Consider the following 72,089-nt stretch of genomic DNA (forward strand, 5'->3'; position numbering starts at 1 on the left):
GTATGGGAGAATATCCACACAAACATGGGGAGAACATACTAACTCCTTGCATGTTCCTAGTAGTATTCAAACCCAGGACTCCAGCGCTGCAAGGCTGCAGTGTTAACCACTGAGCCACCATATTGCCCGATACTTAACCATTATTGTTAGGAAAATGGATGTTCATGGTCTGCCCCTTTATAGAGTATATTCATCTAGGTTTTCCTCTATTGTTAAGGATTCCAATAAGGCATATCTTTGATGTGTATGTTTTCCATAAGTGACAAATACTAATGATGATAGCTAAGCTTCCTGTACAGTTTATCATCCCTCTTTCCCCAACTCTTGAAGATCATACCACGCCAGCTATAAAGCATTGAGTGTGTCACTAACTATACAGATTTGTTAACCAATCTCGTATTCCCAGGAACAGACCTTGCCAGTGAGGTAGATTTTATGGCTATTGTATTATGGAGCTGCTAATATGCAGGCACTGGTACAAAAACAAATGCTTGCATAGTGAACGTTAGTTTAGTACAAAAAAATGTTAATGTTTACCACCAAAACAACTTTTCATACATGAATAGTACAGGTTAATATGAGGAACTTTGCCATACAACTTAATAGGCTTCCTTCTCCACTTTCCAGAATTATTTTACACAGAAGTCTAGGAAGAGGGGAGCGTAACGTGGAGATTGTTGGAAAAGACACACAACTGCAGATGCTAAGCAGCTGTATCTTAACATATCAAGAGCCTCCTCATCCCTTCCCTCTTCTCCATAGACTTCTGTGTGTGAGGATAAAGATGTTATAGATGCTATAGAGATAATAGTCTGACCGAAGAGAAAGAGGGGAGAGCAACCTATTAAGTAGAAAGGAAACTTTTCTCCATAATAATATACTGTATATATTAAGAGGTTTCTTATATTCACCTGTACTATTCAAGCATGAACATTTTTAGAATTGGATGCATGTGTTAATAAAATTCTGATGTGATAATATGTGGAATACAGTCCATACATTTCAAAGGGCCCATACACACAGCCATAATTTTTGCAGCAGTGTGATGGGCTGCATATAGGGGCCACAAATGCTGAAGCAGATGCTATATTTGTCCATATCCGCTGGCTCGGCCCATTCAATAGAATGAATGGGTCAGTGAGAACCATGGATGACATCCAGACAATCGGGCTGTCATCTGTGCCACTTTCATTGATCCACAGACTGTGCAGTATTATGTGCACGAAGCCTTACATATACATAGATGAGATCTGGACGAGTAGCACATGCACATAGTAAGGAAATGAATGGCAGTTGCTTCTTTCTACCAGGCAAGGTGAGATGAAAGATAACAGATATATTTAGCATATAAGTATATGAGATAGTTGAGGTTTTGGCCAGAATGACACAAGATCAGTCAGATTTGAGGAAAAATTGATAAAAAGTACTACATTTATACCAGGATGCAAAGAATTTCCCTCTATATAGGTAAGTAGAGGAATAACATTACCTATGACTAGACTACAAAGATGACTGTGACAAGAAAGAGTCTATGAAGAGTTTACTATAGTAAATGATAGTGGGGTCCACTCAGGGGTGAACCTAGGGTTTCTGCCGCCTGAGGCGGACGTCAGAAAGCCCCCCCCCCAGGACGGGGCGGGGCCGAGCGGAGGGGGCGGAGCCGAGGCAGAGCGAGCGTCGTTAGCAGGCAGAGAGCAAGCAGGGAGAGGACCTTCTCTCTGCCTGAGCGTGAGGGGCGGCCGCTGGAGCAGCGCTGCGTCCACAGGGCCGCCCCAATCCACCGCTCAGTGATGCTAAGCCAGTCCAGGACAGCTTGTCCTGGACTGGCTTAGGTCAGCAAAAACGCCGCCCTCCCCCGGGGCCCCGGCATAGAGCTGCCTGAAGCGGTCGCCTCATGGGAGGTGCGGCGCTGGGTCCACTTACAGATGGCTTTTAGCTAAAACTTCTATCTCTACTTCAGTGACAATAGTGATAATTTGAGTATTTTAGAGTCTGGAGAATGCAGGTGGATAGGCGCACTACTAGAGGTCGGCAGAGCAGAAGATAAACTGGTGTGAGACACTTTAGCCATCATACAATCTGTGACTACAGCTCTGCCTGCTCCTGACATCACAGGGGGAAGGTGTGACATCTTTTTGTATGGAGTACTGGGGGTTGTTAGGGAGTTTTATCATTGACAACCAACTTTAATGACAGGAAGAAAGAATTACAATAACATTATGATGTTCTTATGAATTACACAACAGACAATAACTAAGCATTTTTTAGAAAAACACCCTATGAAAAATTTACTAATTGTCTAATTTTGAAACAATGTAAAATTAATATGCAGCAGATTTATTACAGGCTGATGCTGGATGATAAATCTGGTATACCTGTACACTGTCTAGTCTAAGTTTATACCACTTACTGTATTACTTGGCTTACTTTGCAACAGACATTTGCACACATTGACCCTATTTGCTATTGTGGTTTGCCGCTCTTTTGCGCATCTAGTTTGGGCTAAAAATGTTTTGACTTGCTAGATATGTGGGTGTAAATTTTCAGAAAAAGGGGCTGTGGTTGAAGGATGTGTCAACAATGCTTCATGACTGTGATTGTGTAAAATTCTGGCTCAAAGTAAGCCAACTGAAAGGTAGTACAAACAGACTAAACAGTATAAAGCTATATCAGATGTGTCTTTCAGCATCAAGTTTACACTGACATCTATTAGTAAATCTGGGCATTGTTGCATTTTAAGCCATATCCATTTCCCCAGCACTCCCTGCCAATTTTGTGCTGACCCCCCCCCCCTCCCCACCACCACCACCACAATGCAAAAACACTGAATTTTCCCCCCCGCAATGGAAACACAAGTGTCAAATAAACTGCACCATACAGTCCCAGTAAAGTAAATGAAATTTTATTTAATCTCATCCACACATAAAACATGCAGCATGTTAATTTTAGCTGCGACAACACTGCATTGTTTCCCCATAGACTTATATGGGGTGATGAGAAAATGCGGCAGAAATGCAACTACATTTCCCCAGCAGAATGAGGCAAAATGCAATAAAAAAAAAATACAAGTACAAGGAATGTATTTTGTATAGCGTTTTTGCTGCGTTTTGCTTCAGCAGCGTGTTTTCTTGGTCTAAAACACATAATAAATATGAAAAAATAATAAAAGAATAAAGAATTCCAAGGCATTTAATACACCTGCCCCACTGTGTTATTTTTGCATTAAAAAAGTTACAGCTAGATGTTAGCTGTAAGGCAATAGTAAATTGCATAACACACTACAAAGGTTTTTGCTGTTTTTTTTCTCGCTTTTCTACATTTTTTGTGTGTAAATGTTGCATGCTCTATGTATTGTATTTCTTCAGTGTTTTTATTCCATAGACTTCTCTATAGAAAAATAAAATCCATGAAGAAAACATAATTCATAAAGCATAAACGAAAATACAAACAAAACACTTGTAAAATGTGTTTGTTCAAAGACTGGAAAACAAACCTTTATTGGACCGAGGACTGGACTTTACTCTCTATGTCTGATGTGCTAAGGTTGACTGCCCCACATTAGATCCTGTAACTGATATTGTGACTTTCATGTCATTTACAATGGACGGCCAAGAAGTCACGGCAGCTTTTTCACTATACTCATGTACACAATATGTTGGTGGTTAGAAATTCAGCTTAAAACTTTTTTATAAATTTTTCCCAAGTATCTAAATACTGTTGCAAATCTACAGCAATAGATAGTTGCTGATCTTGTGTGTGTGTAACACAATAAGTTTTATCCACAGAACGCGCCTTGTGTATTGTTTTATGTAGCGTATCACAGGGATATATTTTCAGATAACCTTATGATGGACATTTGTTGTGTCTTTATCTAGTACAAGTCCATACAAGTTCTGCCATTATAGAAAAGAGATCTTAACACTTGTGTGCCTGTATTAGCACTATTTGCTGAACTATCCTGAAGCCATTAGGTCAGTTTCATCAGGTTTGTTGACATGTTGCTTAGATACTAAGAGATAGCAGCTGCATTATAGTCACTGCAGCAACCACAACGCTAACATTCCTGTACAACAGAGAAGCAAAGAGCAAGGAAACCTCTGATGGTCCAAGCTAATGTCCTCTGCCGGGAATATACTGACCATCCAATGGTAAGAAAAATATGATACACCTTATTCTTTCTCTGCTCCTGTATTTAAATAATTCTGAATGTGACAAGTTATGTATCTGCTGTACTGTACATTTATGAAGCAGTGAGGCTTATCCTTTACATATTAAACATGAAAACAATGGGCTCAACTTCTCAATAGGAATGTAACGGGATTATTTAAGTGTCCAGGATGGTAGCATTTTATGCCTACTGTCTAATATTCACTTGTCAGACTACACACTAGACAATTTACAATCTAGTTGTTAGACTTGCCACAGGTACACCTAAATTTAGCCTACAGATGCAAAATGATCTAAAAGAATATACTCTATTATTATTATTATCATCATCATCATTATTATTAATTCCATGGTGATTTACATTTGAGGGTTTACATACGGTACATAAAATATACAAAACAAATACAATACTAAGGCAGGGTTCACACTAGCGTTGGTGTCCAACAGCTAGTGCCCGATGCTAATGTCCGCGCAAAATCTTGTGCGGACATTATCATCGGATACTAGCTGTGTCCATTACACTTTGCATTGATTTAAATGGGACATCATGTGCGTTCTTTACAGTCCGTGTCTGTCCTTAAGTGTCCGTTCACAAAGATGTCCGACTTTTCAAGCAGACAGCAAAACCCGACATGCAAGTTTTTGCTGTCTGCTTGAAAAGTCGGACATCTTTGGGAACGGACAGTTAAGGACTAGAGATGAGCGAGTACTGTTCGGATCAGCCGATCCGAACAGCACGCTCGCATAAAAATGAATGGACGTAGCCAGCACGCGGGGGGTTAAGCGGCCGGCCGCCGTCAAAGCGGAAGTACCAGGTGCATCCATTCATTTCTATGGAGCGTGCTGTTCGGATCAGCTGATCCGAACAGTACTCGCTCATCTCTATTAAGGACATCCACGGGTACTATTCCGTTATCGGGCCAGCAGCAGCGCATTTCAGCACCAGCTTTCGGGACAGCAGTTCAGTTCAGCAGCGGGAATTACAATGACATCCGAGGACTGCTGGCCCGATGCTTGTGCCCAGTAGCCAGTACATCAATGACCCCCCCTCCATCTCCTCCTCCTTCCAGTGCTGCCCCCCAGCTCTCCTTACATCTACCCCGTACCCTCTCCCCGCCACATGACTAAGCCGATGCTGGCCCGATGATAGAGGCCGTGCTTGTGTGTAGTAGGCAGTACATCGATCGATGCCCTCATCCTCCTCTTCCTTCCAGTGCTGCCCCCCAGCTCTTCTTACATCTGCCCCGTACCCTCTCCCTGTAATAGGCCTCACCGTAAATCTTGAGCAATGAATGCTACTAGATAGCCGCCGGACGCTGCAGAAAGTTTGTCCCTCCGGCTCGCTGTAGCTCACCGTTCCTATAGTCGGCGTGTTTCTTGTCAGGGCCTGGATTGAGCCCCGGTGTCTTTCCTTTCGGTCTCGGTACTAGCGCTGAGGTGAGGCCTAGTCGTGTGGCGGGGAGAGGGTACGGGGAAGATGTAAGGAGAGCTGGGGGGCAGCACTGGCAGGAGGAGAAGGATGGGGGAGGGGGGTCATCGATGTACTGGTTACTGGGCACAAGCATCGGGCCAGCAGTCCTCGGATGTCATTGTAATTCCCGCTGCTGAACTGCTGTCCCGAAAGCTGCTGCTGAACTGCGCTGCTGCTGGCCCGATAACGGAATAGTACCCATCCACGGACAGTAAAAGAACTCACCCGACGTCCATTTAAATCAATGCAAAATGTCCGCACAAGATTTTTCAGGGACATTAGCAGTGGACACTAGCTGTCAGACACCGACGGTAGTGTGAACGCTACCTTACTGATACTAATGTGTCCTTTTTTTAACTGATCCATTAAATCCATCAAAAAAACAGGCACAATTAACATCAGTTAGTGTCAGTTACTGTCTTTTACGATAGGTGTCTGTTTTTCTTCTTTTAAACGGACACCTTCATAACAGAATTCAACGGTAGTGTGAATCCTGCTTAACAGTGACCAAGTGGCACAGTGGGATAAAGGGCCCTGCCCACAAGGGCTTACAATCTACAAACTATATACCATTACTTGTGTGTAAAACTGTGCTCAACTTCATGAACAGGTAATTTTCCCTGGAGCATGACCAGACACATTTTTCGGTTCTTTGGTATATGTGGTTTAAGGAGCTATACATTTTTTTTTGTTTGGACGATTCAAATTCTTAATGTTTTTTTTTAATAACACAAAGTGCTACAACTTCTTATTTAAAATAGTTTTTATTCTGCATTACAATAATTTTCATGTAGCTATCTAGCTTTGTGTAGCTGGGGTGGGGTTAGAATCCATTGAACTGGAGTAACGCCACATCATAGAGGCAATGCAGTGGCAGGTTTACCTATTCAGAGTAACAGCAATGCCCTAGTTGCCCCAAAGAGCTAATTTGTATATTGAAAACATAACATCGCAGCAATGGAGATACCATTGGTGAATAATGTTTGATTCAGATGACCTTAACATATTTATCTTTAGTCTGGATTGATATGCCATTGCAGACTCTTTTTCAGTGGCCAGTCAATAGTTAAGCTATACAGTATTTCTGAATTTCACAGTGCTCGCTGGTGTAGTAGAGGTTATGGGTATTAGCTCTTTGGAGATGACAATTTGATCCAGGGTTTTATACTGATTTCCAGATTCAGAATAAGAAAGGGATTTTTTTCCCCTGACACAAAGCAATGGGCAGCCTCATGTGGTTTTTGACTTTCCCTGAATGAGCATTGTAGGGTTGTAGGTTGGAATTGAGGGATCTATATCTTCCTCCAACCTCATTTACTATGTTACTATGATATGGGATCCAACTCATATGAAATCTATAAACTCATAAACTGATTATATCAAAGGAGTTTACCGAAATTCACCTATCCTTATCCACAGGATAGGTGTTACGTATCAGGACACTGAGGACCGTGCAGTTGTAACCCTCACCGATCATGAGAAGAATGTTCCATGTCCCCATTTAAATGGATTGGTGAACCCAGCTATCAGTTTGCAGACATTGAATAGCGTAGCATCATACATGCTGGACCACCTCTCCATATAGACAGGAGACATGGAACCCACCAGATACCCTAAGAGAGGTTATACATAAGTAAGTTTAGATGGCAGAATGCAAGAAGGCCAGACAAGGGGAGCTCCAATTGTAGTTCACTATGTGTTATGCATTTAGATTGTTGTGTCAATGATTGAAGACCTATAGCATGACAATATTATATATATGTAATACATTTATCCATCACGTTTCAGATTATAATCAGTCAGATCTTCCATACATAAAAAACCTAATGTGAACTTGAAAACGAAACTAAGATGCTAAGTCAATCTTACCTTCAAAAGAAATCTTCAAGACACTTTGTTTGCAAAAGATTAGCTAATGCCCAATAAGATAGTTAAAGAACCTGAAAATAAGTCAATATCTCATATACGCAGAATTGTCAGGCCAGAAACAGCAATATTAGTGAAAAGATCAGCAGAAAGCATGTCAAAGAGGGAAGAAAAAAGACCAGTCATTCCACCTCGAAGACAAGGTTTTAAAGTTTGCTACATTTGTGGCAGAGAATTTGGGTCCAAGTCAATTGCCATTCATGAACCCAAATGCCTAGAAAAATGGCATGTAGAAAATGCCAACCTACCAAAGCATCTCAGAAGACCAGCTCCAGTAAAACCTCAGACCTGTACAGATGGCTCAGAGAAGGCAGCAAATGAAGCCGCCTGGCAGAGTTCCCAATCACAGCTGTTACCGTGTGGCAATTGTGGTCGTACATTTCTTCCAGATCGACTTATTGTGCACCAAAGAAGTTGCAAACCAAATGGTAAAAATGTAGAATCTCAGCATTCCACAGCTAACAAGACATTAACAAATCCAAATTCATTGCCAGAATCTAGAACGGCCAGTAAGTTTTCCAATGCAATGAATCCGCACAATCCAGTGAAGCCAAGGACCTTAATTTGTTACATATGTGGACGAGAATTTGGAACGAAATCTCTCCCAATACATGAACCAAAATGCCTTGAGAAATGGAAAATAGAAAATGATAGGTTACCTAAAGGACAACGAAGACCTGTTCCTCAAAAGCCTCAAGTGGATTTGTCAAAGGGAACAAGTCTGGAATTACAAAATGAAGCTTCTTGGCAGAGTTTTAAGGATCAGTTGTTGCCATGTTCAAACTGTGGCAGAACCTTTGCCAGTGACCGCCTCATAGTCCATCAGAGAAGTTGCAAACCGAAGGCTGGTAGTTCAAGCAAGACAAAAAATAATATGCAAAGTACTAAACCAGTGCACAAAGATGAGGATTCTAATATTCCAAATCAAAAGGTAACATGATAATATTTTATGTAGTTTACATAATAACTTTAAAGAGGACCTTTCACCTCTTCCACCAACTCTAACTCTTTGAATGCTTCCATAGCTACCTCTCTACCTATTTTGGCACAGTTGGAACTTTTTCTCTAGCCCATGCTGTTCTTGGCCAATCATAATATGTTTATTAGACTCTCTACAGTCAGGTTGCTGGCCCTGAAAAGCTAGAGCATACCCCCTCACCCCCACCACCCATTTGACAGTAGATAGCCTAAATAGCATATTGGTAGAAGAAACTAACTGTACAGATTGATCAGGAGAGAAAAAATTCCAAGTGTGTCAGAATCAATGGAGCGGCACCAATTGAAAGATCAGAAGAACTGGAGTTGGTGAAATTGGTTAAAGGTTCCCTTTAAGAATTCATAGTTCATATCAGTTTCTACAACCACTAGGGGATGGATCTATTACATGAGCTGTTCAAACATCTATACTATGGGCTTCCTCCACTAATGGCTACAGGAAAAATTTTATGACATATTCTAATCTTTACCAAGGGCACCAATTCACCTTGACCCTGTCCCCCTTACAAAATTACCATCTCACCCTAAATTAATCGCTCAAATTATAAAAGGTATGTCATAATTCCTGTTAAACATGGCAAAGACCAGTTTGCAGACAGTTACGTCCTTTGAATTTCTTCCCATCTTGATCGCGATAGACATCTGCTAACTCTTTTCAGCTCTTTTGCTGTATTTTATTACTTTTCTGTTGTTCTAAAGCTCATTTTACTGTCTAATCTCCTATATCTGAGGAAGTTTCTTTGTCTCCTTGAAACAGATGTCTGCCAGGATAGCACATACATCTCACATGTATCTCTTCACTCAAGAATGTTCTAACTTTATAAACATTTAAGCTCTTCAAAGGGGAGATGAAAAGTGAAAGACTTAAATAAAACCCTCTCTGATTAACAAAATTATGGGATGCCATTGCCTTGAAATTTCTTACATTTTTGGAAACCATCTGCTTTTTTTGGCTTAATGATCTGCCAAAAACTTTTAGAGGAAAAAAATTATACGTACTTGCTGTTTAGCGACAAATATTCTCAATTCTCTCATTAAAATATACACAGATTCGGAGGATTGTAATAGTTGGTCATTTGTTTTAAATATAATCTGGTGAATATTTTAGATTGTGAGTCCTTGCTATAATGGGTCTAAATCCTCATCATTCCCTTGAAAATTGGATATCCAGAGAGACTCGTTATGTGTTTCCTTTTTTTTTGTTTCACACATACATGCTTGGCATGTATTCTGAATAGTATTGCATGTGTTCTGAATAATAAGAGGGGAATACGTTGCTGCCAGACAGCTCCAGCAGTGGTAATATCCTCTGCGCACAAATGAATCAAGAATCCAAATGGCCAATTCTTCTATCCGCTACATCTGGTGTCAAGGCAGAGCCAGGAGGCGACCATGCACATGCACATGTATGGCCATCTTAATGCTCATATGATATTTGTAGTGGTCATCTAAAGACAGAGACAGATAGTCAGCCATTGTACAAGTGACTACACACATGAGATGAGCTGACGGACCTCATCATTTAACATAATGTGATCTGCTCCAAAAACCTAAATAACTTACATTTAGCAGTGGGGTCTGGTGGGCTGGCTGCATGTCATAAAGAGGAGGTAAAATCCAACCTCTCTGACCCAGCAATCTGCTAACTACATAGGATATGGCCAAGATGTATTAATAGTTAGTCAGTGTGAAGTTAGGAAGTCTTAAAATGGACCTGATTTATCACAATGGTTGATGCTGGTTGATATTCTGGGGAATCTTTAAATGTTTTCCTGATTTGTGCCCCTCATGCCACTTTCATGGATGAGGATGTGGTGTGGACAGTAACCTAGATTTATTATCATTTACCCCTGCCTGAAATTTTAGTAGTATGCAGGTGCATGGCCTGGCAGAGGATGCCAGGTCTGTGCGCAACCTCATAAATAAGGTTCACCCTCCGCCTATTCAGAAGATATAAAGACTGGTGTTGAATAAGCCATCTTCAAAAACCTGTGTTTATTCTCATGTTTGTTTTGCTGAGCCATCATGAAAACAGATCACAGATGGATGCAAGGTGGCCGTAAAAAATGAAACCTATTAGAGATGAGTGAATAGTATTCGATCGAGTAGGTATTCAATCGAATATTACGGTATTCGAAATACTCGTACTCGATCAAGTACCACTCGCTATTCGAATGGAAAAATTCGATGCAGAACCAGCGTTGATTGGCCGAATGCTATACAGTCAGCCAATCAACGCTGGTTCTTCTTCTACTTTTAGAAGTCTTCTCTGCGCAGCGTCCCCGCGGCGTCTTCCCCGTGGCGTCTTCCGGCTCTGAATTCACTCTGCCAGGCATCGGGCCTGGGCAGAGCTGACTGCGCATGCCTGCGCTACAAGAAAATGGCCGCTTTGACTGTAATTGGCCATTTTCTTGTAGTGCGGGCAGGCGCAGTCGGCTCTGTCCAAGCCCGATGCCTGGCAGAGTGAATTCAGACCCGGAAGATGCCGCGGGGACGCTGCACAGAGAAGACTTCTCGGAGAATCCAGCCCGACCCTCACTCATGGACTTTGTAAGTTCAATTTGATCGAATGTTGCCTACCCCTGAAACGAGCATTTTCCCCCCATAGACTATAATAGGATTCAATATTCGATTCGAGTTGTCGAATATTGAGGGGCTACTCGAAACAAATATCGAATATCGAGTATTTAACTACTCGCTCATCTCTAAAATCTATAACTGCACCTATAAATTTTGATTCACACACCACAGATTTATTGCAGAAATCTCTGTTCCATTCTCCATTTCTTGCAGAAATGTCATGCTTCTTAAAATATATGGAGCATATTCTTAATGTCAATCTTTAAGCTATAGATCTTGCACACAGGCTGGGGCTGTTCCCAGGGGAGCAGGTGAAGTCCTCTGTAGACTCCTTATCCAGGAAAGCAAGTTGGCCCCTAGCCCCAAACCACTTCAAGCATAGTACATGGCAGTACTGTACACTTACTGCAGTCCATACAGATAGCAGAATACAGCATATCATGTAGCCTATGCATCCATATACAAAACTAGGTACAATATTTAACAAACTACTTTGGGTGGTGTCTGGGCACAGCAACAGATTGACTACTATACTCCCTTCTGGGCTCAGTCCCCCTGCTGTCCCTCCAGGAGTCTAGTCTAATATAAGAGCCAGCAGGCTACTGAGAGGGCCACAGGACAGAAATAGTCCAAGGTAAGGGCATACCGATGGAAAACGGAGTATTAACCGAACCGCGGGGCAAAGAAGACATCTAAAGGTAAGAGAAGAATAGCCTTTCTTAAAGCTATTCTGACGTGTCAACGCCAAAAAAATTTTTTTAATGGTAGAATCCCTTTATAAAAAAGTGTTAGTGGAGTTTTACACGTTTGCAAATAGGAGGCAGAAAAAATTTGCATTTAGCTGTATAGTAACCCCAAAATAAATTCTACTGGTGGGCCCAAAGAACTCCAGTCCGACACTCTTTGCACATGTGAACTAACCCTAATGGTGCCAGCCAACATCCTCATCCTTTACAACCCCTACGGTGCTAGTTATGCTGCTCCCCAGCTTTAGTGTCCAGTGGAGTGATGAATGATCAGCATTGTGGCCACTCACTTGTATCTTTCTCCTCTTATTCCTGTCCGTTGCCAGCAACCAGTGTATAAGCATAGGATAAGATGACAGCCGCATGTAGTGGGCCCTTCTAGCACCTACTGACATGAACCTCCTATGAAAAACATCCATTCCTGAGTAACTATGTAATTCTTGTAATATGTAATATGAAGTCAGGCAATTCAGATAATGCATTATGGTAATAAGTGGAAAATTCAAGGATTTATTACTGCTTTAATTGCATTACATGAGAGATGTGAGTGAAAGTGCAAAAATGGACCTTCCTATGAGATCATTAAAGAAGAAAAATCCTCTGAAATGCACAAATGATCTGACAGAATTGTTGGAATGTTGCAGAAATGATCCTTTAATCTAAAAGATGTTAAGTATAATATATTTCTTGAATATTCAGGTAGATCTTGGTGTCTTACTTTTCTTCAGATGATTTCTTTCTTCCCAAAGGAATCAAAATACAGAAGAATGGTTGCGGGTAAATGTTGCTGAATTAAACCCGATCCGTCTGCCCCTCATGATGTTACTATTAACACTTCATAAATTCTCAAATGCATTAGCCCTTATGTTGGCTGATACTTATGTCATAGTAACTAGAAACCTACAAAACTTGATCTCGTACTTGTCTTAACAACCGAGACTTCATGAAATTTATTTGAACTTCCAAAAGGACAATTGTGGTTGTAGCTTCAGATCTTGTAGAATCAATGTAAAACATGATATTTAAAAGTATATTCCAAGCAAAACAGAGGCAGATTAGTTATGCAGTAACCACAAAACCTACCTTTATTTGTGTTGGTTGTGCAATTTTAAGCCATGCTTGTAATAGCGCCCCATAGAGGTTTGTGTGTGCTTAACTGCATCATTCTTACAACTTTTTGCCTGGTTTGCTGGTTACGCTTCACCACCTGCAGACCTCCTTACCCTGGTACTATACCTTGTACTTCATATAGATAAAAAAGTACAGGTCTTTTATGCTGTGTCTCCCAGGTAAAGATTGATTTATACATTAAAGAGATAATAAATCATCATTATGGACCTTTTTGTATTCTGACATGGAACATACAGTATGATAGCTTGGAAGGAAACAGAATTTACAGGGTTAGACAAAGTCAGACAAACAAGCTAAGGTCAGGTTCACACCTGCGCCGGTCTCCACTTTGCAGGTTTCCATCTTCTGCCCGAGAAACTGGACAGGAGATGGAAACCGGCAGTCAGTTTTCAAACCCATTCGTTGGGTATCCGGCCGTCTTCTGCACCTCTGTGGCAAAACCGTTTTTTTTTTTAACCAGACAAAAAGTCGGACATGCAGGACTTTGTGTCCAGTTAAAAAAAACTGATTTCACCGTGGAGACCAGAAGACACTCACGGGCAGACACTGACTGCTGGGTTTCTGTCTCCTGTCCAGTTTCTCGGGCAGAAGACTAAAAACCACAAAGCAGAGACCGGGCACAGATGTCAACCCACTCTAACCTTCCCAAAAGATGAGAAAAGCAACTGCTAGCAGGGCCGCCATCAGGAATTTTGGGGCCCCATACAGCCTAAGTGTCTGGGCCCCCCCCCCCCTGCCATTTTTGCTTTGCGCGCCGCGGGAAATTTAGCCCCACCCACTGTTATGTTGACTCCGCCCACTCATTAATTTTCCATTTGCCCGCACACTGTATAATCCTCCTACAGTCACCCGTAAATTATATTTCCCCCTCCGTCTCTCCCCTAGCTTCATATACACCCTTCATCTGCCCCCAGATTCATGTCCCCTCCATCTCTGCCCACAGATTCATGTCCCCCCATCTCCATACCTCCCAACTTTTGAAGAACTAAAAGAGGGACAAAATGTGTGGCGCGCTTAGCGCGCCGCAGCAAATTTAGCCCCGCCCACTTTTGTGTTGACTCCGCCCACTTGTTAATTTTTCATGTGCCCACACACAGTATAATCCTCCTACAGTCACCCGTAAATTATATGTCCCCCCTCTATCTCTCCCCCAGTTTCATATACACCCTTCATCTGCCCCCAGTTTCATGTCCCCCTTCCATCTCTGCCCCTAGATTCATGTCCCCACATCTCTGCCCCCAGAATCATGTCCCCCCAGATTCATGTCCCCCCTCCATCTCTGCCCCCAGATTCATGTCCTCTCCATCTCTGCCCCAGATTCATGTCCTCTCCATCTCTGCCCCCAGATTCATGTCCCCACATGTCTGCCCCCAGATTCATGTCCCCACAGTGTCATGCCGTCCCCTCCTTCATCTGCCCCAGTGTCATTCCGTCCTCTCTTTCATCTGCCCCCAGATTCATGTCCCCACAGTGTCATGCCGTCCCCTCCTTCATCTGCCCCAGTGTCATTCCGTCCTCTCTTTCATCTGCCCCCAGATTCACGTTCCACCTCCACATTAAACTTACCTTCTCCTCCGCTCCCTCGCCGCTCTCTGCGCGTCTCTCTCGCTGACACATGCGGCTGAAGGAAGGAGCTGACACAGGTCAGCTCCACGCTTCGCCGCTGGGTGTCTCTCTCACTGACGCTGACATGTATGCGGCTGAAGCGAGGAGCTGACCTGTGTCAGCTCCTCACTTCGCCGCTGCCGGCTCTCTCACTGACACATATGCGGCTGAGCCGGGTTCCGGCTCAGCCGCATATGTGTCACCGAGAGAAGCGGCAGCGGCGAAGTGAGGAGCTGACACAGGTCAGCTCCTCGCTTCAGCCGCGTATGTGCTCAACTCAGATCTGCGTCCTCTGGACGCAGATCTGAGTTGAAACAGGACATACAATGACTGCTGCCGGCGCCAGGGGGCCCGGGCCCCCCCCATTTTAAAATTTGGCCGGGCCCCTGACGCCAGTAGCAGTAGTACTGGCCTATCGGCGGCCCTGACTGCTAGTATGAAAGGATAGAAAAAGTGTTGTAATGGAAATAAATGATAATAGATAAAAAAAACAAAAAACTAAGGTGGATAAATGAAATGCAATATATAACTGAATTCTTCTGTAACTCTTAATGTAAGACTGTAATGATGACAACTGTAGCTTTACAATAACTGCTATCTGATGTATAATAAATTTGTAAAACATGCTGAAATAAATAACGGATGCAGTCATTTTGTGCAGCTATGGGACAGGGAAAATATAGTTGTCTGATCTCTTTGTCTTCTGACTGTAACCTCTGGGGAGAATCTGACATAATATACAGTGCTTACAAGTAGTATTCAACCCCCTGCAGATTTAGCAGGTTTGATAAGATGCAAATAAGTTAGAGCCTTCAAACTTCAAACAAGAGCAGGATTTATTAACAGATGCATAAATCTTACAAACCAAAAAGTTATGTTGCTCAGTTAAATTTTAATACATTTTAAACATAAAAGTGTGGGTCAATTATTATTCAACCCCTAGGTTTAATATTTTGTGGAATAACCCTTGTTTGCAATTACAGCTAATAATCGTCTTTTATAAGACCTGATCAGGCCGACACAGGTCTCTGGAGTTATCTTGGCCCACTCCTCCATGCAGATCTTCTCCAAGTTATCTAGGTTCTTTGGGTGTCTCATGTGGACTTTAATCTTGAGCTCCTTCCACAAGTTTTCAATTGGGTTAAGGTCAGGAGACTGACTAGGCCACTGCAACACCTTGATTTTTTCCCTCTTGAACCAGGCCTTGGTTTTCTTGGCTGTATGCTTTGGGTTGTTGTCTTGTTGAAAGATGAAATGACGACCCATCTTAAGATCCTTGATGGAGGAGCGGAGGTTCTTGGCCAAATTCTCCAGGTAGGCCGCGCTATCCATCTTCCCATGGATGCGGACCAGATGGCCAGGCCCCTTGGCTGAGAAGCAGCCCCACAGCATGATGCTGCCACCACCATGCTTGACTGTAGGGATGGTATTCTTGGGGTCATATGCAGTGCCATCCAGTCTCCAAACGTCACGTGTGTGGTTGGCACCAAAGATCTCGATCTTGGTCTCATCAGACCAGAGAACCTTGAACCAGTCTGTCTCAGAGTCCTCCAAGTGATCATGAGCAAACTGTAGACGAGCCTTGACATGACGCTTTGAAAGTAAAGATACCTTACGGGCTCGTCTGGAATGGAGACCATTGCGGTGGAGTACGTTACTTATGGTATTGACTGAAACCAATGTCCCCAATGCCATGAGATCTTCCCGGAGCTCCTTCCTTGTTGTCCTTGGGTTAGCCTTGACTCTTCGGACAAGCCTGGCCTCGGCACGGGAGGAAACTTTCAAAGGCTGTCCAGGCCGTGGAAGGCTAACAGTAGTTCCATAAGCCTTCCACTTCCGGATGATGTTCCCAACAGTGGAGACAGGTAGGCCCAACTCCTTGGAAAGGGTTTTGTACCCCTTGCCAGCCTTGTGACCCTCCACAATCTTGTCTCTGATGGCCTTGGAATGCTCCTTTGTCTTTCCCATGTTGACCATGTATGAGTGCTGTTCACAAGTTTGGGGAGGGTCTTAAATAGTCAGAAAAGGCTGGAAAAAGAGATAATTAATCCAAACATGTGAAGCTCATTGTTCTTTGTGCCTGAACTACTTCTTAATACTTTAGGAGAACCAAACAGAATTCTGGTGGTTTGAGGGTTTGAATAATAAATGACCCTCTGAATAAACTTTTCACAATTTAAAAAAAATAATAAACAAAGAAATAACATTCTTTTTTTGCTGCAGTGCATTTCACACTTCCAGGCTGATCTACAGTCCAAATGTCGCAATGCCAAGTTAATTCCGAATGTGTAAACCTGCTAAATCTGCAGGGGGTTGAATACTACTTGTAGGCACTGTAATTTGCAATGGACAAGCCATCCATTGATTCTTTGCAAATGTTCCAAGTTACAATGAGTAATAGAATGGCCTACGGGAGAGATGGTGGTTGGCTAGTGTTGTTACGTTGCATCACTGAGATCCTGAGTTTGATTCTGTCCTGGGGTAACATCTAGAAGTAGCATTTGAAGGTCTCCATACTTATAGGGACATAGAAATTAAGACACATTCACATTACAATTCTTTTGCATCTGTTTTACATAGGGATCTGTTGCTTTCCATTTTACTATAAATAAATAATCTTTGAATAATCTTTGGATTCCAATTTATCTTTACTCAGAATATTCTTTTTACAGCCACCAATTGTAAAACCACCCCCAACAGTTGTATGCTACATTTGTGGCCGGGAGTTTGGATCAAAATCTATCAGCATCCATGAACCGCAGTGCCTGAAGAAATGGCATCTGGAAAATGATCAACTACCAAAGAACTTGCAAAGACCTGAACCAAAGAAGCCAGAAGTTAGACAGATTGGAGGTATGGCAGGGTTTTCTGGGATTACAGTATCATAAGGATGTGCATCAATATCAGATCTTTGGGGGTTGGCATCTTGTTGCTCGCTTTAAAGTGAGTCTGTCACCAGAACCCAGCATATTAATCCAGGCTACTGATAGAATGGATATGGTCATCTGATGAACACCATGCTTTTCTCTAGGTGAATAGGTGTCTGCATTGACTCCTATCGACATTTTTGTCAATATGCAAAATAGTTCTTTGAAGCAATGAGGGCATTGCCACTTGACTCTCTAGAATTACAACCATATCCGTGTTCCTATAAACTAAGGCCCCACGTAGTGGGCTGCAGCAAAAAAGGGCTGCGGGAAAAACTTGGTAGAAATGCATTGTGGTTTTTCCCACAGCGCTTCTCTGCTTCAATTATACCTATAGGGAAACATTGGCATGCTGCAACTGACATGCTCCAAAACCGCAGTGGTATTCTGCTGCTTGCAGGGACCTTAAAGAGCTGCATTTTTTGCGTTTACACCACGTCAGGACCTTAAAGAGCTTATTTGCATATTTACAAAAAGGCAATATCTCAGCAAGATTTACCAATTTACAAGGGCAAAACACAATTTGAATCAGATGACCCTTACCTATCTATCTGGTGACAGAACTCAGGACAAAGCAACATTGAGCTGCAATACCAAAAACAGCCACAAACAGAAGCAACAAGCTTTGCCTAGTAAACAAAGGGGAGAATACAACCCCTTTAGTCTGCTAGGGGAGGTCATTGATATTATACTGTCAGAAAAACCATTAATCCAATTGTTATGCCAGAATTTTGATGTAGCAATGGTGACTCAGTGGTTAGCAATGTAACGTAAAGTCGAAAATACAAAGAGGTGCACTATAACCATATCATAACCAATGCATGTACAGTACATGCTGTGATTACAAAGGAATCTATCAGTTCCAATGATGGTGCCATGTAGTAGTCTTTAATAAGACTAGAAACATATCTTTATGGCCGCAAACCGATGAAGCAATGTAGAAATAATCATCTTTATAGATATGCAAATCAGCCCTCAAGTGCACTGCGGGGCAAGAACGCCTCAGCCCCACAAATTTACTATAACTCACACCAGACCACTGGCATAAGTTATACCAGAAATCTACGCCAGTCCCTGACCGGCATAGATTACAATTCTGGCACATGGACGTAAACAGAATTATTAGTAGGCCAAAACCTCTTAATAATTCAGGTACATCTTGTGCCAGCAGATGAAGTGATTCAGACTGGTGTAGGAAACGCCAGTTATAATAAATTGCATATCTGTTTTGTCACTTTTCTGTATATGCAATATAGGCTACCAATGTCTGAGTAAGAAGCATGGCCTCCAAAATCACATGTTCTAACACAATGAAATATTAAAAACACATAACTGATCCTGGCAAAAACTTTCACTCAAAATAAAAAAATATGTTTTTAACAGATCCTGCAACTATTGCTTGTTGTTACAACATAAGCTGTGGAATATGAATCACATTAAAACTGGGCAGAACAGACATTGTTACTGGGCCAACTACACAGACATTGTAATATGTCAAAAATGCAGAGACCCTGCTTAAAATGAACGAGCGTCTGCTCGCCCTACCCCAAAAATCATTTTAACTTGAACTAAAAGCATTTCATTGTCTCCTATGCCAGGAACAGCTCTTGGCAATGAAGGTACACACTTTCTAAAAAACACAGCTTATTCAGACAGGGCTGACAACATGGAGATCACAGCACCAAAGTCTCTTGAAAATGGAATCTCTTGAGATGATATTTTTTTAAACAACCTCAGTTGAACATGGATCTCAGGAGACTTGGCTGTTGGTCAGATGTTATCTTGGTATGGAAAGCTTTGTGTTGTATTCCAGTAGTAAAATGTAAAGCTGCTGGATATTTCAGATTCCAAACCATTGTCCTGTCAATCTTTTATCAGACTAGTTTGTTTTACAGCCTTAGGCTTTTGAGAAGTCTGTTGTCCATAGACATGTGACAGTAAATGGACAGTACACGTCCTATTGATTAGTCCTATTGACTAATCATGCCCATCAAAGAGGACCTTTCATGTCCTATAAGATATAACAAGTTATATGTCATTGCAGAGCTGACCGTACGCTGAATTCAGCTCAGTTCGTGCAGGTACATGGGTCTGTCCTAGTTTCATAGATATTGGTGTTGTTAGTTTTGGCTACCAATATCACTGCCTACCATAGGGGCTAGCCTTAATGCTCAGTGCCATCATTGGTGGAACAGCCCCATTCACAGTACAAGACTATAGCAGTGTACCGACGGGGGACTTTTCTGACTGTGCAGTGTTATAGCTGAAAACTAATGGCCAGATAGCTCTGGAACCAGGGCAGATACTGATGAAGTTAGTTTTGCGACAGTATATAACATACTATCTCTTAGAGGACATTAAAGGTCCTGTTTAATGTATATGGGTCTGTGAAAATAATTGATCTGTTTCCAAAGTCATTAAAAATGGATCAAGAAAGGAAACAACATGTCCAAAAAATCAATAGGACTATGTGCTACTGTGCAAATGTCTGTGAAAAAGATGTCTGAATAAGGGAAACTCAGGAAAAATCCTTTCCCTTTATCATCCTCTAGTGCTAGACAAAGAGAACCATTTTGGACAGCACTAATATCAATATTAATATCATTTCCTTAATTTCCTTTCCCATCCATGGGCTGCACTTGATGGGCATATGACTTTTTCAACCTTACAAACAACCATACTAAGGCCCCTTGCACACAACCGTTGGCTAGGCGAGTGTGCTTTTGGGTTTTTCCCAAATAGTACAATGACCCATTAATTTCTGCCGGCCCACACACGAACATGTATTACACGAACCACTGTGTGGACCGACATTCACATCTTTTTACATCTCAAAAGTCTATTGGCACAAATTGTCTGTTTCAAACAATTCATCTCGGTGCTAAATAAAGATGTCACATCTTAACCCATTTGCACACGGTGACATAGCTACCACAACGTAGTTACATACAGGTGCCTTCTGAATCAGCAGCACAATGTAATGGCTGAAATTTACAGCCAATATCCTGCTGTAACAAGGGGGATCGGAAATAGCTCCATCTGTTTCCACATTTGCACCTCCACTCTGCGATCACAGGGTACCAATGGTTTTTGGTGCGAATTGGGTCAGAACTTGGTGCATTTAAACTTAGCAAATCTTTGCCCAGTTTTTCCAGAAGATTGGGCCTATCACCATAATGTTATTTTATATGAGAGGTCTGCATGGGTAAAAGACCAAACCACACAATGGAAAACGACCTTTCACCCCCTCCAACTCTGAATGCTTCAATAGGTGCCACTCCACTGTATTTTTTTTCTCGAGCTTCCACCATTAACAACAAATCATTTATGTTATTATGAACACCAAATATGCTAATTAGATAATTTAATGTCAACTGGGCGGTCCCTATGTGTCTGCTCTATAAGGGAACTGCCCACCTGACTGTAGAGAACACAAGTTACTCTCAGTGTGACCTACAGAGAAAAGTACAGCTATACTAAATTAAGTGCAGCAGCAGATATTGAAGGATCTAAAGAATTAGAGTTGGTGATGGTACTCAAAAGTCTCAAGGTTCTTGGGTTTTTATAAAAAATGAAAATAAGTGCAGGGTCTTGTTGGGCAGTCTGTTCTATGACTGAAAACCTTCATAGTTGAGATCCTATCAGTTTTTCTGGCACTAATATCACATTATGACTGGAACTTTTGCATTTTTTCTGAGGCCTTGGGTGTGTACAATGTGGAGCAGTCTGCTGCTTCCTATTAACTACTAATGCTAATGTTTTATGTATATGTAATTCTGATTGAAGTAACTGTACTATAGCAAACACATACCTGAGAAAAGCCCAAGTAACCATAATAAAGGAGATGCAGCAAATACAGGGCAAATAAACACAGGCAAGCAGCTAAACTGAGATAAAATCTAGAAACAATCTATGAGCACAGTCAGGGAAGCAGCTGGATATCTGTGAATAACATCTCATCTATGATCACACAAGTAGCCAGAAATAGATGCAAGTACTTAGAAAACTTTTTTCTTACATTGTAAGCTGTGAAATTTGCAGAATGTTCAGTCCTTTGCACAGAGCAACATGTGTAACAAGTTGCAATCTTGTGTGTAGGCTCTAAGGAGAATTTACCCCTCACCTCCCCATTCACTGTGGGAAGACAGCACTGAATCTCTCCCCTCCACTCTCTGTGATTCCTTCTTGCTGACCTACAGATGGACCTTGGCCAGCAACAAGGTGTAAACTGCAAATTAGCTAGAAGGGAGTCATTTAGTGGCAGGAACTTTAGAGAGGTTTTTCAGTCAGAAAGCAGCCACATTTTTAATTAAAGTGCTTTTGGTACAGAATCACAAGTTCTATGACATGAGACTAAGTTGTCTGAAAAGTTAGTGACCATTTGAAGAATGCTAGTATGCTGTTTGGATAATAACAGCTAAATAGGAGTAAAGCAATTGTAGTTATATCAGCCTCCATTAGCATTGATTGACAGTTGTGTCATGGATGGGGAGATCAATTGTGAGATGTGGAGTCAAGCTCACAATAAGAGTTTATTCACACGGCCAAGTTTCTCAGTCATTTGGTGCCTTAGATTGGGGAAAAAATAAGACATGCTGTATTTATTCACATATCGGCTTCTCAATATTACTTTCATAGACCCAATTCACCTGTCAAGGAGAATGGGTCCTTAAAAGTAATGGATCCCATATAGATCTATTAAAGACATGGCCAAGTTGGTTGCTGTTGGTTGGTCATACATAAACTTACAACAGTCAACATACAGCCAGTCATCTATTTAACCGTGGTCAGAACCAAAATCTGTAGTGTTAGATTTTTTCTGCTGTCTGTCTGAAGTTAGGGCGGGTTCACACCTGTGCCCGAACTCCGTTATGCAGGTTTCCGTTTTCTGCCGGCAGAAGATAGAACACTGCATTCACTGCCCACCGGTGAGCGCCCGTGAGCGTTTTGTGCTCTGTGCGGCAACACCGTTTTTTTTTTAATCGGACACAAAGTCCGGCATGTCCAACTGTTTCCGATTAAAAAAAAACTTTTTTTCCTTGGAGAGCACAAAACTCTCACTGGTGCTCATGGATGGACACTTTTGAAACCCATTCAAATGAATGGGTTTGAAAAGTGCCTGCCAGTGTCCGTCTCCTGCCCAGTTTCTCGAGCAGGAAACGGAAACCTGCATAATGGAGTTCGGGCGCAGGTGTGAACCCGCCCTTATCTGTTTTGTATGGGCTAAACAGACCTATGGGCAATTATTGTATTTTGTACCACTAACACCCACACACAAAGTATACATCCTTTCCTGTTTCTAGCAATTTATTAGCATTGAACAACTTTCATCTGAAATTTTCCAAGTGTCTGGGGTAGTCGAATACTCGTTGAAAGGTTTGTGGTTCATCAACTGTACAACCAACTAACCACAGTTCATTTCAGATGAGTGATGGCAGTCTAAAATCTAATATGAATGGCTAGCTTAAGTCTGCTGTGCTATCATCTGCTACATATTACCCCATATTATCTGACAGGTTTGTGTTGATTCACATGAATGTTCAATACAACAAAAATAAAAGCAAAGATTTCATAACGTTTTATGAATATAAACATTTAATTTTTAACTAATCTTCAAAGCTGAGAATTCTGAAAGTTCAAATCTACATGTGTACACCCACTTGTGTCTGATCAGGCTCCCTGTATAGTATATAAGAAGTAGAAATAGAATATTTATATACCGGTAATCCAGCAAACAACATATAGCTAATTCTGCTGTAATGTATGGTCAGACATAATGACCTGCATATAACTTTTGTCAATGCACTCAGGAGACAATAACCAGAACATCTTGTACAATCGCAATGACTGGGTTTTAGCTAATGCTAAGTCTACAGGTATTTCCTGAAAATGTTTTCCTACTTTGCTTAACCAAAATGAAAAGTGATATTCTGTCTTTTTTTCCAGCAAAAGGTTCCTATGATCTTGCTGCATTAAATGAGGCTGCTTGGCAGAGCGCCCAGAGCCAACTGGTTCCATGTGATATTTGTGGACGCACCTTCCTGCCAGACAGACTTCTTGTCCACCAGCGGTCCTGTAAAGCGAAGAAAACATAGTAGTATGATCGCCGTCCTGTCTAATAATGTAATACTGGACTTGTGGGAACTGTAAAGTCTCTGCACAGTAAGTGTGCCTTCAGGATAACACATTATATCATTATATTGCCAGGGGAAAGGATTTCCATTAAATGCCATGTACATGGTGAGAATATTTTTGTGTTACGATCATTATATCTTAATAAAAATAAGACTTTTCATGTCGGCATCACATCTGTGTACAGTCGCAGTTTCTGAACCAAAGGAACAATATATCTTTGATGTTCCATCATGTACAGGTGGATATGAAATGCAATATAGCATATTATTCAATAACATTTACTCTGAAGACTATGTAAGATATGAATAAGTAGTAAGAAATATAAGATACAAAATTTACTCAGGATTAAAAAATATACAATGTAGGTCAAATAGAACTTCAGGTTTGTGTGTGGGGGGGTGCTATTGTGTCAGCGGTGTTTGGTGGACATTTTTGTAATAAACTTTTTTAACTTATCTAACTAACCATTTAATAGAAAACAGGCTCTAATGTTCTCACTAGTAATGCTCTAAGTATTGCCAAAGAGAGTCTGTCCTGTACACTTGTACTCAATGCTTTAGGTAGAGCTGAAGCATTTGCCAAAGGGGTATGGTCACTGTATCTCTGGTATTATAGAAAACCTATCCTGTTTCCCCGAAAATAAGTCATCCCCCGAAAGTAAGAAATAGCAGAGGTTTTGTTGAATTGCCTAATATAAGGCACCCCCGAAAGTAAGACATCTCCCAATGATAATAATCTTTCTGTGTAAAGATTGTATGAAGAAAAACACTGCAGCCGGCTGAACACTGTGCGCGATGTTCTGTGTGCACAGGTATGCCGGCTGCTGACGCCACTGCGATATGTAGATGAGCGGGGAGATGCCCGCTGTGCATACACTAAGCATCGTATGGGCGGGGAGTCCACTCTCCCAGCTCATCCCACAGCAACCGGAACAATGGATACAATGTACGGTATCACAGCAGCCTGATTTCCTGTGTAAATGTAGCACCGCACACAGCGTTCAGCCGGCTACAATGTTTTTCTTCATACAGTCTTTGCACAGCAAGCACATTTCAGCATAGTGCAGTGGTGGCAGCAGCACACAAAAATAAAATACGACATCCCCTGAAAATAAGACATAGCATATATTTAGGACCAAAATTTAATATAAGACACTGTCTTATTTTCGGGAAAACAAGGTAGAAAAATAGTTTGGGTATCACATGAAAGATGAGATTCTCAACTATCAACATTGCTCTATTGCTTGTAAGAAAAACTAAGTATCACTAGTAAAATATCTAATTGGAAATGTCATTTTTATAGGCAACATGAACTCCAGCAGATAAAACTCAAATTCCTGACTATGTTTCTAAATTGTGATATATCAGGTTATTTTACAGCTAGTGATACCATCTCAGCTTTCTTGTGATGAGATATTGAATCTCAGTTTTCATGTGATACCAAACCATTTTTCTAGGGAGATACAGCCATTTGATCATTCCCATTTGACCAATGCTACAGCTCTACATCCAGGCAATACAAATCTGTACTGATTTCCTGGGAACAGCACAGTTAGAGAGTTGTTAGGGAGTATTTTAGAGTGTTTTTAAATAAAAGGAAGCTAGTAAATTACTTGTAAATTACAAGTGAATTTACAAGTGAATTACAAAAATTTTCACCAAACACTCCCTGACACAATTGAAAAAAAAATGGTAATTCTTTGGTAAATCCCACACCCATCCAGCACCACCACTCTGGTTGCCCTCACCAGTCTGGTTGGCTTGTTCTGCAGTGTATATATCTCATACATGTGTATGTTCCCATGGCAGACAACATGTACAGAGGATTCCTTTTCCACCTTTCTCTTTACTGGACATGTACAAATTGGTTTCTTACAAATTGAAGGGGATTTACAGTGCAAAAAATGACAAAAGTTTACTTCCCTCTCCCTGACCCCATGCTGCTCATTTCAACCAATCACTGACGCTGGGTTCACACCAGCGTTCGGTCTCCTTACTCAGGTTTCCGTCTTCTGCCGGTTTTTTTTAAACCGAACACAAAGTCCTGCATGTCCGAGCATAAAACGCTCACGGCGCTCACGGCCGGACACTTTTCAAAACCATTCAAATGAATGGGCTTGAAAAATGCCTGCAGGTTTCCGTCTCCTGTCCAGTTTCGGGCAGGAAACGGAAACCTGTATAACGGAGACCTAAGGTGCAGATGTGAACGAGCCCTGACCAGAGCAGTGCCCTGCCTAACGTCGTAGGATCAGAGCAATGAACATTAAATGACAGATTTAGATGAAGCGTCTGTCTGCTTTCACCCCTAAGTAAAAAGCATGTTAGATGCTTTCTTCCATCTTATTTGTTATCTTTCTGAAGGAAGAAAAAGTTGTATTGCAGCCCGTAGTAATAAATAGGATAATTAGTATATAACTATATGATAATGTATGATCCTATACATTATCATATAGTTATATGCTAATTATCCTATTTATAACTATGGGCTGCCATCCCCTGAAAGGTTTGCTTTACATATTACAATATTGTGTTGAATTGGTATCTCATAAAATATTATAGAATACAGAACACCTAGTTATGTGCATTGTAACGTATCACCTGAAAACAGACATCTCATTTTATACATATTAATTAAAAAAAGTGTATGACTGTTGGATGTTTTATAAAACAGTCTCCAGTCTCCCCAGTATGCAAATTCTAATGACCTTGTGCCAGAAGCAGGTGTCTGATACATTTAATATAGGCTCCTCATCCTGCCAGCGGCCAGCTCACCATGATTGAGTTTCTTTACTATAGTCAATCATAGCTGGTGGCAGGAGGAAGAAACCTGCATCTGATATACATCAGACAACTCTTCCGGGTAATAACTAGCTATTTTATTATTATAAAAGAAGACAGGAAAATGAAAGCATAGCTAAACTTTGAGACAACTTTTGATTTTCTTGCAGTATTTGTGTCATAAATACATTTTTTTTAGTATACTTTATTAACACATTTTGGATCCATTCTGTGAAATCCTGCATTTTTCACACTTTTTCTTGTTTCTATATTGAGAGATGTTTCTGCCTCTCACTGAATGTTACTGTGTATGGAGTTTGGGCTTGGAGTACAAGATGTGTAACATGTAGAGAAAATAAGGGTGGGGAAGATCACATCAAACAGTTATACGAGGAACATTCTAAAACATACAAAATTGATTTTGGTGTCATATGAAATAGGAGATTTTCTGCTTTCATATGACACCAACATCACTATCATTATATTGCTATCTAAATTATTTCCAGAGATATTACTAGTTAAAAGCAAATTTGCACTTTTCATAATGTCTGAGATATAAAATTGTCCCTCCCCTCACTTTCTCTACGTGTCACACAGCCCCCTAGTCCCATAAACAGTAACATTCAATGAGAGGCAGGAACATCTCTCAATATACAAGAAAGGGAAAGAGTGAAAAAATGCAGGGTTTCACAGAAAGGATCCAAATTTTGTTAATAAAGTATATTGCAAAATGTATTTATGACACAAATACTGCCAGAAAATCAAAAGGTGTCCGAAAGTTTAGTTCCAGATTATCCACCATAATCAAACCAAATCATCCATCGGCTTTGAAAGGAGATTTTAATTTTAGCCAATATCAAGAATTCAAGAATAGTCAGTTGAGAGTAGGCCCATTTATTTTTCAGTGAAATTCATAGCATCCACATAACTAATGTTGGGTTGTTGTTTTTTTGTAATAATTAAAAGTTCTACACTTTTCCAACACACTTTCTGTATCCATTTTTCTCTGCTTGCTGTCATCTATTGTTTATTCTTAATGGATAAAAATCAGATCATGGTCATCGGATGAACACAGAGGTGCATGGATTGCTATAAGACAGAGCTATGATAATTGTTTTGTGTCTGTAACAAGCTGTGCACATGTGTGTCCATCACATGACAATGAACTGCATATCACATGATCCATGACTGATTTATATCGACTGGAAGTAAGCAGAATAAGTGACTGCAAGTAGAGATCTAAAAAAACGTAAGAAATTGGAAAATTGTAAAACGTTTCACCATACAAACAACAACATTTATTTGCTTTAATGGAGCTGCCTGTGATCTGTCTAAGATAGTCTTAGGATGAATGCCAATGTCCCTTGGCCAGAGTATTTGGATGAAAGTCTAGGGCACCAAACTAAACATTTACAGAAAGGCAAGTGACTCTGGGCTCACACTAGTGTTTGAGTCTATGTTGTTCGAGTCTGCATGGGGACCCGAAAGAAGGAGAACCTGTCCGTGTAAAAAGTGGTTACCCGCATTCCCATAGACTATAATAGCGTCTGCCAGTTTTATACTGATACAGTCTCCTTACAGGACTTTTCTCTCTGCAGATTTTAGGCAGAATCTGCGACAGAGTCTCATCGCAGATGTGAATCCAGCCTAACAGTTCTTACACACAAGCCCTTTAATTTGCTAACCACATTAGGGATCATCTGATTATCACAAGTGGTCACTATAGACATATGTAATATTACATTTGACCATTAAAGTAGTTGTCATGAATGAAATGTATGCAGTTGTGCAGGGCTGGAATATAAATATGCACAAACACTTACCTGTATTCTTCTTTCCATTTCTGAGGTCTGTGCCTCACCTCTGCTGCTTATGTCAATGGAACCACTGCAGTCAATGACCAGACTCATCAGTATACAGCTGAGAGCAGTGTTTGGCTGCAGCGGCACCTCAATGTACCCTGTTTCCCCGAAAATAAGACATGTTCTTATAATTAATTAATGTTTCTGCTGCAGCTATTCTATATACAAACAGGTCAAGGGAGGCGGTAAGAGGCCCAATGCAGGAACGGAGAGGAGGATGTAGGTAAGTATAAGTAGTTTTTATTAGAGATGAGCGAACAATGAAATATTCGAGATTCGAGATTCGTTTCGAGTAGAGCCTCAATATTCGACTACTCGAATATCGAATCCCATTATAGTCTATGGGAAAAAATGCTCATTTCAGGGGAAACTACTATTCGACTAAAGGAGAGTCACCAAGTCCACGAGTAGCAGGAGAAGAGTGTTTAGGAGGAGCGCTGTGCAGTTAAAGCACACGGACCCCATTATAGTCTATGGAGTCATGGGGTCCATGCGCTTTAACTGCACAACGCTTGCAGTTGCGCTGATAAAAAGTCAGCTCCCTCGTAACTAGCAAAGACGAGCCTGCGGCAAATCAACGCTGGTTCTGCAGCAGGTTCGTCCTTGCTAGTTGGGAGAGCCGGCAGCTTGCTGTTACGAGGGAGATTACTTTTTTGTCATAGGAATGAACTGACCAGCATTGATTGGCCAGTGAACAGCATTCGGCCAATCAATGCTGGTTCTGCCGGAGGCTCGTCTGTGAGGAAACAGAGTCTAAGGTCGGACCACAATGAAGACTGACCTAGTTCGCTTAAATAAGCAGTTACCAGTAGAAACCCGCAGACCCCATAGACTATAATGGGGGCCGCTGTCATTTTGCTCAGATTCCGTCTGAAAAGGCAAAAAATTGAGAGAGAGAACAGCTCTGCTTTTCTCTCTATTTTTCAAGAGGAAAGGAGAATGGAATCCCGATCGGAGTTCCAGCGCTGAATTAAGTAAGTGTACAAAGTTGCTGCTTTTTAGGGGCTGTCCTCTCTGGCTTACAGAAAGGTGTTAAGGCAAAACTCCTCTATGATATGTATATGCCCTAAAGGGGCTGTGGAGAAAGGTATCTTGAACAAAGTCACCAATTTATAGATCAGATACATACAGTAGTCAAAAAGTGTACACAAGTGCAAACATCCATTTATATATTCATTCTTCTTACTCATTGTCTGATTCGAGTTTAGAAGAAATGGAACTCACAGACGGTATTGTGTAGAATATGACTGCAGCCAGGCAAGTACACCAGGGGAGCATCTCTTAGTAACAGGTTGGTTAGACCATAATATAGCTTGATGGTTGGGGAATAGTCAACCAGAGTATAAATTAGGTTAACACAATCTATCTCATATAACTGAACACAGATAAATATAGACTTAGGCTAGGTCCCCATGTAGCAAACCGCAGTTAAAAATGATTTGGAAGAAAACGTGTTCTGTTAATATTTTGCAGCATTTGAGTTTTTGCAGTGTTTTTCTTTCCCTATATAAATAGAGAACACTCACGATTCTGCAGCTAAAACTAATGGGATTATTAGGGTTGTTTCCGACCCCTATCTATCATATATTTACCAGTGGCCTCAGAAAAGGGGCATGGGAGGTCACAGCTGGTGAGGACTTCCAGCAAAAGAAGACAGCAGGACTAGACTGCACTGGAGACAGGTGAGCATGTTTGTTTTTTTTGTTTTTTTTTGGGAGGGGGGTTACCTCCCCTGGCCTAATTTTTGATTTAAAAGAAAAAAAAAGTATCCTGGACATCCAGAAGCTGAGCAGCCACCATAGCCACTGAGTCTCTGCTGTATTATAGTGATCACGAGCATTAAAAACCATTGAAATGAATTTTTTTGGCGATCGCACATCGGAATAGCCTTTAGAAAGGCTATTCATCTCTTACCTTTAGAGGTGGTCTCCGCTGCGCCGTTCCTTAGAAATACCGTTTTTCACCGGTATGCAAATTAGTTCTCTCGCAGTGATGGGGGCAGGTCCCAGCCCTGAAAATGCGATGGGGGCGTCCCCACTGCTGCTCGAGAACACACTCCAGCGACACCTCTCTCTTCGGCTGGATCCTCCCCTTCTTTTGTCGTCTTCCTTCTGCATCACCTCCGACGCCTGAGCAGTTGGCTCTGCCAGTGAGACACTAGTAGAGCCGAATGCACATGCCAGCCGGCGGACATTTTTGGGAGGCCGCTCTTGCTCTTGTAGTTCAATACAGGAGCTGCCTCCCAAAAATGGCCGCCGGCTGGCATGTGTACTCGGCTCTGCTGGTGTCTCACTGGCAGAGCCAACTGCGCAGGCGTCGGAGGTGATGTAGAAGGAAGATGAGGATCCAGCCGAAGATAGAGGAGCTGGAGCGTGTTCTCGAGCAGCAGTGGGGACGCCCCGATTGCATTTTCAGTGCTGGGGCCCGCCCCCATTTCTATGAGAGAACTAATTTGCATACCTGTAAAAAACTGTATTTCTAAGGAACGGCACAGCGGAGACCACCTCTAAAGGTAAGAGACAAATAGCCTTTCAAAAGGCTATTCCGATGTGTGATGGCCAAAAAAATTCATTTCAATGGTGGGATCCCTTTAAGCGTGACTAGACCCCCTGGGGCTCCCATAGAGGGTTTAATAATAAAGTATAAAAAAAATTAATAAAATAAAAAGAATTAAAAATTCATATCACCCTCTTTCCCTATAATACATATAAAAGTAGTATAAAAAGTGATCAAAGCAATAGACATTCCCCAAGTGACTAAAAAGTACACCTGGCCTCGCAAAAAAAAAAAAAAAAAATCGCCCTATTTACCCTGTACATGGAAATATAAAAAAGTTACGGGTGTCAGAATATGGCGACTTCTGAACAATGTACAGAATAATAAATGGTTCCATTATGAAGAACAGTTTGTCTCATAAGCATTAAGCCCTCATATGACATTGAGCAGAAAACTAAAAAATGCATAAAGTTTGGAAGGCAGGGAGTCAAAAACAAAAACATCGTACAGGAATGAGTTAAATGGAGGCCAAAAATGACTAAATATTGATACATGGTTGTATTTCCAGTTCTGCATGAGATCCCCATTTCAGACCCCAGTCACATGAGCCCAGAAAATAGGTGCTTTCCTCCTACTTGGTGACATGCCAACATAGTACTGTCTCCTCCTGTTCATGGTGACATGTCACCAAGTACATGACAGCATAGGACTGATACTCTGTTCACTACCTAAGCCAGCCATATTGTGCCTCTTCTTGATTTCCGCTCTTGGCTTTAGTACATTACCAGAGAGGTTGCTGGGAATTATGAGGAGAATTTGAAGTTTTTCAGCGTAAAGTGAGAGACTCAGTCCCACCTCACAACTAGAATCATAACAGCGTGTATGTCACAGTAATAGAGTTACATAATTCTAACAACAAGTTTGTGGATGTAAAATGTTGTGTAAAAATTAAGGAACAGCTTAAAAGTAATTTGGGATATTTTTATTTTTTTTATCTCGGAGGACCCCTTTAAGTCATGTGGTCACACTGAAACACATTAGCCCTGCACTGTTTTCGTACAGAAAGGTTGATAAGTCAATACTCTCATAAGACGAGTATTGTGCAGTAGTTGTGATGTCCATTTACCATGAAGAGGTTAGAAATATAAAAAAACACGAAAACTTGGTAATCTTCAGTAGTTGATACCTTTTTAATGGCTAACTCATAATGATGACAAATGGCTAACGTTTCGAAGCGCAAGGCTCCTTTGTCAAAGCAAATTTAAAAACATTTTTGAAGGATGCATATATATATATATATATATATATATATATATATATATATACACAGAGCAGGCACAAAGGGTGTTAGATTTCAGGAGGAGGGGGGGGGTTGTTAGTAGTTGGTGAGACAATGTAAGCAATTGGTGGAGACATTTGCTAGAGACAATGTGGTAATTGGTGGAGACAATATAAACACTTACAGGTCCTTGTCAGATCACACACTACTGTAAAAAGACATGAACCCCTGTGATGCATTAATCCCACACTCTAGTGTCCGAAACAATGTCATGAATTTATATTCATGTATGCGTCTTTCTCTCTTAGATCTGAAATTCCCTCTCAAAATCAGAATTTTCATGTCATTGGTAATGTTGTGGTCCCCCCTGCAAAAATGTTTTGACACGGGAAGGTCAGATCTTTGTTCTTTAATAGTATGGCGATGTGAGTTCATGCGCAGTCTAAGTTGCTGTCCGGTCTCTCCAACATACAGATTATCAGTGGAGCATTTGGTACACATAATTAAATACACTACATTGGATGTGCTGCAGGTGAAGGTACCTGGAATGTTATATTCCTTGTTCGAGTTTGGTATCTCTATCCTGTCAGTGGTCAGTATGTGGGGGCAGGTTTTGCACCTCTTATTCCCACATGGAAATGTTCCTGCGTTGGTTGGGGATGTTAGTGAGCTACTGACCATCATATTCCTGAGGTTTGGTGGCTGTCTATAGCACAGGAGAGGGGGGTCCGGAAATATGGATGTTAGACGGTTGTCTTTTTGTAGTAGTGGATGTAGTTTGCGTGTGATTCCTCTCAGCGTCTCCAGGTGGGGGTTATAAGTGACAACCAGGGGCACTCGGTTGTTCTCCTGTTTGGTATTGTATCTTAATAACTCCGATCTTGGTATCCTGGTGGCTCTGGTGATTTGGTTATCAATCGTTCTTGGATGGTAACCCTGCTTCAAGAATGTGTCTCTGAGGACTCCGAGGTGTTCTTCTCTATCTGCAGGGTTAGAGCATATGCGATGGTATCTGATGGCCTGGCTGTACACAATAGAGTTCTTTATGTGTTTCGGATGAAAGCTGTCCCATCCTAGGTAGGTTGGTCGGTCAATCGGCTTCCGATACAGTGATGGACACAGGGGGGACCACAACATTACCAATGACATGAAAATTCTGATTTTGAGAGGGAATTTCAGATCTAAGAGAGAAAGACGCATACATGAATATAAATTCATGACATTGTTTCGGACACTAGAGTGTGGGATTAATGCATCACAGGGGTTCATGTCTTTTTACAGTAGTGTGTGATCTGACAAGGACCTGTAAGTGTTTATATTGTCTCCACCAATTACCACATTGTCTCTAGCAAATGTCTCCACCAATTGCTTACATTGTCTCACCAACTACTAACAACCCCCCCCCTCCTCCTGAAATCTAACACCCTTTGTGCCTGCTCTGTGTATATATATATATATATATATATATATATATATATATATATATGCATCCTTCAAAAATGTTTTTAAATTTGCTTTGACAAAGGAGCCTTGCGCTTCGAAACGTTAGCCATTTGTCATCATTATGAGTTAGCCATTAAAAAGGTATCAACTACTGAAGATTACCAAGTTTTCGTGTTTTTTTATATTTCCAACCCACTGGCTAACACGGTACAACAACGAACATTTCCCTTTACCATGAAGAGGTTAATCAGTCTGACCAGAGCGCCATCTGCTGGATGACTAAAGGCTTGCATAGCATAGACATTTCTCACAATAAGCGTTATATTAGTCATTCATTCAAATAATCTATGGCCACACTACATATATCATATATACATGAATTTATAATTCTCTTCTGTCCCATCACAGGCCAAAACATACATGGATGAAAAGTCTTGAAAAATGTGGAATTATGTCTAGCATACACTATAATAATGCAGTGAGAATGTCTAATGACATATTTAATATATTTAACCCCTTGGTTTGTATTAAGCTGGGAATGTCACCTCCATCATATTCTTTTAGTTTGCCCCCAACTATTATATCATGGTTTCACAACTAAATAGATACAGTATCTATGGGGGGCTGAGCTTGGATAATGTGTCAATGTCATATTCCAATATCATGGAAGCAAATAGTTTCCACACGATGCCATGAGGTGTCTAGGATTTGCTTATATCCAGTACTGTATTTTTGCAGTGCTCACATAGCATCATACCAGGCAGACATTTATCCAAATTGGTTCCATGCAGTGCCAGAATTCTGGAACAGACTGAGCCCAAAAATTGGCATATACACCATACATCATATTTATTACAAATTTTAGACATTTTGTGTGACTTTTCCAACATGCTGTAGTGGGTGCGGGGTAGGGTTTTAGGTACAGACGTAGTAAATTTGGCACTCAGCATCAGCCATGTGATAAATCTGGCACATTTTAAGGCCTAATGCTCATGTCCATGTGCCATGTACACATACCTCCCAACTTTTGAAGAACCGAAAGAGGGACAAAATGTGTGGCGGCAAATTTAGCCCCTCCCACTTTTCTGTTGACTCCGCCCGTTCTCATTAATTTTTCATGTGCCTGCACACAGTATAATCCTCCTACAGTCACCCGTAAATTATATGTTCCCCCTCTATCTCTCAACAGCACAAAAGGTTCCTCAAAATTCATTAGCAGGCCCTACATAGGCAAACACCAAACTCGACACAAGGCCGCATACACAAATTTACATAGTCAGTTATATCAAATCAAATCAAACAAGCTTTATTGGCACGTCCGAATAGATATTTGGCATTGCCAAAGCTAGTAAAGTGGGAGGGGGGGGAGTTCGATTCGGGTGGGTGAGTGGTGGGTATGGGGGGGTGGGGGTGGGGGGTGGTTTGGGGTATAACAGTCCGTGGAGTCTCGTCTTCCTCTTAGTTGGTGACCGCTATATGTTATAATTTTTATTGTTCAAAAATTCACAAAAGTTATGATCAGCAAGACAGATGGAAAAGTAGTGAATACACGGATATAAACCAATATACACTCACCGGCCACTTTATTAGGTACACCTGTCCAACTGCTCGTTAACACTTAATTTCTAATCAGCCAATCACATGGCGGCAACTCAGTGCATTTAGGCATGTAGACATGGTCAAGACAATCTCCTGCAGTTCAAACCGAGCATCAGTATGGGGAAGAAAGGTGATTTGAGTGCCTTTGAACGTGGCATGGTTGTTGGTGCCAGAAGGGCTGGTCTGAGTATTTCAGAAACTGCTGATCTACTGGGATTTTCACGCACAACCATCTCTAGGGTTTACAGAGAATGGTCCGAAAAAGAAAAAACATCCAGTGAGCGGCAGTTCTGTGGGCGGAAATGCGTTGTTGATGCCAGAGGTCAGAGGAGAATGGCCAGACTGGTTCGAGCTGATAGAAAGGCAACAGTGACTCAAATAGCCACCCGTTACAACCAAGGTAGCCAGAAGAGCATCTCTGAACGCACAGTACGTCCAACTTTGAGGCAGATGGGCTACAGCAGCAGAAGACCACACCGGGTGCCACTCCTTTCAGCTAAGAACAGGAAACTGAGGCTACAATTTGCACAAGCTCATCGAAATTGGACAATTGAAGATTGGAAAAACGTTGCCTGGTCTGATGAGTCTCGATTTCTGCTGCGACATTCGGATGGTAGGGTCAGAATTTGGCGTCAACAACATGAAAGCATGGATCCATCCTGCCTTGTATCAACAGTTCAGGCTGGTGGTGTCATGGTGTGGGGAATATTTTCTTGGCACTCTTTGGGCCCCTTGGTACCAATTGAGCATCGTTGCAACGCCAAAGCCTACCTGAGTATTGTTGCTGACCATGTCCATCCCTTTATGACCACAATGTACCCAACATCTGATGGCTACTTTCAGCAGGATAATGCGCCATGTCATAAAGCTGGAATCATCTCAGACTGGTTTCTTGAACATGACAATGAGTTCACTGTACTCCAATGGCCTCCACAGTCACCAGATCTCAATCCAATAGAGCATCTTTGGGATGTGGTGGAACGGGAGATTCGCATCATGGATGTGCAGCCGACAAATCTGCGGCAACTGTGTGATGTCATCATGTCAATATGGACCAAAATCTCTGAGGAATGCTTCCAGCACCTTGTTGAATCTATGCCACGAAGAATTGAGGCAGTTCTGAAGGCAAAAGGGGGTCCAACCCGTTACTAGCATGGTGTACCAAATAAAGTGGCCGGTGAGTGTATACCCCCTCTATCTCTCCCCCAGTTTCATATACACCCTTCATCTGCCCCCAGTTTCATGTCCCCCCTCCATCTCTGCCCCCAGTTTCATGTCCCCTCCATCTCTGCCCCCAGATTCATGTCCCCCCATCTCTGCCCCCAGATTCATGTCCCCTCCATCTCTGCCCCCAGATTCATGTCTCCACATCTCTGCCCCCAGATTCATGTCTCCACATCTCTGCCCCCAGATTCATGTCCTCTCCATCTCTGCCCCCAGATTCATGTCCTCTCCATCTCTGCTCCCAGATTCATGTCCCCCATCTCTGCCCCCAGATTCATGTCTCCACATCTCTGCCCCCAGATTCATGTCCCCACATCTCTGCCCCCAGTGTCATGTCGTCCTCTCCTTCATCTGCCCCCAGTTTCACGTTCCACCTGAGCGTACACATTACACTTACCTTCTCCTCGTTCCCCCACCGCTCTCTGCGCGCCTCTCTCTCACTCGCACACAGTTCTAGACGCGATCTGACATCATCACATCGCGTCTACACAGCCAGCGTGCAGCGGCGAAGCAAGGAGCTGAACTGTGACAGCTCCTTGCTTTAGCCATGTATGTGTTCAACTCAGATCTGCATACTCTGGACGCAGATCTGAGTTGAAATCGGGACATACCTCCCTCCAACAGGGACCGCGGGACACGTCACCGAAATCGTGAATGTCCCACGGAAATCGGGACGGTTGGGAGGTATGTGTACAGGTCAGTGAAAACAGAACGCATAGCACATAGATTGGTATCCGTGTGTTGTCCATGATTTTCATTGGCCCATACACGTGAATGAATGGGCAGAGCTGCAAAAACAGACAGGTATAGGAAGCGAGATGCCCTATCTTGCTGCGGATTCTTTAGATGACCCAGCCGTGGCGGCGGCGGCGTGAAACTCCCTCCTGATTAGGCCCATTCATTCGGGCCTAATCCAGAGCAGAATGTAACAACGGGATGCCAGTGCACTGCATTGACATTCCTTCGTGGCTAGCCGCACGGTATGTTCACATGCTGAATCCATTTTCTACCGTGTGACCATACCCTTAGTGGTGTGAGAGCTTTATTATTAATAATAATAATAATAATAATAATAATACATTTTATTTCTATAGCGCCAACATATTCAGCACTGTACAATTTTTAGGGTTCAAATACAGATAGAAAGATACATTACAAAGAAAGTCATTTCACACAATGGGACTTTGGGCCCTGCTCGCAAGATCTTACAATCTATGAGGTAGAGGGGGTGACACAAGAGGTAGCAGGGGCGGCATTGCTTATACAGAGGTCAGACAATTTTGTAATAGAGGTGACTGTCATTACACAAGCATAAAACTTTTATGAGCCATCACCGTGTCCTTTAACATGTGGATGACGCTTGGACGTATAAAGTTAGCCTGAAATGGCATCATATCATTTGGGGTAATGCAGGAGCTGGAACAGAGGAGGGCTAATTTTAGGTATTCTAATTACGGTACAGAAGGGTTTACATTAGGAATTGTGATAGGCCTGTCTGAAAAGATGTGTCTTTACGCTTGAAACTGTAGAAATTGGGAATTAATCTGATTGTCCGGGATGGAGCATTCCAGAGAAGTGGAGCAACTCAGGAGAAGTCTTATATACGAGTGTGGGAAGTTCTGATAATAGAGGATGTAAGTGTTAGGTCATTGAGTGAATGAAGAGCACGGGTTGGGTGGTAGACATAGATGAGGGAGGAAATGTAGGGACCTTTTTACCCCTTCACCACTAAGTCGGGGAATATGCTTTTTGATTACAGGGACAATACCCTAGGGACAGCCTAGGGTCTGTCTTGGTTGCCTATGACTCTGAATTCATCTCAGCATCTATATGACCACAGACTGGGTAAGATACAACTATTATCTTTCTTTGGTGACTATCTGGTTACATAAGATGTTACTGTACTGACCCTCTGACATTGGGACTGTATTATCCTGATGTATTGATATACCAATGTTTGGCATATTTCACTCTCTTCATTTTATTAGAATTTTTTAGGGGTATTTATTAAATGTTAAGTTTTATATTTGTTCATCAGTGCTTTATTGTTAGCATTGGGGTGCGTGGACTATGTTGGGGTGTAATTTACACTCAATTTGCAGCCTGAGGGAAAGGTGACTGCAGATTAAGTAAGTGCAGTGTATTAACCCTTGACAGTCGCACCCAAATCACATGCTAGCACAGTCTGTACAGTTTCACTCGAATCAAACAGACTTTTGTGACTATTTTTAATACAATAAACCTCGTGTGGCGAATTGTTTCTTTCCATAAACTTTATTTTGTGTGCACACTTGTGTTTAACCAGTTTAGTAAGCTTTTCATTACTAATTGTGGGGTTTAGAGATAGCAAGCCAAAAGGCTAACACTAATTATCCCCTCCCCATTTATTAAAACGAGTAAATAATCGAAAAAAAAATATTTGGGGTTCCCCTTTTTTCATGAGTAGAGGTGGGCGAACCACTTAAGCTGGGTTCAACCCAAATATCCCAAACTGTTGGGCTTTTAAGAAAACTACAATTGGGAATTCATTTCTGACTAACTAAAATGACCCTGGGTAAATGACATCACTGAGGAGACCAAAAGAGAGCACCAAGACCCCTGAGTACAATAATTTCCCTTATGGGAAATTGGCGAAGAGATCATATCAATTTGGGTGGCCTAAGCTTGATGGTGCCCTGCTCCTCCTGTCACCCTTGGTGTCTTGGGTATTAGTAATAGTGATGGGGGTTAAAGGGGTATTCCCATAACTCTTGTTCTACAGCCTGCAGGCTCTGTGCTCTCTTCACTTCCTGGATTTCTCGGCACATTGGTGGGCGGGGTTTCACTTGCTCTGCTATCTGCTATGTTTGCAGTCAGTAATGAGGGGTTGGTTGTAAATGCATTACCACAGTATAAAGCTGATGTGGAAACTGATGTAGTAGAGCTGGATTTGAGTCAGCTTGCATTACATACAGAGGTAAAGGACTCCTTATCTCAGCCCTTATCAGCCAAATTCAATTAAACCGGCTGATAAGTGGAAAATCTGAAGATAGACAGCACAGTAATCCCGGAGCTCTCACCTCCCCCATCTGAGGAGCTCCATTGCTTGTCAGACACACACAGCTCAGAGCTGCTCCCAGCACTCAGCCCCTCTCTCCCCCTGAGAATAGGCAGCTACATCACTTGGGAACTGAGCAGATAAGCCCAGTGGCCATAGAAACACAGTGTCAACAATAAAGTGAATAAATTAAGATAGCGGCCAAACAAAGCAGTTTTGTATTTAGGAAAAGTCTTAAATCCACATAAACTAGCAGTATAGATAGGATGCTTTTCATGGGACAACCCCTTTAAGGTTAACCATCCTATAATTAAGGGGATCCTATCTTTCAAACACATTTTTTTTCTAACACGTTGGAATAGTCTTAAGAAAGGCTATTCTCCTCCAACTTTTCGTCTACAATCTTCTACATGCCGCCGTTCACTTGAAATTCTGTTTTTTCTCGGTATGTAAAGGAGTACTCTTGCAGCACTGGGGGTGGGCCCCAGCGCTCAAATAGCACTGAGGATGTCCTCAATGCTAAGAGAGAGCTCTCCAGCGCCGCCTCCATCTTCTTCTGGAACAAGGTCTTCACCGTGTCTTCTTCTGGCAGTGTCTTCTAACTTCTAGGCCTCGGGCCTAGGGAATGCCAACTGCTCATGCTCGCGACCACAAGAAAAATGGCCGCTTACACAGTATTGTAAGCGGCCATTTTCTCGTTTAGGCGCGAGAACACAACGAAAGGTAGGAGAAGAATAGCGGAATAGCCTTTCTTAAGGCTATTCCGACGTATTAGTTAGAAAAAAAATGTATTTGTCAGTTTTCAAAGCCATTCATTTGGATGGGTTTGCAAAGTGTCTGCCCGTGAACATCTTTTGCTTCTCCATGGCGAAACCGTTTTTTTAACCGGACACAAAGTTGGACATTTAGGACTTTATATCCGGTAAAAAAAAAAAAAGCGGTTTCATCGCGGAGACTAGAAGACACTCACGGGTGGTCACGGGCAGACACTAACTGTCGAGTTTCCGTCTCCTCTTTCTTGGGCAGAAGATGAAAACCCACAAAGCAGAGACCAGGCGCAGATGTGAACCCGCCCTAAAGTTTATTGAAATAGACACCACCAGTATAAAAACTGATATGCCACCATGTATGATGGCTCTAGAGCCAGAGAACAGAATGGCCAACAAGACCCTGCACATGTTTCAACCTATGATTAAAACTCAGGCACCCTTTAAATATTAGAGAAAAATTAGAGATGGGTGAATCAATTTGTCTAGAACCAGAATCGACCTGACATTTCTGAAAGTTTCATGTTTTCCTGACCACAAAAAATTTGGAGTTTGTCATACTCTAGGGGTCTCCTCAGACCCCAGAGTAATAATAGAGGCCCAGGGAAGGCAAGGGAAAATAAGAAACACTTATACTCACCTTGCCTCACTTCTCCTGAGTGTCTGGCAGTCTCTCAGTACCCTCCAAAGATCTCTTCCTTCCTCGGAATGATGTCATGCACCCCAGGGTTACCACTTGGGGTGTATCGACGTAACAACATTTGGTAACAGCGTTGTGATGTTGACGTGCTCCACGTGACTCCTGAGGCCCCGATCACAATCACAGGCCTCAGTGGCAAACCTGGGTTGCGTGACCTCAGCCTTGAGGCCATAAGACTCATATAGGATAGGATGCAAGGAGCCCACTGGATGCCGCAAACATGCCTAGGAGGTAAGGCAGAGTGAGTATAAGTGCTTGGTATTTTATCCTCATCTCCCCTGGGCCTCTCTATATATTATTCTGGTGTCTGTATGATCCCTCCTACATCACTTTGTGTAAGGCCCTATTTATTTCACTTTTCTTCAAATATGTAATTTGCTCTCCACCGCCAGATGGGACTAAGACTGGCCCATTCTTATGATCAGTCAGCAAGCTAGCAACCAGATCAGTATTTTATTACGGTATATAAAACACTAAGGGAGTTGTATACATTATATTGCAGTATCATAACACTGTATATAAGAAAATTATAGACAAGTCAAGTATATGCAATGATAACAGCTGCCCAGCAGAGGCCAGTGTAAATGCATGATTCTGAGAACTGATGCTAAGCAGTAAGAGATTTATGTGTGTAACGCTCTGAATATAATAGTAGTAGCATCATGCTTCTTTGTGCAATGTGTGTAAAAGAGGGTTTTATTGTTAAATTATTTTGCTTAATTAATGATAATGTATACAGCAATTATCAATTAACCCCCAAACCTAAAAATTATGGTGTGACAATTGGGGAATATAAAGTAGAGATATTGGGAGTTAGTTGCTGGAATCCTCAAGCTTCATAGCTGATGGTTACTGGTGATTTTATTTATCTGTCTAGCAAAATAACCTCCATGTAGGATCACAAAAAAGGCCATGGAGTTGTGTACCAATGTAAATGAGAGGAGTGGGAGAACTGGAATAACTCTTAGATTCCTGACACATATATTTCTAATGTTTTAAATTTTAAATTCATAAATTCTGAACTTGACTCTTGCTAAAAAGGAATATAATGTTAGGCCTCGTTCACATCTGTGTCAGTAATCCCTCCCGAATAGACTACCGAAAGTATTGGCAAGCGGTGTGCAGTGTAAGCACAAAGACCCCATAGACTAGAATGAGGTCCGTGTGATTGCTGCGCCTTAACCGCACGAGTCATGTGGACAGGAAAGTAGATTGTGAACTATTTTTCTGTCGGCATGTTCCATGCGGAGACCGTGTGGAAAACCCCATAATAGTCCATGGGGTCCATGTGCTTTCACTGCACACTGCATGCCAATGTGTTCAGTAGTCCATTCTGGAGGGTTCCCATGTGGACTCTCCCGAACGGATCACTGACGCAGATGTGAACGAGGCCTTAGTGCTCAGTAGAATGACAATAGACTAGTATGTTTCCGAATGCAACTAACAATATTGTACATATAGCCATATACAGTATGTAATACATAAACTGTAATGAAATAACTAAAAAATTTAGAAAAACAGTGAAGTAGTTAAATAATTATTGATATTTTGAATGAAAGGCTGCAGCAAGTGATCAATGTTAAGTTAAACTTCTATATATCAAATTAGATTTTTGACATAAAAAATAAAACGTTCTTCATTTGTGTATAAAGTAAGTCCAACATGCGCACTATGGCTTACAATAGTTTATTAGTGAGAACTTTACCTAGTAATCTAAAAAAGCACAAAGTCCAACCTTATGTCAGTGCTGAGAAGCAGCTGCTCCAAAATATTATTATGGAAATAAAGGTTTTTTTTTGCTCGTTAAAATATTCAATGTGGATAAATTTTGGCTTTGTTCTATTTATTTCCATTGTCAAATGTCCAGGCAGAAGCAAGTGGGAAAAACCTAATTAGAAACCTAATATTCCACATCTGTTTGCAATACTGTCAGTTTTGTCACAATGAGGCTTTATGAGTCATCTCCACCTCATGTGCTTGTCAGAAAGCATTGACAGCGACTGGGAATGAGAGAATACGGCTGTGCTAGGTTCAGTTGTGTGAATATATAATACATCATTTTATTCTAAATATGTATTTTGTTTTTATGTGATGGTTATCTGTCTAGAAAGATTGTCAAATAGTTTGATATTTCCCGTTTTATGCACGTCATATTTTCTATCTTTGCTGTATAGACCAGGGCACATGAGCAAAGTAATCTCATAATCATTCATAGACAAGCTGATGACAGCTCTTGTGTACTCGTGAGGCCTAATAAAATTATATGTACAGACAGGGGTGCAGCAATTTATCCTAGGGGGATAGCTTCCTGTTGTTGTTGTCCTTGTCCAACTACCACCAAATTGACAGTTTTTCTGTTAATCATGACAAGCACATTGGTCTATTCAGTACAGGTTGTGCAAAGTACTATTACATCAGACTCAAACAAAGCAACATATTAATAAAATAAATACAATACCAGCACCAGAATTTTATATATACAGTATAATCCTACTAATATTATAAATGTGAAAGTTTGTATGTTTGGATGTTTGTGTGTTTGTTCGGTACTATTCCGTTATCGGGCCAGCAGCAGCGCAGTTCAGCAGCAGCTTTCGGGACAGCAGTTCAGCAGCGGGAATTACAATGACATCCGAGGACTGCTGGCCCGATGCTTGTGCCCAGTAACCAGTACATCGATGACCCCCCTCCCCCATCCTTCTCCTCCTGCCAGTGCTGCCCCCCAGCTCTCCTTACATCTTCCCCGTACCCTCTCCCCGCCACACGACTAGGCCTCACCTCAGCGCTAGTACCGAGACCGAAAGGAAAGACACCGGGGCTCAATCCAGGCCCTGACAAGAAACACGCCGACTATAGGAACGGTGAGCTACAGCGAGCCGGAGGGACAAACTTTCTGCAGCGTCCGGCGGCTATCTAGTAGCATTCATTGCTCAAGATTTACGGTGAGGCCTATTACAGGGAGAGGGTACGGGGCAGATGTAAGAAGAGCTGGGGGGCAGCACTGGAAGGAAGAGGAGGATGAGGGCATCGATCGATGTACTGCCTACTACACACAAGCACGGCCTCTATCATCGGGCCAGCATCGGCTTAGTCATGTGGCGGGGAGAGGGTACGGGGTAGATGTAAGGAGAGCTGGGGGGCAGCACTGGAAGGAGGAGGAGATGGAGGGGGGGTCATTGATGTACTGGCTACTGGGCACAAGCATCGGGCCAGCAGTCCTCGGATGTCATTGTAATTCCCGCTGCTGAACTGAACTGCTGTCCCGAAAGCTGGTGCTGAAATGCGCTGCTGCTGGCCCGATAACGGAATAGTACCGTTTGTTCCTCAATCACGCAAAAATGGCTGAATGGATTTGAATTAAATTTGGCACACAGACATATTGTAGCCTGATTAAAATATAAAAAAGAAAAAAGAGAGAGACACTGAGTGCACTAAGTGTAGTATACACTATTGCAAGATAACAAATTACTAGATAGTAAAGAACGACCAGTAGGCCTCTCACCTGGTGGGGTTGTGAAATTGATGAGCTTGATGAGCTTGGTGAGAGTGGCAGCGGTTCTGTCAATGAACACCGCAAATAGGTTCACATGTTGCAGTTCTTTGACTAAGACCGTATGTGATTTGTGCACTTGAAAAAGGGTTTCTAAAACCCGAAACGTGTTGTGCGATACTGTTCTTTAGTCCATTAAAATTGGTCTTATTATTATGATCGTCTCTTGCTCCTCACTCCTTCCTCACAACCTTTTCTCCACTCCCTGTCCAGTGATTTAAAATATAGGCTACTTTTTATCCCAGTAAATGACATGGTTTCATGACAGTTATGAATTTAGGTTCACATACTATATTAAACAGCTCTTAGCAGCAGTCTTATCTCAGCCAGGGCTGTTATCTCTCTGTGTAAACACACTTAATCCTCAGTGTGTAGATACCTTTGCATATCATCTGATCTACTCCAGTGCTGACAAACATGGGCACACACCTTTAATCCAAATTGGCAGTTTGCCAATTTTTAACATGCCTGCAAAAAGAAAATCTAAATTGTTGCAAACAACGACAGCTATGAAGGAAGCCAGAAGTCACAGAGTTCTTCTCAAGCACAGCTGAGGGGGATCATCGACGTCAACAACATGCTCATTATATAGCTTCCCAGCGAGGTGCTGAGATGCCGAAACAATCCCAGGTACAGTGCAAGAACCAAGTTCAGCGCCAGGCCAGCTTGAGAGCTTCCGAAATGCTGGAGCATGCAGATCATCAACGCCAACAACACGCTCATTATATGGCATTCCAGTGAGCTGCTGAGATGCCAAAACAATCATGGGCACAGTGCAAGGAACAAGTTCAGTGGCAGGCCAGCTTGGCAGCTGCCGAAACACCGTAGCAGGTGGATCATCAACACCAACAACATGCTCATTATATGATGTTCCAGCGAGGTGCTGAGATGCCGGAACAATCCCAGGCACAGTGAAAGAAACAAGTTCAGCGGCAGGCCAGCTTGAGAGCTGCTGAAACGCTGGAGCATGCAGATCTTCAATGCTAAGAACACGCTCATTAATATGGTGTCCCAGTGAGCTGCTGAGATACCGGAACAACCACAGGCACGGTGTGAGGAACAAGTTGAGCAGCAGGACAGCTTAAAGGGGTTGTCCCATCACAAGGATCCTATCTATACTGCTTGTTAATGTGGATTTAAGATTTTTCCTAAATACACTGCTTCAGCAAAACTGCTTTGTTTGTCCACTATCTTACTTTATTCAATTCATTGTTGACACAGCCCTTGACTTATCTGCTGAAAAGTGGGGAGGGAGGAGGGGCTAAGTGCACAGGAGCGAGCCTGTGTTTCTAGCTATTCCTGTGTCTACACCACATGACCTAGCTTCCTGTTATCAGATAGGGGAGAGGAGCTGCTTTCATTTCTGAACGTCTTCTGTTCTCCCAGTTATCAGGCTAGCTAATTCAATTGTGTTCATTATGGCAGAGGCAGGCAGTCTCTGTATGTAACACAGAATGGAGTTGCGCCTGTCTGTACTTCATAGTCCAATATTGTGCATATAGTGTTTAAGGACCTTTGATGACATCACAGGCCCTTCAGCCGCCCCATAGGATCACGCTACATGATAATTTGGGGGCGGAGCTAAACGGCAGTTTGCATGTGAAACTCCGCCCACCAAATGATGCAAGAAACCAGGAAGAAAGAAGATTTTACAGCAGTGAAGACTGGTAAGTATGCGACATGGGAATACCCCTTTAAAAGCTGCTGAAATGCCGGAGCAGGCATACCATCAACGGCAGCAATTTGCTAAATATAGACGAAGTCGCGGGCAGAGGCTATAGTAAATACGGGACCTTTAGAGTAGGCTGGTTGCTAGGTCAATCAGATGGAGGCAAGGATATCATCTCGAAGTTGTAGCTTTATTGGTGGCAGTTCACACAGTCCAGCAATATATAAATCAAAATGGCCTTCTTCAGCATAATGATAAATCAAATAACACAAACATTCCTTACTTCAGGATACAAAGGTAAGACTCCAAGGTTTCCTCACCAATGCACAAGGTGATTTTTGCCTTTCTCCTCCAGACACACAGGGCAGTGTGTACACAGCTTTTTCAAGCAAGAGACAACCATACCCCCTTCCCTTGGGCAGCCTCAGCTCTTTTAGAGCTGAACCCTTGGGTCATCTACCAAACCAAGACTGGAGTATAGGCCTAGGTCCAAAACAACTCCTAAATCCTGGACCCATACTCCAGCCAGTCACCATGTAGATACCAGCCATCTCAGTGGAAGGTACCTGCCATCTATCGCTACAGCTCACTACATATATACAGTGCAAGAAGTAAGCGTAAACATAAATACAGATCCAGAACAGAGCTTAAAACATACAGTATATAGAGTGCCAGAACAAGCTCTGTACTTAAATACAGTAGCAAAACCCTACTCATAGCATTTATAGAGTACAAGAACCAAACTTATAAATGTAAATACAAAACCAGAACAGAGATCAGTACATAAGAGCAGCATAAAAAATCAACTATATAACAAAGATAGCACTAAGACTAAACTTGTGCATAAATCCAGCTAAAGGCATAAATACAGTACAGTAACCAAACTCAAGGAATAAATAAAGCACCAGAACCCAGTTCATAATATTAACACAAAACCAGAATGGAGATCAACAGGACCGTAGCTATAAGTTATGCGGCAGTAGCCATTGGGCCCTATAACACATACAATATGCCCCATTACAGATTTTGTATTGAGTCCCAGGAGCTTCAAGCTATACCTCTAGAGCTCAGTATATAACAACATAAGACTCAAAGAATATAACATAATTACAGCACCAGCAGTAACCTCAGTGCATAAATACAGCACCAGAACCAGCTCATAACATTAATACAGAACAAGAAAAAAATCATAATATTAATACAAATCTAAAACAGTGTACAAAAAGCATAATAATTAAGCATATAAAAAAATACAGCACCAGAACTAACTCCAGTGTATAAATACAGCACAACAATCAAATATGGCACCAGAATAAAGATCATAACATTATTATACAGAGCCAGAATGGAATTCAGTATATAAAAGCTGCACAAGACTCAAGCATATAACAAAAATACACCACCATAACCAAGCTCAGTACATTGTCAATGTAATGCTAATCTACTGTTATGTAAATTTGCAACCTCACAGTATAATCTTAGCATTAAGACTTATGCTCAAGACCATGTGCAAGCCAATGGCGGTGATTGTACAGTGCATTCTTAGGGGCCTCCAAGCATGGCAAAACTGGACAGGAAAAGGACCTGTCCTGAGTTTTGTGGAATGGACTGTGGCCCCCACACGATTCTATGGAAATCACAGTTGTATGCATGGTCTGATAGAAATGAATGGATCAGTCTGCTATCCGGGAAAAATCCCATATAGCACGCTGAATTGGCACACTGTCATATGCAAGGGCCCTTAGAAAGGGTAAGATGGTATTTGTTTTTTCACAAAGAAGATTTTAACACCTACTATCTCTCTGCAGAACAAACACTTATTTCTTCAGCTTCTTTGCCTTTGCAGCAAATTCTCACACTGTACCCCTCAAAATAACATGGTCACAAAAAATTCTGCAATATAAACCTTAACCTATGCGTCCCAATGTGCCCCTGAATACAAATATGCCCCACACTGTGCCCCTTTAATAAAACATGGTACATACTGTACCATGCTCCAAAATGCCCCAAGCCCCAGTAAGGAATGCTCACCTTGTAACTTTCCCTAAATCATAGCCAGGCAGGGGAGGCCTCTTTGGTCAGTCTCTTATAGAATGACGCATTATGATAAGACTGGTAATGCTCCTTTACATCTTGTAGCCCTGCTACTAAATTCATTGCATGCCTCTCACTTGTCACTCTGTGGTCTCTGGAGATGGAGGTAGTACTCCATAGTTTTCTAGAAACTCTAGTGATTTATGACTTTTTCCTGTCAATTCACTCCCTTTCATCTCAGCTGCAATAAAGCACATGCTGACAATATGACAACATCTGGGAGGGGTTTTAAAACCTAAAAAAATAAGATCTACAACATTCAAGAACAAGAATCACCAAATTATGTTTTTTCTTTAGTTATGTCTAATTAACAAAGGTAAAGTAAAATCCTCGTCTGTTCCCTGCGATATTTAGAAAACTAATAACACATCAATGAATTAGAACTAATACTTAAAATATAGTATTATGTGGTGTTCACACTTGCGCCGCTGTCCGCCCTTTGGGTTTCCGCCTAAATGCCCAGAAAAACTGAAAGGGGATGGAAAGCTCAGAACGGAAGATGGGCACTAGTGTGAACCCAGCATCACAAAGCATATCAAAGCATAGGTCATCAAACGTATTACCTAAAACCCCTTATAACCCCTTTAAAGAGGCTGAGAGGGGACCCAGGAAACATCAGAACTGAAGTAGCAGGGCATCTGTAAGGTAGCATTATTAGCACTTTAGTGTTAACAACACTTTTATTATTTTACACCATTCTTAATTTATTTATTTTTCATTTAAGTGAAGTTAACAATCCCTTTCAAGCATTTGACATTGACTAACACAACAACCACTTATAGGCGGTACTAGAGACACAGTTTTGTCTGCTCTGGACAAGAGCTACAGTGTTGGCCAAAAGTATTGGCATCCCTGCAATTCTGTCAGAAAATACTCATTTTCTTGCAGAAAATGATTGCAATCACAAATTCTTTAGTATTATTATCTTCATTTAATTTGTCTTCAATGGAAAACCACAAAAAGAATTGTCAAAAAGCCAAATTGCATATAATTCCACACCAAACATAAAAAAGGGGGTGGACAAAAGTATTGGCACTGTTTGAAAAATCATGTGATCCTTCTCTAATTTGTGTAATTAACAGCACCTGTTACTTACCTGAGGCACCTAACAGGTGGTGGAAATAACTAAATCACTCTTGCAGCCAGTTGAAATGTATTAAAGTTGACTCAACCTCTGTCATGTGTCCTTGTGTATACCATATTGAGCATGGAGAAAAGAAAGAAGACCAAAGAACTGTCTGAGGACTTGAGAAGCAAAATTGTGAGGAAGCATGAGCAATCTCAAGACTACATGTCCATCTTCAAAGACCTGAATGTTCCTGTGTCTACCATGCGCAGTGTCATCAAGAAGTTTAAAGCCCATGGCACTGTGGCTAACCTCCCTAGATGTGGACAGAAAAGAAAAATTGACGAGAGATTTCAACGCAAGATTGTGCGGATGGTGGATAAAGAACCTCGACTAACATCCAAACAAGTTCAAGCTGCCCTGCAGTCCAAGGGTACAACAGTGTCAACCCGTACTATTCGTCAGCGTTTGAATGAAAAGGGACTGTATGGTAGGATACCCAGGAAGACCCCACTTCTTACCCAGAGACATAAAAAAGCCAGGCTGGAGTTTGCCAAAACTTACCTGAGAAAGCCAAAAACGTTTTGGAAGAATGTTCTCTGGTCAGATGAGACAAAAGTAGAGCTTTTTGGGAAACAGAGAGTTTACAGGAAAAAAAAAAAAAAAGAGGCCTTCAAAGAAAAGAACACTGTCCCTACAGTCAAACATGGTGGAGGTTCCCTGATGTTTTGGGGTTGCTTTGCTGCCTCTGGCACTGGACTGCTTGACCGTGTGCATGGCATTATTATTATTATTATTATTATTATTATTATTATTATTATTGTTTATTTATATAGCACCATTAATTCCATGGTGCTTTACATTTGGGGGTTACATACAATACACAAAATATACAGGTACATATCATACTAACAGTGATCGGCTGGCACAGTGGGGTAGAGGGCCCTGCCCGCGAGGGCTTACAATCTATGAGGGAAGGGGGTAGAGACAGAAGGAGAGGGGGAGACTGTACAGGTGGCAGTGCGGTGATAGTGTTATTGGAGGTTGTAGGCCTTCCTGAATAGGTGAGTCTTCAGGGCCTTCTTGAAGCCTGTGATTGTGGGGGTCAGTCTTATGTGTCGTGGTAAGGAGTTCCAGAGTATGGGGGATGCACGGGAGAAGTCTTGGAGACGGTTGTGTGAGGAGCGGATGAGGGCAGAGCGGAGTAGGAGGTCGTTGGAGGATCTGAGGTTACGTGTGGGCAGGTAGCGGGAGATGAGGTCAGAGATATATGGAGGGGACAGGTTGTGGATGGCTTTGTATGTTAGCGTTAGTAGCTTGAACTCAATTCGCTGGGCTATGGGTAACCAGTGGAGGGACTGGCAGAGGGGAGCAGCCGATGAAGATCGGGGGGTGAGGTGGATTAAGCGAGCAGCACAGTTTAAGGTGGACTGGAGGGGGGCAAGGGTGTTTGCCGGGAGTCCATGCAGAAGGGTGTTGCAGTAGTCTAAGCGGGAGATTATGAGGGCCTGGACGAGCATCTTGGTAGTTTCTGGGGTGAGGAAGGAGCAGATTCGGTGGATGTTCTTGAGCTGGAGGCGACAAGAGGTGTTGAGGGTTTGAATATGTGGTTTGAAGGATAAGTCAGAGTCCAGGGTTACCCCAAGGCATCGGGCCTGTGGGACAGGGGTAAGTGGGGTTCCATTAACTTTGATAGATGGGTCAGGTGGAGGGGCCATACAGGATGGGCTGAAGATGATAAACTCTGTTTTCTCCATGTTGAGTTTGAGAAAGCGGGAGGAGAGGAAGGAGGCTACGGCCGCTAGACAATCTGGAATTCTGGCCAGCAGGGAGGTAATGTCTGGTCCATTATGAAGTCTGAAGACTACCAACACATTTTGCGGCATAATGTAGGGCCCAGTGTGAGAAAGCTGGGTCTCCCTCAGAGGTCATGGGTCTTCCAGCAGGACAATGACCCAAAAAACACTTCAAAAAGCACTAGAAAATGGTTTGAGAGAAAGCACTTGAGACTTCTAAAGTGGCCAGCAATGAGTCCAGACCTGAATCCCATAGAACACCTGTGGAGAGATCTCAAAATGGAGGTTTGGAGAAGGCACCCTTCAAATCTCAGGGACCTGGAGCAGTTTGTGCTACCAAGTATTAGGCTGAGGGTGCCAATACTTTTGTCCGGCCCATTTTTGGAGTTTTGTGTAAAATGATCAACGATTTGACTTTTTTTTCATTCTCTTTTATGTTTTTTCATTGCAAGCAAAATAAATGAAGATATTAATACCAAAGAGCTTGTGCTTGTAATCATTTTCTGGAAGAAAATGAGTATTATCTGACAGAATTGCAGGGGCGCCAATACTTTTGGCCAACACTGTATTTCCATACATATTATAATGAATATTTTCTGTAGCAATTCCCTATTATCTGGATCTCCAAAAGGAGAATCAGCACCTTTTGTGCTATTAATAAAATCCTGAGCTGAAGTAGGCAAAACATACACAAGAGAGTTTCTTGACAAGGTAGGCCTGGCCTGCTCCTGTGCATTCCTCAATTCCACAATGGCAGCTGAAGTGTAGCTCATGATAAGGATAGATTATATTTATTGTGTTGACATTGGCTTGTGTTGACAGATATAGGTTGTGGAATTTCTCGATCAGTTGTCGGGTACTAAATTTAAGAATCTAGGAATGTGTTGAAAAGTATCTAAAATGTCATTATGTGAGCTATGTCCTTCATCAGATTGTCTATGAATTATTACATGAAAGTTATTTAACTCCTTCCTGACATTTGCCATAATAGTATCTAAGTACGGCAGAGATCCAGGCTGAGCCTGTGATCAGAGACATCTTTAATTGTAGGCCCTTGACCTCCCAGATACTATAGTCAGATGCAACCAAGGCACCTGAGGGGTTCCAGCGACTTTTTCTTTTGTTTCTCTGTCCAAATTCCATCCACACATCGCGATTGTGGGAACTGTTCAGTTGCTAGGGAAATCGGAAGCTTTCTGAAGGCTTTCAGGCTTGTCTTAGCAATATTGAGGCCGGCCTATTGTAGACTATGATAGTTATATAGGGATTTTATCACAGACTGCAATGTAGTAATATTGCAATATATGGTACAAGTGATGATCGCAGGTCCAAGTTTCCTAGGATGGGCCATAAATGAAGTTAAAAAAAGTATTAAGGTTCTTTTAAAACATAAAAATAAAAGAATACCCCGCCCCCTACTTTTCTTAGCATACATATGAAAATCTATAATTACCCCCACGTTACAAAATGATGCTTATCTATCCCAGACGCTGTAGGAGATTTAAAAAAAAAAACAAAAAAAAAAAAACAGAAAAATCCTAAGTAGTGTTTGTTTTCACCATTTCACATCTCAAAAAATTTAATAAACTGTCACACATTCCCCAAAATTATATGAAAAAAAAAATACATCTTACACAGTTGATGATTTAGACAGTTCCATAAACAGAAATTTAAAAAGTTATGAAGGTCTCAATATGATATCAATACAACTCAAACAAATTTTTCTGTCTTTCAAAGATTTTTTTAATTTAGTGTATGAAAAAATTAAATTTGGCATTGCCATGATTATACTTACCTGCAGAATATAGGTAACAGGTCATTTTTTATATGGTGCCATAATAAGGTTCAGTTTTTTCTGCAAAAAAACCCATAAGCCCTCATACATCTTGCAACATTTTTGGAAATCGCAGCATATTTTCCCGCAATATGGGGATTGGATTCATTAGCATCCCATCCACTATACAGTAACAGTAAAACAAACCACATATAAACACTGAAAATGTTTAAAGAAACACAAGACTTAAAAAAGAAAATGGAAAAATATCCACAAAGTCTCCTTATCATAGCAAAATAAAGTACCTAAGTATAAAACGTATTTGGCTACATAAAGAAAGATAGCAAAACCAAAAAAAAGAAAAAATGTATGCCAAAATACAAAAAAGTACTACACAGTAACTATAGTAAAAACATATCAAATGTTATTAATAAAAAAAAAAATCACATAGAAAATACATAGACAGAGACAAACAGAAGTTCTACAGTTTTCTATACTGTCTTTTTCTATGTATTGTGAGAAAGTTACAGGTAAAGTCCTGGAATGACGCTATATCTATATGGTAGAAATGTAGCAGCAGTGGGTCCAAGGAAACTAGTAAAATTTTGAAAGTGGTCTACGAGAAAAAAAAGTTTGGGAACCTCTGGTCTAAACCAAAACTTTGAGCATGATAGCTTCTTGTAGCTTTGTTCCATATACAAAAAAGATAAACATTGGGAATATGTGGTAAAAGATGAAAATCCAGCGAATCCTTCTTGAATAAAATCTTGTTTTTTATTAATTCCCAAAAACTTTAAAATGCAGCATAATTCACAGACAAGGATGGTATATCAAAAAAGGTAGCAGATTTGGTCAATAGCTGACGCATTTCGAGAGGAATACTCTCTTAGTCATAGTTAAAGCTCCCCCTTCTCTCACTGCATTACATCCCCTTCCTTTTCTCCCTAGCTAAGCTATTACGCCCACTGCTAGTCCTTCTCAAGTAATTAACTAAGGCCCCCACCCCATTGCATCATACTTACCTAGCTTCTGACCTGGGAGATGGCTCCTCCTTTCTTCTTCACTGTGCGCAGGCTGGCGACGCTGGAAGTAGCTGTGATGCCTATGAAGGAGAGATGGAGACCCATCGCTACTGCGCATGTCTAGCAGCCAACTCTAAACTGTGCAAGCGCTTCAAGAGAGGAGGAGTCGTTCCCAGAAACAGGAAGACACATTATATTGATGGGGTTGGGGGTAAAGGGAGTACTGGTGGCGTTCCGTTTTGGAAGCGGTGAAACAACCGCACCAGGGATATAAGTACATTTACATTTGTTTTAATAGGAGTAAATTAGAGGTTAGATGGGAGGAGGGTGTTTAGTTTAGGAGTTAATTCATAGGTTATCCTGGACAACCCCTTTAACTGATTTTTACACCATGTTTGTTTAACAAAACAATGACACAAATAGAGAGCCATAGTACTTTAAGTAACACTGGCTTCATCTTGTCAAGTGCACTCCTTGAATTTTTCTAAATGACCCTAAATACTCTTTCACTTTTGCCATATTACTAACAATAAACATATACGGAACTATTGCCTTTACCACAACTGATACATGATGAACAAAGAAAAGTAAGAGGCGTATGGATTCTCCACGAGGGCAAGCGCTTACATGAGAAACAGCCAAGCGTAACTAATTTGAATTTCAGAAAGCGGCTTATTCTCTTTCATCCATGAAGTTAGCTGGTGTCACCAGAGACTTGCAAAAGAAATTGTTTATACCCTGATACAAAGAAGAAGTATACAGTGTACATTACTAAATAAATATGGTGTCACACAAATCCAATGGTGTGCTGCGTTTTCCAATTATGTGTAGCATAAATGTTTGTCTCCTGTATATGTACAGTTTTTGTTAAAGAGCTTCTGGCTATTGTTTTTAATGTATCACAGGCTGCGTTATAATCTGTTCTGTTAATGTTACCTCTAGAAGATATGTAGACATTCTTATCTTACATTTTGGCCATGCGCTAAAATCCACATTATCTGTTGTAATTGGTATTAGTGTTATTTTTTCATTATCATAGAAATACAGTAACCTGTGATCAAATGTCTTAATCCTAGGAAAACAAAGACGGAAGAAAGTTAAAAGGAATAAAAGAGGGGGGGGGGAGTGAATCTTCCAGAGTTCTGTATTCACACCATCTTGTTTGATGTATCGTGTTACCGGAATTTAGATATTGCAGTTTGCCAGGAATATAGGGAAACCACAGACAAATATGAAATACGAGCTAAGGCAAGCAATACATTTTTAACCTTGGTTATATTTTTGTTAGGATCTAATGAGATATAATCATGTTCCCTTTTGTTATGCTTACAGGGTTTTATGTTTGTTCAATTTAGTCTCAATATAAAAAGAGGGCAGGTCTCAAGTAGAGATGAGTTTAATACATAGTCATTCCAAATTCATTTAAAGGGGCATTATCACAACTGGACTTTTCCATTGCAAATATTTTTATAGGAGACCTTCAGATTCCCTAATGAATACTTCTTATTAATAATAGTTAAGAATTGCCTAAATGAGATGGTCAGATAGCTAAAAAGTATGGAAGATGGATCTGCTTGTGAGTCCAACAATAACACTATATCCACATGAATGGGGTTATTCACATAACCGATATTCTGACAGTTGTTGTAACGGGCCATCATATTATAGGACATGCTCTATTTATATCCCAATGTATGAGGGATCTGTGAAAACGGGCACCCCACATTAACATTTTTCATGTCTGTCTTCACCTATGGTCATGTGAATCTAGGCTTAGCCTTACGTATATGACAGTGATGGATCTAACAGCAATGTGTATGTATAGTAGAAAACCACGGCACACTCTGTTGATTTAATTTATTTAAGTATGCAAAATGTAACAGCGTAACAAGACATATAGTCAATATGAAAATTCATCCAATGCAATAACATTAGGGTAATAGTTCTTAGTACAGATCAACTGCATAAGATAACGGTCTGTAATGACCTTTTTCAAGTCATAGAAGGGGACAATGTATAATCCATTTTTAACTGGCTTAGCATGGGCATCAATCAGTTAAAAATGGATCCTTTGTTTTCTATTGGGTCCATGTGTACGTGAAAATGGACAAAGACAGAGCATGTTAGTTTTATTGGTGGACATTAAAAACAGTCAAAACAGTTGAAATCAAAACAGTCCTGTGATGGACGTTGCAAAAATATGAATAAGGTCTTACATTTCAGTTCTATATAAAAAGGATGTTATCTGTTCATCAACACCAAATCAGGTAGTATTAAGATAGTAAATCTCAACAATGCTATTTTTAAATGTCTAGGATTCAATGTAAAGATGACTTAAAGAGATTATAAAACAGGAAAAAAAAATTTTTAAAGGCTCAAAATAATTTAAAACAAAATAAGTAGTTCATACATTATGGAGGAAGAGTAAAGAAATCAAGTAGGGCCGCGCTAAAAGGAGTTTGACATAATGTCCGTATAAATGTCCTTATAAAATTTTGCTGTCAACACACTCGTTGTATGTCTTTTCTTAAAAACACACCTGAGTGTCACAATACCGTATTTGTATGGCAGAGTCTTCGGGGGCACGGCTCCAGGCCGAGAATATATATACAGGAAGACTGGGACTTAATTCCAGACTGAAGAACCAATTTCGCGCTCCGTACGGTAAACACAATGTTGATGCGTAGATAGGATTAAATGGATTTATTTAAAGATAACACGTTTCGGGGTATCTCGATACCTTACCAGTACCACCCCTTCATCAGATCTTATTCTTTCTGCTTTCACGTGTCTGTATGCTGTATGTGGCAAGCCGTGTTGCTGTATAAACCTCGGGAAAAGCCTGCGAATGTCAATAGTTCATACATTACTTATCCTCTACTGCTTCTGTTCCAATGTTTCCTAGTTCTACTCTAGTTTCTGTTTCCAAGTTCTGTCTAAAATAAATAGTTCACACCTTAATGATCCTCCGCCATCTCCGTTCCAATGTTTACTAGGTCCTCTCTAGCCTCTCTTTTCTAGATACAGCTGAGCATCTAGGAATTGCCAATCACTGGTCATAGCAGTGACCAGCCTCAAACAATTGATTGGGCATTCCATGGGCATTTCTTGGGTGTTGTTCTTGGTCCAGGAAGTAGACTCCACATGGACCCTGCAAAGTACTGGAACAGGAGAAATTATAACTACAGCTATGTTCACGTCTGCCTACGAGTTTCCTTTCAGAGCCTCCAGTGGAGAGTCCAATATAAATTCCAGACAACAAAGTCCTGCAAGCCTGACTTTTTCCTCCAGTGATGTGTGTGTCACATAATAGTCAATGGAATCTGCTGCTGTCTGTCATTAAACTAATGATTTTCTTGTGATAGACCAGAAGAATGGAGACCATGGTGCAGATGTAAACATTGCCTTATAGAAAGCTTACAGAAATCCCTGTGCATGTTGCAGAAACAACCCCAGTTAGATGGAATAGACTTCAAGTTGCAGAATTTTCTGTAACAAAACTGGAACACTTAAAACTGAGTTTTATAGTCAGCATGGGCAAGGACATATCAGATGAAAATTAATGTTAATAAATGTACAATAATGCACCTTGGTAACAATAATTGCACAACTGCATATATGCTTAGTTGAACAACACTAGGGGCAACAGAACAAGACAAAGAATTGGATATTCTGGTTACAAGTAAGCTAAGCAGCAGTGCTCAGTATCAGACAGCAGCTGCAAAAGCAAATAAGATTTTTGTATGAAAAAAAAAAAAAAGATAAAAAGCTGGGATCTCAATGATATATTACCCCACTATAAATCCCTTGTAAGACCATATCTCAAATTTGGAATCAAATTTTGGACTTTATAGTCTATAAAAGAAATATAGAGTTAGAGAGGGTTCATTGGTAGGCAACTAGCTTACTAAGTGGGATGGAAGATAATGGAAGATATCTCTTATATTGAGAGACTACACAATTTGGGCTTGTTTAGCTTGGAAAAAAGATACCTTAGAGGTGATCTGATTTAGGGGATGTTCACAAGTAGGAATTTTACTCTGAATTTACCAAGCAGAAAATTTCTGCTTCAGGAATTTGAAGCAAATTTATATTGCTTGATAAAAAAAAAAAAGACACATATTTTGATGCTGAATTTGAAGCAGATTGGACACTGAATTCGAATTGGAATTTGAGGCAGAATTTGGACAAGAATGCCACTGTATTTTTTCTTGGGCAGAGCCAAATTCCAAGAGCGGATTTTGAAAAATTCCATGTTACATTTCACTTCAAGTTCTGACGTAAAAGGTGTATTCTCGGTGTCTATTTATCTGGCAGAATCCATCTGAACAACAAGCAGAACATTTCTTTTTTTCTACTACCTTGTTTCCCCAAAAAGACAGTGTCTTATATTAATTTTTGCTCCCAAAGACGTGCTAGGTCTTGGGGATGTCTTATTTTTTTTATGAACAAGAACTCACATTTACATCCCAAAACAAAGGGTCTGGAACTGTCAGGATCTCGCACAGATTGATGCAGTCAATCGCACATCAAGTGTATTTCAGCTATTGTTCTTTCCGGTCACCAGGCAGCACTAACCACTATAGTGGCAGGAACACACTGACGTCAAACACCCCCCCCCCCCAACACCTCTATGCTAACTGGTTTGGGTTTTCCACAGAAGCTTGTCCCAGATCACCTGTGATAGCGGTATTGCAGGGACGGCCCCGGCAGACCTCTCCTAGCTCACCTGTGCACCAGGGACATTGGATTCAGCGCTGGTGGTGGCCTCTCCCAGCTCGCATATGCTTACCACTGCTGGGATAGGATAGAGGCTTCTTCCAGCTCACCCAGGCATCACCCCTGTCCTCGGAGACAGCAGCAGATGCATCCCACACAAATTAAGACCTATCTAAATGATATGCTAATGCTAATGTATGGCGTGGGGGGAGCTGTAGCAATGACTGATGGTAAGTCTTATTTACATGGGAGGCCTTGTATTTCTAAGCTTGAAAAAAAATTGCACTAGGTCTTATTTTTAGGGGATGTTTTATTTTCATAGAAACAGGGTATTTGAAAAAATCAGCTACTGCCTCCTATATAGGGCAGAAGCTGATTTCAGCTGGAATTTGAGGTGAATTTTGAGGCATATTCCGCCTCAAGTTCAGCATCAGTTCTTGCATGTGAACACAATCCTTACATAGCCAGTATAAACATGTCTGTGGCCATAACAAAGAAAACTAGCACAATTCTGTCCAAAAAGTGTACTAAAGACCAAGAGGCTTTTTTGGTGGGTGAAGGAAGAACTGTATAGGTATATATAGAGGAAAGGGTTATTTACAGCAGATATTCCCAAGCACCAGGCTGTGAATCATTTGGTACTGGGCTGCAGGTTCCCTAAGGTGACCTCTTCTGTGCTCTGAAATGTACAATTATTGTACTTACAGAATGGTTTTTGAGTGGGCAGGCCCTTTTGCACACAGCCTCTGCGCATCTTCTATGTTCTTCCCTATGGTACCATAGAATAGGGGTCAAGGTTCCAGGAAGAAAATAAAAGATGCACATACTCTGTAAGTACAATATAACTATACAAAGTAAAAAAACATTACATGGAATGTGGGGGAGGGGGATTATTACCTGTGAGGGGTGCTATTATCTCACTATTACTGTAAATAGTGCCCCCCACATGTAACAGCATCTAAACCGGTCTGTGAAGACCAGTTAAGTAAATACAGTAGAGAATAAATGTTGTGACTTAAGGGTGATGTCTCTAACTGTGACTGTAGGTGAAACAAAAAAAAATCATACTCACCTGTCCCCTGTGCTCCGATGTCGGCCACCACTGTCTGTTCAGACACATCCTGTGCCTTCCCCATCGTATGTCCTGCACCACATCACTGCTGAGGCCAATCAGTAATAGAATTACCACAGGTATTAGCATGACTTATGTGGGGGAGGCTATTACCTATTAGCTATGTAAGGGGGAACTATTACATGTGAGATGGCCCTGTAACCCAAATCCTACAAATGAATGGACTGATGTCTGTGAAGTCACGTATGTCTACCACCACTGATTTCACATGCGGAGCTCAGAGACCAGTAATTGTGATCTTTTACCAAAATTCCCTTAAGTATTTTTGAGTAAATGGATAATATTTCTTTTCAAAATTGAAAGCTATTTTGCTAAAATCAATCATTTTAGAATCTCAGAGAGATTAAATATACACATTCTATCTTATATCCGTCCGTAGCATGAAAGGACTGAGCGGAAATTACAGGATTTGGAATTCATTCACTTATTTCTATCAGTGGCCACAAGTATAATTGTTGCCATGAAACGTTAGCTCATAAAACTGCATGTGAAATCAGGATTTGCTATGGAAACCAGAGAAACATTATTACACTACAAATCAGATTGTAACAGTAAACAATGTGGATCATGCAATCACTATGTTTCTTAAGGTCGCAATTGCCAGTGCACAGTTCTCTGCATACGGTAACAATTGTGTACCGGCTGAGATCATTCAATATCGAAGACTTTTACAATGCCACCTTGGCTTTCTCACAGGACTATGTTTAGAAAATGTTTATAAATTTATTTCTCTAGGATTATTCTGCCCTCTACATAAGACATCTCACCTAGACCTTGACACAAATGAGCACATTTGTTTATATACAATTATACATAGATTCACAGTCTAAGGCTGCTGTCCAGTCATGTTGGCCGTATTTCCTACAGAGTTGAAAATGTACAATCTACCCTCACAGTACAAGGAATTGAAAATAAAATTGTACGAAGCTGAGACAGAAGCCTGTATAGTAGACACTGCAGATGCTGAAGAACCTCTTCTTAAAGAGGACCTTTAAGATTTGACATATACTGCTGAAGTCAATGCAATGTCAGTTTTGCAGGTATGTGGCCTGTTATACTTCTCTAGACTTGTACTGTAATGGGGGGGGGGGACGTTCCTCACTACTCAGTGATTATGCTGAGCTGTGAGATCAGACAATGATATTGGGAGCTGCGCAAATTCTTCTGGAACTGGGGCAAATACCTGTAAAACTAACATTGTGCTGAATTTACTTTCACACTTTAATTGAATAAGTGTTTACTTAGAGTTAAAAAAAAACCATATTGCACTCAGGCTATGGTCTTGTAACGTCTCAACCTTTTTGAGTGTCTGCGCCACCCTCTGCTCACATGCTGAGGCGTAGGAGGTGAGTTCAGTTTGATTGTGTGTTTTTCGGTGCACTGCTCTATCTATCTCTGTAATTGAATTTGCACAACACCCATCCTCCTTCTTTCCCTATGTTCATGAAATAGTTAATTTTAGTCTTGCCAGTGTGATTGACAGCCTGTCTTCCAATCAAGCCTAGGGCGGGTCCTGGGCTTCTTATATGCAGGTCATCAGCCCACACAGGTTTGCTGGCTATTTTGACTCTGTCTTGTGACTTTGTCCTCATTAGCTTCCTACTTCTCTTTCTATTGTATTACTGATTTCTGTCCCTTGGCTTCCCTTGTGACTACTGTTTGGATTACGATTTTGCACTGCTTTGTGTCTCTGGCTTTGACCCTTGGCTTGCTGACTCCTCTTCTGTGTTGTTTGTCTTGTCTGCATTCTGTGTCTTCACATATATCTAGGACGGTGTTTGTCGACCAGTTGTCCTCTGCCGCCTAGGGCAGTAAAGCAAGCAGGTAGCGGCAGCAGTAGGTTCAGCTTAGGGCTCACTGTCTTCTCGTGCCCCTTTCCCCTAAGTTCACAAGCAGCTACTTGGGAATTGCTCCTATAACAATTCCCTTTCAAGTCTCTATTCTTTCAAGTGCACAAATCACCAAAGGGCCAACAAATCTCTGCTGGTGCAAGGCTGAAGATTTGTTGGCCCTTTGGTGATTTGTGCACTTGAAAAAGTGTGTTTCACCACCCGAAATGCATTGTGCTATACTGTATTTTATTCTATTAAAGCTGGTCTCAACGACTCGTTTGTTTCCTGCTCCCCGCTTCATATGCACGACCTCAGAGCGTGGATCCTTGTCTCCATTTTTTCTTCTACTCCATTTTGTGGACATGAATGGATATCGAGTATTGTGCCATTTCCCTCTTCTTCTTTGGGAAGAGTGCCAGAGTAGTAGAGTTATATTCAACCTGTGTGTTTCCCCTTATCTCTTCTCACACTTTCCCCCTCATCTAATACTAAGAGAAGTGAGGAGGAGTAGAGAGAACAGACACTGCTTGAAGCAGTACTTCCAGATCTATGTCGGAAGCAGGAAGACAACTAAGTGAAGGAGTTACACAGACTTTACAACAAAACACTGTGAGGTTTTTCAAAGGTTTGTAGACATTTCCTTCATTTTGTATTGAAGTAATGTAATGTAATGTAAACTATAAATAAAAAAAACGTAAAAATGTGGCCATAAAGAATACCATATATTAATTCACATTAGAAAAGTGGAGCAGAGTGATCTTCCTTTACATTTTAAAATGGATATCAACTTATTCTTGCCTTCTTTTGCCACTTCTTAGGTCTTCACTACCCTGTGGATATTTTTTTGGATATACCCTAGAACTAATGCCAAATACTTCATATGAAAATAGACCACAACTATGTTATTAAAAATTGCATCGACTAGCAATTTGACAGTGTACAAGTAAAAAGTAATGCATATCAATCTAACAATAAGATACAAGCCTTAAAATGACCACATTTGTTGATTTTCACTAAAAAATAAAGATGAACGCAGTAAAATTCTTTTATAATTGGCTTTCTGGGCAGGGATACGCAGCACTATTCCAGTGCTAATACTGCTGCATGTCTGAAATGGTTTCTGTATGATGACAAGTTATTTTATATCCTCTGAATATAACTTTTGCCACATGTCAAGAAAAAGTAAATCCTATTACAGTCTTTCAGTTCATCCAGCTTTTAAATTATCATATACTGGAAGTGACTATTGAATGCAGCTAATACAAAAAATACCAATACTTGTATGAAAACTGCACCTTTTTGGAGAAATGCGGCTATACCGTAGCTAGAAGTCCTTTCCTTTTATTCATTTCTATATTTCTGGCAATACAAGAATGTACTTTTCCTTTCAAAGAAACACTAGTCCTAATATAGTTGTCCTTACTGTTTGACAGTGTACATTCACATTGTGTTTTTTACAATTGTTTACAAGATCCATTTAATGCATGCAAAAACAGATGCAAATGTGCAAACAGATACATTTTTCAGTTTTTGATTTCAATCTTTTATTCCCTACCTTTCAAAAGCCTTAACTTTCTTACTTTTCCATTCACAGAGCCAACTGAGTGCTTACTTTTGCCAGGACAGATTGTACTTCTTAGAAAAATTCAGAATGGGGGGGAAGGGGATCACAAAAAAAAAAAATTGCATTTGTGCCATTTCATCATAGATTTTGCTTATACACTGCACACTTTGTAACCAAAATGACATGTTTCCCATATTCTGCAGGTAGTTATGATTATAATGATACCAAATTTGTATACATTTAGTCATGTTCTAATACCTTGACAAAAATCTCGCTAGGGGTAGTTGGGTCAAGGAATAAAAGTAAGTGGGAGCAGCATATAAGGAGGGGGGGGGGGGTTCTGGCCAACAATACTTTTTTAAAGATTTCATACATGTGATCTGAAATGGATCTGCTAAATGGCTTTAAAAAACACCAGCAGATGGTGATTGGGGGAAAGTTTGTTAATAAGCAAAACACTTCAGGGGCAGAGTGGAACATGCGGTAAGCCATGCGGGACAGCAGTCTAAAAGGAGGGACTCCTAGTATCATAGATAACTACAGTATATTGCTAGGAGGCCTGCTCTCAGCATGAGCTTCAAGCCTTCAATTCTGGCAAAACAAGGTGAAACATGGTTGTGTTCTGCTACCCTTGTAGGGGTGGAATGCCCCTGTGACTGAGATGAGAGAGGCCTTTAGTAGTCCACTATACCACTATTCCGACACCAATCAAGTGAGTCACTTATATTTTGGGAATACCTTAGAGAGGCCACTCAAATCCTAATCACAGTGACAGCCATATGACCAATGATGAAGGTTCCACCTCCTTATTCATAACACAGGGAACTGTATGTTATACCCTATGGGTCAAGGAGTAAAAGTAAGTGGGAGCAGCATATAAGGAGGGGGGGGGGGGGGTTGGCCAACAATACTTTTTTAAAGATTTCATACATGTGATCTGAAATGGATCTGCTAAATGGCTTTAAAAAACACCTAATGTGAATGCACCCTCAGTTTGCAGAATTTTCTTTATGATCCCAACACAGAACTCATAGCTCCCGCGGGACAGTCCCGATTTTAGACTGCTGTCTCTCATGGCTTACCACATGTTCCACTCTGCCCCTGAAGTGTTTTGCTTATTAACAAACTTTCCCCCCAATCACCATCTGCTGTTATAACAATTAAAAGGTTGTAACTAAGGTAAGAGCAGGTGGTGATTGGGGAAAGTTTGACGTGGAAAGTTTGACTACTGTACTCAGAAGAACCTGTGTGACATCAGACGGTCATGTGACTAGGTAGGTGTGTCTTTGTATCCCATGCAGTGCAGGAAGAAATGGAGAGATGTGTGGTATAAGGTTTCTGGGGGAGGGGGGAGGGATGTGAGATGCAGAGTGGACTGTGTGTGGGGGAGAGATGTGAGGTTCAGGGCATACTGTGGGCTTCAAGGTGTACTGTGTGTGTGGGAGAGATGTGGGATTCAGGGTGTACTGTGGGGTTTGAAATGTGGGGTGCATGGGTGTACTGTGGGAGGAAGAGATGTGGGATGCAGTGTATACTGTATGTGGGGTGCATGGGTGTACTGTGAGGGGAGAGATGTGGGGTGCAGTGTGTACTGTGTGTGTGGGAGATGTGGGTTGCATGGGTTTACTGGGGGGGGAGAAATGTAGGATGCAGTGTGTACTGTGTGTGGGGGAGATGTGGGGTGCATGGGTGTACTGTGAGGGGAGAGATGTGGGTTGCAGGGTGTACCCAATGAGAAATTGATGGGAATGGGTGGAGTCAATTTATAAGTGGGTGGAGTTAAATTTTCCATGGCCCACCCCCATTTTGTCCGTCTTTCTGTCCTTTATAAGTTAAGAGATATGCAAATAGTCTTGTAGAAATTTTGCAGAGTACACTTGTGCTGTTCGGCACTATCTTTAGTTAGTAGCCAGCTAAAGGGGTTGTGGCTTAGCAAAAATGGCAGAACTTAAAAATCTTTTGTCCTATTGCAGATAGAGCAGATGGGAGTCTGTTGCTCCAGCCAGCTATTTTTCAGCGTGTCACATGACAGTGATAGGTAGAAATGAGTGAATCTTTCAATATTCAATTCAAGTATGGGTTTGCAGATTCACACCATAAGGTTCATTCGGGTATTAGCCTTTTTTTTTAACAAACTGGACGGGAAAATTTCCTTAACGCGTATCTCCAATTATAAACCAAAAGTGAAAATAAGAAATTATACTAATAAAATATAACTTTTAATAGATAATGTTAAAAACCAACCAATTAATATACAGCAAAAGTAAAATTCACCCAATCATAGTAAATGTATGGTAGGGGGTCGGATATGACCAGAATGATAATGACATCTCATACATTGGACCGCTAGACAATGCAGTTACTGATATACATAAAGGTTAACCACACCCATTCACAAAGGAATACCTGGACTCATGCCCTAAGGGTAGCAGCACATAACCATGTTTCACCCATGAAACGGTCTGTGGGTTGGCCAGATTTACCGGCTTGAACTTCATACTGGGAGCAGGACTCCTAGCAGTTTAGTTATCTATGATGCTAGTAGTCTCTGCATCCTAGTGACATACTGTATTAATTACAGTACAAGACAGTATGTTGCTGGAAGGCAGGGACTCCTAGTATCATAGAGAACTACAGTATATTGCTAGGAGCCCTGCTGTCAGCATGAACTTCAAGCCTTCAATTCTGGCAAAACAAGGTGAAACATGGTCATGTGCTGCCACCCTTGTATGGGTGGAATGCCCCTGTGACGTAGATGAGAGAGGCCTATACCACTATTCTGACACCAATCAAGTGAGTCACTTATATTTTTGGTAGAGATGAGCGAACACTAAAATGTTCGAGGTTCGAAATTCGATTCGAACAGCCGCTCACTGTTCGAGTGTTCGAATGGGTTTCGAACCCCATTATAGTCTATGGGGAACATAAACTCGTTAAGGGGGAAACCCAAATTCGTGTCTGGAGGGTCACCAAGTCCACTATGACACCCCAGGAAATGATACCAACACCCTGGAATGACACTGGGACAGCAGGGGAAGCATGTCTGGGGGCATAAAAGTCACTTTATTTCATGGAAATCCCTGTCAGTTTGCGATTTTCGCAAGCTAACTTTTCCCCATAGAAATGCATTGGCCAGTGCTGATTGGCCAGAGTACGGAACTCGACCAATCAGCGCTGGCTCTGCTGGAGGAGGCGGAGTCTAAGATCGCTCCACACCAGTCTCCATTCAGGTCCGACCTTAGACTCCGCCTCCTCCAGCAGAGCCAGCGCTGATTGGCCGAAGGCTGGCCAATGCATTCCTATGCGAATTCAGAGACTTAGCAGTGCTGAGTCAGTTTTGCTCAACTACACATCTGATGCACACTCGGCACTGCTACATCAGATGTAGCAATCTGATGTAGCAGAGCCGAGGGTGCACTAGAACCCCTGTGCAAACTCAGTTCACGCTAATAGAATGCATTGGCCAGCGCTGATTGGCCAATGCATTCTATTAGCCCGATGAAGTAGAGCTGAATGTGTGTGTTAAGCACACACATTCAGCACTGCTTCATCACGCCAATACAATGCATTAGCCAGTGCTGATTGGCCAGAGTACGGAATTCGGCCAATCAGCGCTGGCTCTGCTGGAGGAGGCGGAGTCTAAGATCGCTCCACACCAGTCTCCATTCAGGTCCGACCTTAGACTCCGCCTCCTCCGGCAGAGCCAGCGCTGATTGGCCGAATTCCGTACTCTGGCCAATCAGCACTGGCTAATGCATTGTATTGGCGTGATGAAGCAGTGCTGAATGTGTGTGCTTAGCACACACATTCAGCTCTACTTCATCGGGCTAATAGAATGCATTGGCCAGCGCTGATTGGCCAGAGTACGGAATTCGGCCAATCAGCGCTGGCTCTGCTGGAGGAGGCGGAGTCTAAGATCGCTCCACACCAGTCTCCATTCAGGTCCGACCTTAGACTCCGCCTCCTCCAGCAGAGCCAGCGCTGATTGGCCGAATTCCGTACTCTGGCCAATCAGCACTGGCTAATGCATTGTATTGGCGTGATGAAGCAGTGCTGAATGTGTGTGCTTAGCACACACATTCAGCTCTACTTCATCGGGCTAATAGAATGCATTGGCCAGCGCTGATTGGCCGAATTCCGTACTCTGGCCAATCAGCACTGGCTAATGCATTGTATTGGCGTGATGAAGCAGTGCTGAATGTGTGTGCTTAGCACACACATTCAGCTCTACTTCATCGGGCTAATAGAATGCATTGGCCAATCAGCGCTGGCCAATGCATTCTATTAGCGTGAACTGAGTTTGCACAGGGGTTCTAGTGCACCCTCGGCTCTGCTACATCAGATTGCTACATCTGATGTAGCAGTGCCGAGTGTGCATCAGATGTGTAGTTGAGCAAAACTGACTCAGCACTGCTAAGTCTCTGCATTCGCATAGGAATGCATTGGCCAGCCTTCGGCCAATCAGCGCTGGCTCTGCCGGAGGAGGCGGAGTCTAAGGTCGGACCTGAATGGAGACTGGTGTGGAGCGATCTTAGACTCCGCCTCCTCCAGCAGAGCCAGCGCTGATTGGTCGAGTTCCGTACTCTGGCCAATCAGCGCTGGCCAATGCATTCTATTAGCCCGATGAAGTAGAGCTGAATGTGTGTGCTTAGCACACACATTCAGCTCTACTTCATCAGGCTAATAGAATACATTGGCCAATCAGCGCTGGCCAATGCATTCTATTAGCTTGATGAAGCAGAGTGTGCACAAGGGTTCAAGTGCACCCTCGGCTCTCCTACATCAGAGCCGAGGGTGCGCTTGAACCCTTGTGCAGCCTCGGCTCTGCTACATCAGAGCCGAGGGTGCGCTTGAACCCTTGTGCACACTCTGCTTCATCAAGCTAATAGAATGCATTGGCCAGCACTGATTGGCCAGAGTACGGAATTCGGCCAATCAGCGCTGGCCAATGCATCCCTATGGGAAAAAGTTTATCTCACAAAAATCACAATTACACACCCGATAGAGCCCCAAAAAGTTATTTTTAATAACATTCCCCCCTAAATAAAGGTTATCCCTAGCTATCCCTGCCTGTACAGCTATCCCTGTCTCATAGTCACAAAGTTCACATTCTCATATGACCCGGATTTGAAATCCACTATTCGTCTAAAATGGAGGTCACCTGATTTCGGCAGCCAATGACTTTTTCCAATTTTTTTCAATGCCCCCGGTGTCGTAGTTCCTGTCCCACCTCCCCTGCGCTGTTATTGGTGCAAAAAAGGCGCCAGGGAAGGTGGGAGGGGAATCGAATTTTGGCGCACTTTACCACGCGGTGTTCGATTCGATTCGAACATGGCGAACACCCTGATATCCGATCGAACATGTGTTCGATAGAACACTGTTCGCTCATCTCTAATTTTTGGAATACCTTAGAGGGGCCAATCAAATCCTAATCATAGTCACAGTGACCGTCATATGACCAATGATGAAGGTTCCACCTCCTTATACATAACACAGGGAACTGTATGTTATATCCTATGGTCAATATGGGTCAAAACCAATGGTGGTATGGTGTGCAACACCTGCAAACAGCAGTACAGTTGTTTCTGCTGTACTACTGTATCTGAGAGACCTGGTTATACTGCCAACACACATATTAGGCCATGCACACCATGCTAGAAATTCTGGAAAAGGAATATGCGAATAGGTCCTCCTTAGTGGAAAAGCTGAACATGCTTTAGCGCCAACTTTTGGAAGGTGCTGTTGGGAGCTACATAATGCCAGTCCGTTGTGTCTTCCAGTGGAAGTCCCTGCCACGCATGACCTCTGAGATCAATCAGTGGGCCTCAGTGAAGGACACGTGACGTCACTACCTGTGACGTCCTGAGTCCCTTCCTGAGGCCAATCAGCGGCTTCAGTGGAAGGGATCCTGGATGCCACAGCCAGCGAGGCTGGCTAAATCAGGTGACCTCGGATTTATAAGAATAGTGTCAGCCATATTCGTGTCAGATGGGGTTTGAAGTTAGTTAGGGTGAGACATTGTGTTGAGGGTGAGAAAGATTGTAGCTTCTGCTAGGCAGGAAAACAGTAATCAACAGCTCTTTTCAGAGCTACACTGCAGGAACAGTGTATATACACTGAACCTGCTAAAGATGCATCAGGGTAGCATCAAGGGACGTGGACGTGGAAATCCAACTGGGAAATCAGTCCACAGTCCAGCTACTGGAGAGGGGAAGCCAGCAGTGCCACAACATCAAGCAGGGTGCAGGGTACCCCACTGATGAGGCCCGAGCACCAGGAACCTATGCTAGGGTGGATAGCAGATATTGTGGACCGCAACCAGCATGTCCCATCAACAGTACTGACAAGACACAGTTCCATGTGTCTATGCCAGCACACAAGTTCCTCGTCCTCATCCCCCAATACCACCACCTTCACCGTTAATAAATAATAAATTAAAAAAAAATAATGTTTTAGGGCTCACCCCAGGGGGCTGAAAACTAATTTTTTACGGCTCACCCCAAGGGCTAAAAACTAAAACTCTGCTGGTTAAAGGCTCAATTCACCCAAAGGGCCTAAAACACTACTGGTTAAAGGGAAGGGTCAAAAACACTGCTGGTGCAAGGCTCTACTCACCCCAAGGGCCGAAAAATAAAACCCTGCTGGTACAAGGCTCTACTCATCCCAAGGGCCAAAAAATAAAACACTGCTGGTGCAAGGCTCTACTCACTCCAAGGGCCAAAAACTAAGCTAGTTAGAGGCTCAACTCACCCAAAGGGCCTAACATTCTGCTGGTTAAAGGCTCAATCCACCCAAAAGGCCAAAAACTATGCTGGTTAGAGGCTCAATCCACCCAAAGGGCCAAAAAGTAAGCTGGTTAGAGGCTCAACTCACCCAAAGGGCCTAACATTCTGCTGGTTAAAGGCTCAACTCACCCAAAGAGCCAAAAACTATGCTGGTTAGAGGCTCAACCCACCCAAAGGGCCAAAAACTAAGCTGGTTAGAGGCTCAACCCACCCAAAGGGCCAAAAACTAAGCTGGTTAGAGGCTCAACTCACCCAAAGGGCCTAACATTCTGCTGGTGCAATGCTCAACTCAATTAAATGTGCAACGTTTAGATGGCTTCTTTCAAAACCTAGGGTGATTCCTTTTGGTAAGATCTGATGGCTGTTTCCAGCCCTGATTATCCTGGTTGACCTTGTTCAGTAATGAGGCCAGCTCAGCATGAGGATGTTCTACGTTAGGTTGTCCATGCCCACTAATGTGCATGAAGACTCAATCACAGTAAATGTCCTTATTTTTCTCCAATTCAATCTCTGAATGAACTGCTCTGAAAGATGGCCTAGGCACTGCTGCAATGGCAATCACTTGCTTTTCCTGTTCTGGTTCCAAAGAATCTTGTGCCTTACTTGAAGAAGAGACAATCTTAGTCTGACTGCTGGTTGCTTGTGCTGCAGCATTCGGAGTTGAGTCTGTCAGCCTTGTGATGAACTCCTCATTCTGGATCCCATTACTTTCAACAGTCTCTAAAGTCTTTTGACACTTTGAATTTTGTTCAGTTCCAAACGATTCTGTGTTTAGATTTGGCTCAGTCGCAGCTCCAGAACATGCCTTGGAAGGCAAGGTTTCCTTTAGTGGCTCCATCTCAGCAGGATGATGATGATGAAGGTTTGTTAAATCTGGTGTCGGAAGGGAAAGTGGTTTCTGATCTACATCTAAAGTACTGGAGCATGTTGTTTGAATTATTAACACCTGATCAGAACCCTGTAGAGGTAATGTAGAGTCCGATATTAGAGGACCATTACCGCTAGTAGTGGTTGCAGCCAATTCTCCACCTTTGCGGTCCTCTAAATAAAAGTTACCCCCAGGACTTAATGCCAAAATGTCATCAATTTCACAATCAAAATCAAGGTCAATGTCTGGGTCTTCACTCCAATCCACTGCATCAATCCCACACAATGAGAGTGATGGTTTTGGAACCACCGTTTTAGGGGCTAACAATTTTAAAGGGGCTAACACTCTGCTGCTGCAAGGCTCAACTCATCCAAAGAGCAAAAAACTCTGCTGGTGCAAGGTGCAACTCACTTAAAGGGCCTAACACTACTCTGGTGCAAGGCTGAGCTAACTTAAAGGGCCTAAAACTATGCTGGTAAAAGGCTGAAGTCACCTCAGGGGCCTCAATCTCTGCTGGTAGCTCAGCTTAAGGGTCTGTTGGAAGGGCTCACGTTAAGGGCCAGAAAGGTGAATTTTTGAAGGTCTCACCACATCACACACACATAAACAATGACAGTAAAGGGTGGGGGCTTTTAGATTTCCCATTGCCTATGCCATCTGTAGTTGTCATGGGCAACGTGATTTAAAGGGGTGCATACTAATGTTTCTTTAGCTTTAAATGTGTTTCTGTCCATACTATTGTGGAGGAAAGAAGGTTTCCAAGTATTTTTCCACTTTCCATATTTGAGTTTGGAGTGTCTAGTTGATAGGTTGTGATAGTGGGGTAATCCTGGGACTTGGGCGTGTTAGATGCCCCCAGACATGCTTCCCCTGCTGTCCCAGTTGCATTCCAGAGGTGTTGGCATCATTTCTTGGGGTGTCATTGTGGACTTAGTGACTCTCATTAGTTGAATAGTGGTTTCCCCTGAAACGAGCATTTTTTCCCCATAGACTATAATGGGATTCGATATTCGGACAAATAGTCGAATATTGAGGGGCTACTCAAAACGAATATTGAATATTTCACTACTCTCTCATCTCTAGTGCTGAGCTATCATGGGATTGATAGCAAAGTGCAGGGAAAAAGAAAATCGAGGAAATCTAAAAATCAAGATAGGGTCCTTTTATAAGCAGAAAAGTACAGTGTGTCTAAAGGAGTGTAGACTGTGATATAAAGTCAGGTGGGATACAGGGATAGAAAGTTGTAATTCTGCTAGAGGTCACATGTCAAATGAAAAATATACATAGGTATTTTAAAAAAATATGTTTTTTTTCAAATAATGTCTCATTTCTGATGATAGATTTCCTTTT

General features: G+C 41.8%; 1 protein-coding gene and 1 pseudogene across 1 annotated transcript; one reads left to right on the forward strand and one right to left on the reverse strand.

Moving 5' to 3' along the window:
• The first annotated feature begins 7,553 nt into the window (after positions 1 to 7,553).
• Positions 7,554 to 23,644, forward strand: LOC142189566 (zinc finger protein 474-like). The gene is made up of 3 exons (XM_075262177.1): positions 7,554 to 8,495; positions 17,295 to 17,475; positions 23,496 to 23,644. The coding sequence occupies exons 1-3, from the start codon at positions 7,554 to 7,556 to the stop codon at positions 23,642 to 23,644; spliced, it is 1,272 nt and encodes a 423-aa protein (XP_075118278.1).
• On the reverse strand, positions 14,709 to 14,832 carry LOC142190980 (small nucleolar RNA SNORA17; annotated as a pseudogene).
• Positions 23,645 to 72,089: the final 48,445 nt, after the last annotated feature.

Source organism: Leptodactylus fuscus, chromosome 1 (genome assembly GCF_031893055.1).
Source record: "Leptodactylus fuscus isolate aLepFus1 chromosome 1, aLepFus1.hap2, whole genome shotgun sequence".
NCBI classification, from domain to species: domain Eukaryota; kingdom Metazoa; phylum Chordata; class Amphibia; order Anura; family Leptodactylidae; genus Leptodactylus; species Leptodactylus fuscus.

Excerpts from the sequence above, each read along its gene's own strand:
- LOC142189566 (XM_075262177.1), top strand. The coding sequence starts at position 7,554 with ATGCCCAATAAGATAGTTAAAGAACCTGAAAATAAGTCAATATCTCAT. Across the intron at positions 8,496-17,294 it reads CTAATATTCCAAATCAAAAG|CCACCAATTGTAAAACCACC; the intron begins GTAACATGATAA and ends TTCTTTTTACAG. Across the intron at positions 17,476-23,495 it reads AGAAGTTAGACAGATTGGAG|CAAAAGGTTCCTATGATCTT; the intron begins GTATGGCAGGGT and ends CTTTTTTTCCAG.